At 49.6% G+C, this 72,089-nt stretch overlaps 1 protein-coding gene and 1 pseudogene across 1 annotated transcript in view; both read right to left on the bottom strand.

Annotated features, from left to right (window-relative positions):
- Positions 1 to 15,099: 15,099 nt before the first annotated feature.
- LOC119955925 lies at positions 15,100 to 30,204 on the bottom strand (annotated as a pseudogene).
- Positions 30,205 to 68,040: 37,836 nt separating this feature from the next.
- LOC119955665 (tubulin alpha chain-like) overlaps positions 68,041 to 72,089 on the bottom strand; it is a 5,190-nt gene continuing 1,141 nt past the window's right edge. The window contains exons 4-5 of the mRNA XM_038782099.1: positions 70,274 to 70,954; positions 68,041 to 68,447 (exon numbers count right to left, since the gene is read on the bottom strand). Of these exons, the coding sequence (XP_038638027.1) occupies positions 68,148 to 68,447; positions 70,274 to 70,954 (981 nt within the window). The 3' untranslated portion in view covers positions 68,041 to 68,147. The remainder of the gene's footprint in view (positions 68,448 to 70,273; positions 70,955 to 72,089) is intronic.

The following is a 72,089-nucleotide window of genomic DNA, read 5'->3' as shown; positions in this document are numbered from 1 at the left end:
TCGATTCCCGGCTGGGTCACTGTCTGTGTGGAGTCTGCACGTCCTCCCCCTGTGTGCGTGGGTTTCCTCCGGGTGCTCCGGTTTCCTCCCACAGTCCAAAGATGTGCGGGTTAGGTGGATTGGCCATGCTAAATTGCCCATAGTGTCCTAATAAAAGTAAGGTTAAGGGGGGGGGGGGGGTTGTTGGGTTACGGTGTGGGGTGGATACGTGGGTTTGAGTGGGGTGGTCATGGCTCGGCACGACATTGAGGGCCGAGGGGCCTGTTCTGTGCTGTACTGTTCTATGTTCTATGTTCTAAAACGGGTGTATTCAGCGCCTTGAATTGCGAGGTCAGCGACACAATACCCCGTGATTTGGACCGAATGGGACCCAGAGGCGAGGGCGATAGTTTGGGAGGTGGGGTGGGTGCGCAGAGAGCAGCGCCTTACCGTGTCTGGATGGATAAAACTCTCCGTGCTCCCGGAGTCAAATAGGCAGGGAGTGTCGTGGCCGTTGATTCGCACCCGCATCATCGAGTTACGCAGGTGTTTCGGCCGCAATTGATCGAGCGTGATCGCTCCTAGTTGCGGGTAGTCAGAGTCCTCTGTTAAGGCGGAATCACAAAATGGCTGCCTGGAGTCACAAAATGGCTGCCGCACGTGTCGGGGTTCAAAGATGGCCACCACCAAGATGGCCGCTCCCATGACTCGCACGAGGTCTTTGACGTGTCGGAAGTGGGCGTGTCCGGCCGCTGTGCGGCCACGTTGCGGGGCCTGTGAGACCGGGAGCTTGATTTCTGGGCCTGGTAAGGATTTTGTTTGTGGCCTTTGGGGCCAGCCAGGCAGACTTTAGCGAAGTGCCCTTTCTTCCCGCAGTCGTTGCAGATCGTGGAGAGGGCTGGGCAACGTTGCCGTGGGTGCTGACCTTGCCCACAAAAATACCATGGGGAACCCCCGGAGTGAGCGGATCGCCGCGCAGCGCCGGCCTGTAGCGCGGCCGAGTCTGGAGGGGATCGAGAGGGGTTTGCAAGGTCCGTGGAGTATGTACGGAGGTTACGGTGGGCCGTTTCGAGGGAAGAGGCGAGCGTTACCGTGCCTTGCAGATCCTTTGCCCCGTCTTCTAGGAGCTGCTGCCGGATGTACGAGGACCTGATACCAGACACAAAGGCATCGCGAATATGCAAGTTCATGTGGGTTTCTGCCGTCACTGCTTTATGGTTGCAGTTCCTCGCGAGCACAGTGAGTCTCTCGACGTACTCGTCCAGAGTTACCCCGGAATGCTGGCTGCAGGTTGAGAGCAAATGTCTGGCGTGTACCTCATTAATCGGCTTCACGAAGCGTTTCGTCAGTATCTCGACCGCAGCTTTGTAATTTGCAGCATTCTCGATCGCGGAGGAGAGTCGGTGGCCCACCCGGGCATGTAGTAAACGCAGCTTGCGAGCGCCGTCGACCTCAGTCGCTGAGGAGTCAATATAGTCCTCAAAACACCGCGGCCAATATTTAAAGATTTCCGGGGCTTCCGGAGACCGAGCGTCCAAGTTGAGTTTCTCCGGCTTTAGAGCGCTGTCCATCTTGATGTATCAGATGATTAAATTGAGATACCCTCAATCACGACACAGGAGAGAAGATAGATGATTCAAAGGCTTTAATCATCTGAGAACTGTACAGCAGCCGAGAAGTGTGCTCATCACATGTTGCCTGAGTGAGCCTTATCTTGTATACCGTTTCCTGGGGGCGGAGCCAGAGGCGGAGTCCCCCAGGTTTCCAAGCCCGGTCTTAAAGGGCCAATGCATTAAAGGTAAGGTACCATTATATCAGCTACTGATAACATTCATCACAACCTGGATCAATCTAATGGGGGATCCAGCACTGTATTGAAGTCCCCCCGCCCCCCATTATCAGGCCCCCGTCTCCAAATCTGGAATGCGGCCCAACATACATACATACATAGAATTTACAGTGCAGAAGGAGGCCATTCGACCCATCGAGTCTGCACCAGCTCTTGGAAAGAGCACCCTACCCAAGGTCAACACCTCCACCCAAACCCCATAACCCAGTAACCCCACCCAACACTAAGGGCAATTTTGGACACTAAGGGCAATTTAGCATGGCCAATCCACCTAACCTGCACATCTTTGGACTGTGGGAGGAAACCGGAGCACCCGGAGGAAACCCAAGCACACACGGGGAGGATGTGCAGACTCCGCACAGACAGTTACCCAGCCGGGAATCGAACCTGGGACCCTGGAGCTGTGAAGCGATTGTGCTATCCACAAGGCTACCGTGCGCCGCATAAAACCCGCATCATCCCATTTCGGGGCGTATACGTTCACCAGCACCACCCACTCTCCCACTCACCATCACATACCTCCCGCCGCTGTCTGCCACCACATTTGACGCCTGAAACGACACCCTCTTTCCCACGAGGATCGCCACCCCCCCGATTTTTTGCATCCAGCCCTGAATGAAACACTTGGCCTACCCATCCCTTCCTCAGACTAACCTGGTCCGCCATCTTCAGGTGCGTCTCCTGAAGCATGGCCACGTCCGCCTTCAGCCCCTTCAGGTGCGTAAACACATGGGCCCGTTTGACCGGTCCGTTCAGTCCCCTCAAATTCCAAGTTATCAGCCGGATCAGGGGGCTCCCTGCCCCCCTCTTCCACCGACTAGCCATAACCCTTCCCCTGCCCGCCACTGGCCAGCGCACCCCGCTCGGCCCGTTCCCCACGGCGGCAAACCCCAATATCGACCCCTCCTGCATACTCCAGCTCCTCCCTGGCCATTCCAGCAGCAACCCGGTACCCCCCCCCCCCCCCCACAAGCTAGGACCCCCTCCTAGCTGCGTTACTCCCTCCAAGGTACGCCCGTAAGCCAGCTGACTCCTGTTGCCCCGGCAACTCCCGCCACTCCTCCGACCCCTCCCATCAGCAGGCTCTCCTCCTCCCCCTTCCGCTCTCACGTGGAAAAATAAAAGCCTGCTCTTCTCCGCTCCGACCCCACCCTCATCAACCCTCAGCGCAGGAAAAAGCCCGCGCTTTTCACCTGCCCGACCCCGCCTGCTCTAAGGCAGCTCCCAGTGTCGGCCCAAGCCCTTCACGGGGCCCCAGCCCCCTTCCCACCATCAGCTCCCCACACTGCAAGTCTACCTCCCGTCTCGAGCCCATCCACCGAACCCACGCAAAAAGAAAGTTCCCCAACCTCCCTGAAAACAGCACAGAACCAGCATTAAACAGAAAGACCCCCCTCAGAAAAATAGCACAGTTACATACAGACAACCCTCAGTTTGAGTCCAACTTCTCGGCCTGCACAAAGTTCCACGCCTCCTCCGGGGACTCGATGTAATAGTGTCGGTCCTTGTAGGTGACCCACAAATGGGTTATGGGCAGCAGGGTAGCATGGTGGTTAGCATAAATGCTTCACAGCTCCAGGGTCCCAGGTTCGATTCCCGGCTGGGTCACTGTCTGTGTGGAGTCTGCACGTCCTCCCCCTGTGTGCGTGGGTTTCCTCCGGGTGCTCCGGTTTCCTCCCACAGTCCAAAGATGTGCGGGTTAGGTGGATTGGCCATGCTAAATTGCCCGTAGTGTCCTAATAAATGTAAGGTTAAGGGGGGGGGGGGTTGTTGGGTTACGGGTATAGGGTGGATATGTGGGTTTGAGTAGGGTGATCATGGCTCGGCACAACATTGAGGGCCGAAGGGCCTGTTCTGTGCTGTACTGTTCTATGTTCTATGTAAATGCATCGGCTGCAACATGCCAAACCTCACTCCTTTCCTGTGTAGCACCGCCTTCGTCCGGTTGTACCCGGCCCTCCGCTTAGCCACCTCCGCATTCCAGTCCTGGTAGATCTTGGCCCACCTGAGCACACACTCCCGGTCAACGAACCGGTGGAACCGCACCAGCACCGCCCGTGGCGGCTCATTCGGCTTGGGCCTCCTTACCAGTATTCTGTGGGCCCCCTCCAGCTCCAGGGGACCCTGGAAGGACCCAGCTCCCATCAGCGAATTCAGCAGGACGACCATGTAGGCTCCCAGGTCTGACCCCTCCAACCCCTCCGGGAGGCCCAGGATCCGCAAATTATTCCGCCTCGACCGGTTCTCCATCTCCTCGAACCGCTCCTGCCACTTTTCATGGAACGCCTCATGCATCTCCACCTTTACCGTGAGGGCCGCGGCCTCATCCCCTCTTTCAGAGGCCTGTTGTCGAATCTCCCGGATTGCCACCCCCTGGGCTGTCTGCATCTCCAGCAGCTTGTTGATTGAAGCCTTCAACGGCTCTAGCAGCTCCGCTTTGAGCTCCCGAAAGCAGCGCTGGAGAGTCTCCTGCTGCTCCTGCGCCCACTGCCTCAATGTCTCTAGGTCACCGCCAGCCGCCATCTTGTGCTTCTTCCCTCGCTTTTTCTTTGGCGCTGCCACCGCTATCTTGCTCGCCCCACTCCTGGTCCAGGCCATATACTGATGGGGAACTGCTGCTGACTCCTTCCCACGTCGGGAATCGTCGAATAAGTACCGCTGGGGGCCCTAAAAAGAGCCCAAAAGTCCGTTCCTGGCGGGAGCTGCCGAACGTGCGGCTTAGCTCCGCATAGCCGCAACCGGAAGTCCCAATCGCGTCTTTTATCTCCTGCTCCAGTATTGCTCCTTCTAATGTAGCCCTGTCTCCCTCCCCTAGCCTCGAGTACTCCAACCCATCTAGAAATTCCAGAATCTCGCGGTCTCCCCCGGGTGGCTTTGACCTGTACAACCTCTCGTAGAATTCCTCAAAAACCTTGTTAATCAGCTCCGGAGCCACCACCAAATTCCCGGCCCTATCCCTTAGCTGAAGAATTTCCCTTGCTGCTGCCTCCCTCCGGAACTGACCTACTAACACACCTTGTCTCCATGTTCATAAACTGCACCCCTTGCTCGTCTCAGTTGGCGCATCGCCTTCCTGGTGGATAGTTGGTCGAAGCTCGCCTGTAGTTCCTTCCTCTTTCCCAGCATCGCTGGGTCCCCATCCTCCACATAACTCCTATCTGCCTCCAACAACCCATCTATTAGCCTCTGCCGCTCCAACCTCTCCTCTTTGTCCACCCTGGCCTTAAACAAAATTACCTCACCCCTCACCACCACCTTTAGAGCCTCCCAGACGACTGCCATTGACACCTGACCCGTACAGTTGAATCTTACATATTCCTTAATTACCTTTTCAATTTTTTCACAGAATACTTGGTACCCCAAAAGCCCCACATCCAGTTTCCACCCCGGCCTCTGTGCTATCCCCTTCTCCAGCACCATATCCACCCAATGTGGAGCGTGATCTGACACAGCAATTGCAGAGTATTCCGACCCCTTGACTCCAGCCAGCAAAGCCTTTCCCACCACAGAAAGGTCGATCCGCAAGTATATCCTATGGACTGCTGAGAAAAACGAGTACTCCCGTTCCCCTGGGTGCAGGAACCTCCAAGGGTCCAGCCCTCCCATTTCCACCATCAGCCCAGCCAACGCCTTTGCCCCCCCCCCCCCCCCCCCCCCCCAATGGGACCAGCGAGCGCGGCCGTGATCTGCCCAACCTTGGCTCCTGCACCAGGTTCCAGTCCCCCCCCCCCACAATCAGCTCCGTGTGTGTCCAAGTCAGGAATGGCTCCAAACATCTTCCTCGCAAATCCCGCATTGTCCCAGTTGGGACCGTATACACTTACCAGCGCCACTGATCTCCCGTCCAGCGCCCCGGCCTCAATCACATATCTACCCCCCTGATCTGCCACCACCTTCTCCATCTGGAAGCGTACCATTTTGCTGACCAACACCGCTATCCCTCGAGCCCTTCCATCAAATCCAGGGTGAAACACTTGGCTAACCCAACGCTTTTTAAGTCTCACCTGGTCCGTCACCCTCAACTGAGTCTCCTGCAGCATTGCCACATCGGTTTTCAGTCTTTTAATATGCGCAAGCACCCTTGACCTCTTGATCGGACCTCCTAGCCCTCTCACATTCCACGTGACTATCCTTACTGGGGGTCTCTCACCGCCCCCCACCTTTCTTATCCACCATCAACATACCGCCGGGCCCTGCCCCATAAGCCTGACCCGCCCCTGCCAATTGTTAACATCTAACCCCTTCCCCCCTCCCGAAAACCCCCCCTACCTTTCCCCCTGAAACAACATCCCCCAGCACCCAACCCTTCCCCCCCTCTCGCTCACCTCGGTAGGCCTGCTATCCAGGCTCCAATGCCCGCAGCCCTCCTCTCCTGTCACCTCTGTTCACTAGCTGACTTTAGCTCGCTAGTGCGTGTGGCTCCCCCCCCGCCAAGACATATCCTCCCCTTCCACCCAGTCCTAGAGGAAAAAAATCCAAACCCAACAATCCAACCCATACAATTCACTAACATAACATTTAACCGTCGCAACACAGAGCGCCCATCAACCGACCATTAACTTAAACTTTATAACAATGAAAGGGAATAGATTACAATACAAATCCATAAAAAAAGAAAGTTAAAACATTTGTGCATTTTCCGGCTGTTCAAACACAGTCCACAGTCTCTCTTCCAGATCTGCTCTTCATGTCTGTCCCAAGCCTTCTGCCTTCACGAACGCCTCAGCCGCATCCGCTGTCTCAAAATAAAAGTCTTTGCCGTTATACGTTACCCTCAACCTCTCTAGGTACACCATACCAAATCGTATCCCCTTCCTGTACAACGTCGCCTTCACTCGCCCAAACGCCGCTCATCTTTTTTCCAACTCCACCGTCAAGTCCTGGTAGATCCTCCACCAGTAACTTCAATGCAACCGCTGTCTCCTTTTTCCAGGCCTCCACGTGCCTCATATCATCCCATTGTATCTCCCGCTTCTGCTTCGCCCAGTTTAACGCCTTCTCCTTCATGCAAAACTTATGGAAGCAGATAATTACAGCCCTTGACGACTCGTTCACTTTGGGCTTCGGCCTTAATGACCGATGGGCTCGGTCTAGCTCGTACTGGGAGGGGTTCTCACCCTCCCCCATCAGCTCCGCCAACTTCTTAGCGAAGTATTGTGTTGGCCTTGGGCCCTCTGTCCCTTCGGGCAAGCCCACGATTCTCAAATTATGCCGCCTTCAGCGATTTTCCAAGTCTTCCAGCTTTGCTCGGAGACCTCTATTAACCTCCCCAGCCCTCCGCAACTCATCTCCCATCGAGGTGACCTGGTCGCTGTGTCGTGACATGGCTTCCTCCACTTCTTTCATCTTTGGCAGGTAGGATCAAGGAAAACCCAAAAGCTTTCTATAGGTATGTCAGGGATAAAAGAATGACTAGGATAAGAGTAGGGCCAGTCAAGGACAGTGGTGGGAGGTTCCCCACGGTCGGCTATTGCAGAAAATACGGAGGCTGGGGATTGAGGGTGATTTAGAGATGTGGATCAAAAATTGGCTAGTTGAAAGAAGACAGAGAGTGGTAGTTGATGGGAAATGTTCAGAATGGAGTTCAGTTACGAGTGGCGTACCACAAGGATCTGTTCTGGGGCCGTTGCTGTTTGTCATTTTTATAAATGACCTAGAGGAGGGCGCAGAAGGATGGGTGAGTAAATTTGCAGACGATACTAAAGTCGGTGGAGTTGTAGACAGTGCGGAAGGATGTTGCAGGTTACAGAGGGACATAGATAAGCTGCAGAGCTGGGCTGAGAGGTGGCAAATGGAGTTTAATGTGGAGAAGTGTGAGGTGATTCACTTTGGAAAGAATAACAGGAATGCGGAATATTTGGCTAAGGGTAAAATTCTTGGTAGTGTGGATGAGCAGAGGGATCTCGGTGTCCATGTACATAGATCCCTGAAAGTTGCCACCCAGGTTGATAGGGTTGTGAAGAAGGCCTATGGTGTGTTGGCCTTTATTGGTAGAGGGATTGAGTTCCGGAGCCATGAGGTCATGTTGCAGTTGTACAAAACTCTAGTACGGCCGCATTTGGAGTATTGCGTACAGTTCTGGTCGCCTCATTATAGGAAGGACGTGGAAGCTTTGGAACGGGTGCAGAGGAGATTTACCAGGATGTTGCCTGGTATGGAGGGAAAATCGTATGAGGAAAGGCTGATGGACTTGAGGTTATTTTCGTTAGAGAGAAGAAGGTTAAGAGGTGACTTAATAGAGGCATACAAAATGATCAGAGGGTTAGATAGGGTGGACAGCGAGAGCCTTCTCCCGCGGATGGGGGTGGCTAGCACGAGGGGACATAGCCTTAAATTGAGGGGTAATAGATATAGGACAGAGGTCAGAGGTGGGTTTTTTACGCAAAGAGTGGTGAGGCCGTGGAATGCCCTACCTGCAACAGTAGTGAACTCGCCAACGTTGAGGGCATTTAAAAATTTATTGGATAAGCATATGGATGATAAGGGCATAGTGTAGGTTAGATGGCCTTTAGTTTTTTTCCATGTCGGTGCAACATCGAGGGCCGAAGGGCCTGTACTGCGCTGTATCATTCTATGTTCTATGTTCTCGCCCTGCTCTCTCACCTCGGCCAACCCCTTTGCCACCGCCACCTGCATCGGGGCGATTATCGGGGCGATTGCTTCCTCCACCAGTGACTTCAGTACGACCGCCATCTCCTTTTTCCAGGCCTCCATATGCCTCGCAAACTGCTTTTCCAGCTCCACCGCCAACACCTTGGTGATCTTCTCCACCATAACGGCCTCGCTTTGCAGTTCGGCTTCCGCCATCCTGTCACCACTTTTTTCGTCTTCTCCTTCAGCGGCGACCTCCGCGTTTCCTCCTTTCTTCGATGCTGCTTTTCGCATCCTTTAGAGGCTTATTGTCTTTTACTTTCTTTCTCTTCTCCTCTCTCTCCCTCCACCACAGGAGCAGAACGGTAGCATTGTGGATAGCACAATTGCTTCACAGCTCCAGGGTCCCAGGTTCGATTCCGGCTTGGGTCACTGTCTGTGCGGAGTCTGCGCATCCTCCCCGTGTGTGAGTGGGTTTCCTCTGGGTGCTCCGGTTTCCTCCCACAGTCCAAAGATGTGCAGGTTAGGTGGATTGGCCATGATAAATTGCCCTTAGTGTTCAAAATTGCCCTTAGTATTGGGTGGGGTTACTGGGTTATGGGGATAGGGTGGAGGTGTTAACCTTGGGTAGGGTGCTCTTTCCAAGAGCCTGTGCAGACTCAATGGGCCGAATGGCCTCCTTCTGCACTGCAAATTCTATGATAAACTCTATGATAAACCCTTCTGTCCTTCATCAATTTGAATTATTCTTTTTTTTTAAAAAGGGGAGGAAAAAAAAACTTCACCAAACTTCTTTAAATTTCTTTAAATCTTCCAGCTCTCTTCCTTTCCCCTCTGTACTCATCCAGAACTCCCCTGGGACCAGGCTTCAGCCTTCTTTCTTCCCTCCTAGGTGGGAGCCATCCGATGTGGGGCACCCCACTTACATGGTGCCCTGGACTCGGGCCTGCCTCCTCGGCCTCCTTGTAGCTCCACCCCCGCTGCTCTGGCCCCGAGGCCGTGCTGAGTCCAGCGCCTAAGCCCCCGCTGCCCGACACCCACGTGGAGTTCTTCACCGGTTTCAAGACCGGCCCCGCTGGCTGATCCCGACAGCCCCAAAGGCCGACGATAGTCGGGGGGTGCGTTAAAGTTCGTGGAAATCCCCGAAAACGGCGCGACTTGTGGGCACCGGCGGGAGCTCTTCGCGCTGCAGCCGCCCTGCGCCCCCGCGCCACCAGAAGTACTCGGCATTTTATTCTTGAGTGGATCTGAAGACGAGGGACGTGGATAAGGACAATAAGCCCTTGATACCTAAACGGGTAGCTTTTGAGTTGGGGAGCATAGCGGTGGAAGCCGGTATTATGGTGAGTGGGAAATTGGACGGCATGCCAGTGGTAAAGTTTATGACCCGAACTGGGACGATGTGGAGTTATCGAGGCGGGTGCTGGGGAAAATCCCAGACCTGGACTCGCATCGGTTGATAATGGGGAGATCAGAATACTTTAGTCTTTGTCGGGAGACACGGATGCCCAGGGATTCAAGTGGCCAAGGACTGGGGGCAGCTTCACAAGTTAAATTTGGGCAAAGCAGTGGATCAAATGAGAATGGATTTTTGTAGATGGGACATGCTCCCACTGACGCTGGCGGGGAGGGTTCAGACGGTGAAGATGACTGTCCTTCTGAGACTGCTTTTCTTTTTTCAGTGTCTCCCGATTTGTGTCCCAAAAAGCTTTTTTCAGAAGTATGAATGTGGCGATATCAAGGTTTATATGGGCGGGTAAAACCCCCAGAGTAAAGAGGTCACTCCTGGAACAGGCCCGCGGGGAAGGGGGATTGGCTTTCTCGAGCATTATTAACTATTACTGGGCTGCCAATATATCGATGGTCAGGAAGTGGGTAGTGAGGGAGGGGTCAGTCTGGGAGTGGATGGAGGCAGCATCCTGCAACGGTACGAGTCTGGAGGGTTTACTGACGGCGTCCCTGCCATTCTCGGCAGCTCGGTACTCCACAAGCCCTGTGGTGGTGGCAGCCCTAAGGGTGTGGGGGCAATGGAGGCAGCATATGAGACTGGAGGGGGCATCAGTGTGGTCACCAATCTGTGACAATCACTGGTTTATCCAGGGGGGCTGGATGGGGGCTTTAAAGGTACGGCAGAGGGCAGGGATTGAGACGTTTGGGGCTTCCCGACCTTGGAGACATTAGAGGAGGAGTTTGATTTGCCGGGTGGGAACGGGTTTCAGTACCTTCAAGTGCGGGACTTTTACGGAGACAGGTCCCAAGTTTTCCTCGCCTCTCCCTGAGGGGACTACAGGATAAAGTGCCGTCAAAAACAGGAGTTGGAGGTGGGAAAGTTTCGGATATATACAGGGAATTGTTAGAGTGGGAAAGGGCCCCTGTCAGAGAGATGAAGAGGAAGAGGGAAGAGGAGCTAGGCGGGGAGTTGGAAACTGAAGGAAAGGTCATGTCTTACCAACTTAATAGAATTCTTTGAGGGGAGTGACAAAGTTGATTGATGAGGGAAGGGCTGTAGATGTCATATACATGGACTTCAGGAAGGCATTTGATAAGGTTCCCCATGGTAGGCTAATGGAGAAAGTGAAGTCTCATGGGGTCCAGGGTGTACTAGCTAGCTGGATAAAGAACTGGCTGGGCAACAGGAGACAGAGACCAGTAGTGAAAAGGAGTTTCTCAAAATGGAGAACTGTGACCAGTGTTGTTCCACAGGGATCTGTGCTGGGACCACTGTTGTTTGTGATACACATAAATGATCTGGAGGAAGGTATAGGTGGTCTGATTAGCAAGTTTTCAGATGACACTAAGATTGGTGGAGAGCTGATAGTGAAGGGGACTGTCAGAGAATACAGCAGAATATAGATAGATTGGAGAGTTGGGCGGAGAAATGGCAGATGATGTTCAATCCGGGCATATGCGAGGTGATGCATTTTGGAAGATCCAATTCAAGAGCGAACTATACGGTAAATGAAAAAGCCCTGGGGAACATAGAACATAGAACATAGAACGATACAGCGCAGTACAGGCCCTTCGGCCCTCGATGTTGCACCGACATGGAAAAAAAACTAAAGGCCATCTAACCTACACTATGCCCTTATCATCCATATGCTTATCCAATAAATTTTTAAATGCCCTCAATGTTGGCGAGTTCACTACTGTTGCAGGTAGGGCATTCCATGGCCTCACCACTCTTTGCGTAAAAAACCCACCTCTGACCTCTGTCCTATATCTATTACCCCTCAATTTAAGGCTATGTCCCCTCGTGCTAGCCACCTCCATCCGCGGGAGAAGGCTCTCGCTGTCCACCCTCTGATCATTTTGTATGCCTCTATTAAGTCACCTCTTAACCTTCTTCTCTCTAACGAAAACAACCTCAAGTCCATCAGCCTTTCCTCATAAGATTTTCCCTCCATACCAGGCAACATCCTGGTAAATCTCCTCTGCACCCGTTCCAAAGCTTCCACGTCCTTCCTATAATGAGGCGACCAGAACTGTACGCAATACTCCAAATGCGGCCGTACTAGAGTTTTGTACAACTGCAACATGACCTCATGGCTCCGGAACTCAATCCCTCTACCAATAAAGGCCAACACACCATCGGCCTTCTTCACAACCCTATCAACCTGGGTGGCAACTTTCAGGGATCTATGTACATGGACACCGAGATCCCTCTGCTCATCCACACTACCAAGAATTTACCATTAGCCAAATATTCCGCATTCCTGTTATTCTTTCCAAAGTGAATCACCTCACACTTCTCCACATTAAACTCCATTTGCCACCTCTCAGCCCAGCTCTGCAGCTTATCTATGTCCCTCTGTAACCTGCAACATCCTTCCGCACTGTCTACAACTCCACCGACTTTAGTGTCGTCTGCAAATTTACTCACCCATCCTTCTGCGCCCTCCTCTAGGTCATTTATAAAAATGACAAACAGCAACGTCCCCAGAACAGATCCTTGTGGTACGCCACTCGTAACTGAACTCCATTCTGAACATTTCCCATCAACTACCACTCTCTGTCTTCTTTCAACTAGCCAATTTCTGATGTGCAGAGAGATCTGGGTGTTCAGGTCCATTGTACCCTGAAGGTGGCTACGCAGGTCGAGAAGGCATACGGCATGCTTTCCTTCATTGGAAGGGGTATTAGTACCAGAGTTGGCAGGTCATGTTACAGTAGTATAAGACTTTGATTCGGCCACAATTGGAATACTGCGCACAGTTCTGGTCGCTACATTACCAAATGGATGTTGATGCTTTGGAGAAGGTGCAGAGGAGGTTCACTAGGATGTTGCCTGATATGAAAGGTTGAGTAGATTAAGATTGTTTTCGTTGGAAAGACGGAGGTTGAGGGGGGACCTCATTGAGGTCTACAAAATTATGAGAGGTATGGACAGGGTGGATAGCAACAATCTTTTTCCAAGAGTGGGGGTGTCAATTACAAGGGGTCACGATTTCAAAGTGAGAGGGGGAAAGTTTAAAGGAGATGTGCGTGGAAAGTTTTTTACGCAGATGGTGGTGCGTGCCTGGAATGCTTTGCCAGCGGAGATGGTAGAGGCGGGCACGATAGCATCATTTAAGATGTATCTAGATAGATATATGAACGGGTGGGGAACAGAGGGAGGTAGATCCTTGGAAAATAGGCATCAGGTTTAGATAAAAGATCTGGATCGGCGCAGGCTGGGAGGGCCGTAGGGCCTGTTCCTGTGCTGTAATTTTCTTTGTTCTCTTTGTTCTTTGTACCTCAGACTACACCGCGGGACAATACAGGGCTGCCCTCTCTCCCCACTGCTGTTTGCGCTGGCCATAGAGTCGCTGGCAATTGCTCTGAGAGCTTCAAAGGACTGGAAAGGGCTGCTCCGGGGGGGAGGGGTGTGGAACATAAAGTCTCGTTATACGCGGATAACCTGTTATACGTAGTGGACCCAATGGCGGGGATGGTCGGCATCATGGAAATCCTGAGGGAATTTGGCCGGTTTTCAGGATATAAATTGAACATGGCAAAGAGTGAGTTGTTCGTAATTCAGGCGAGTGGGCAGGAGAGTAGGCTGAAGGGGTTGCCATTCAGGCTGGTAGGAGAAAGCTTTAGATACTTGAGGGTACAGGTGGCACGGGATTGGGGCAGGTTGCATAAGCTTAACCTGTCCTGATTGGTGGAGCGAGTGAGGGAGGAGGTTCAGAGTTGGGATGCGCTCCCGCTGTCGCTAGCGGGGAGGGTGCTGACTGTCAAGATGACGATTCTCCCGCGATTCTTGTTCATATTTCAGTGTCTCCCCATTTTCATCCTGAGGTCCTTCTTTAAGAGGCTGAATAAAATTACCCTGGGATTTGTCTGTGCGGGAAGTCCCCGCGGGTGAGGAAGATGATGCTCGAAAGGAGCAGAGGGGAGGGGGGTGGGGGGGGGCTGGCGTTGCCGGACTTTAGCAACTACTACTGGGCGTCCAACATAGCGATGATAAAGAAATGGATGGTGGGCACGGGGTCGGTCTGGGAGCGGATGGAGGCTGCATCGTGCGGGGGCACCAGTTTGGCGGCCCTGGTTATGGCTCCTCTGCCACTCCCGCTGGCGCGGTACGCCACCAGCCCTATCGTGGTTGCAGCTTTGCGGATCTGGGGCCAGTGGAGGAGGCATACAGGGGAAGTGAGAGCATCGGTGTGGACCCCAATCTGCGGCAATCACCAATTTGTCCCGGGGAACATGGACAGTGGGTATCGACTGTGGCGGAGGGCGGGGATTGTGAGGGTGGATGATCTGTTCTTGGAAGGGAGCTTTCCGAACATGAGGGCGTTGGAGGAGAAGTTCGGGCTAGTGGGAGGGAATGACTTTAGATACTTACAGGTGCCAGATTACATGCGCAGGCTGGTGCCGTGCTTCCCACACCTTCTGCCAAAGGGGAGGCAGGACAGGGTAGTTTCTAGGGGAGAGGTAGGTGAGGGTAGAGTCTCAGATATTTACAAAGAACTAATGGAGCAGAGGATACACAGACTGAGGACCTGAAGCTTAAATGGGAAGTGGAGCTCGAGGGGGGGGGGGGGGGGGGGGGGGGGGGGGAGGGGGGAGATGGAGGATGGTATTTGGCCAGAGCTCTGGGCAGAGTAAACACGACCGCAACATGTGCCAGGCTCAGCCTGATCCAGTTTAAGGTTGTGCACTGGGCCCACATGACGGTGGCCTAGATGAGTACATTTTTTGGGCTGGAGGACAAGTGTGCCAGATGTGCCGGTGGGCGGGCTTATCACGTGCACATGCCCCAGACTCAGTGGATACTGGCACGGATTTGCGGACATCATGTCCCGGGTTTTGAAAACTGAGGTGGTAATGAGTCCTGAGGTGGCAACCTTTGGGGTGTCGGAGGACCCGGGAGTCCAGGAGGAGAAGGAGGCCGATGTCTTGGCCTTTGCTTCCCTGGTAGCCCGGCGACGAATACTGTTGGCCTGGAGGGACTCAAAGCGCCCGAAGACCGACACATGGCTATTGGACATGACGAGCTTTCTTCGTCTAGAAAAGGTTAAGTTTGCCTGGAGAGGTTCACTATCGGGGTTCGCCCGGAGGTGGCAGCCATTCATTGACTTCTTCGCAGAGAATTAATTGTCAGCGGGGCGGGGGGAGGGAGGTGGTTCGGGTAGTGTAGAGTTGGGGGTGGTTTAGGCAGGTCCTTGCGCGAATGGAGTCGTGGTTTGCTCTATGTGTTATTTGCTTGGGATGAATGTGGATGGGAAGAATTGACCAGATTGATCTGACCAGATGCTAAAAGGCTGCAGGCAGTTGTGGAAAACAACCTGTGGATCATGTAGCTGCAAGAGAAAGGGGGAGATAAAGTGGGAGGCAGCGGTAAAGGGAGACAGATAAACGGAGTACATGGGAGGAAGAGAGTAGGCAGAACAAATGGGCTTTTGCAAATAGCCGTTCGAGTGCACCTCAAATTATGACACCAGTACCTGGCAGCATAGTAGCACAAGTGGATAGCACTGTGGCTTCACAGCACCAGGATCCCAGGTTCGATTCCCCGCTGGGTCACTGTGCGGAGTCTGCACGTTTTCCCTGTGTCTGCGTGGGTTTCCTCTGGGTGCTCCATGCAAAATTGCCCTTAGTGTCCAAAACAGTTAGGAGGGGTTATTGGGTTATGGGGAGGGGCTGTTTAGCACACTGGGCTAAATCGCTGGCTTTGAAAGCAGACCAAGCAGGCCAGCAGCACGGTTCAATTCCTGTAACATCCTCCCCGAACAGGCGCCGGAATGTGGCGACTAGGGACTTTTCACAGTAACTTCATTGAAGTCTACTCGTGACAAGCAATTTTTATTTCATTTCATAGAGTGGAAGCGAGGCCTTAAGTGGGTTGGTGCAGACTCGATGGGCCGAATGGCCTCCTTCTGCACTGTATGTTCTATGACCTGATGTGAAAATCCTCTTCTGACTTCAGCAATTGTTTCACCGTCTTTTCCATTTTCTTTTTTTTTTAACAAACAATTTTATTGAGGTAGTTTTTGGCATTGTAAACAGTTACAGACATCAACAGAAAGAAAGCAAAAAAGGCAAAAATGTGCAAACATCCACGTACATTCAATACTTCAGTCGTAACCTACTGCACAAGCCCTCTCCTCTCCCACCGGTACTACCCGCCAATTTATCCCTCCTACTCTACTCTACTCTACCCCCCCCTCCCCCCTATCCCCTCCCCCCCTGCTGACGCTCACTCTCCCGCAAAGAAGTCAATGAATGGTTGCCACCTTCGGGCGAACCCCTGTACAGATCCCCTCAAGGCGAACTTAATTTTTTCCATGCCCAGGAAACTCGACATGTCCATCAGTCACAACTCAGTCTTCGGGGGCTTTGAGTCCCTCCATGCCAATAGTATTCGTCGCCGGGCTATCAGGGAAGCAAAGGCCAAAACATAGAACATAAAACGATACAGCGCAGTACAGGCCCTTCGGCCCTCGATGTTGCACCGACATGGAAAAAAAAAACTAAAGGCCATCTAACCTACACTATGCCCTTATCATCCATATGCTTATCCAATAAACTTTTAAATGCCCTCAATGTTGGCGAGTTCACTACTGTTGCAGGTAGGGCATTCCACGGCCTCACCACTCTTTGCGTAAAAAACCTACCTCTGACATCTGTCCTATATCTATTACCCCTCAATTTAAGGCTATGTCCCCTCGTGCTAGCCACCCCCATCCGCGGGAGAAGGCTCTCGCTGTCCACCCTATCTAACCCTCTGATCATTTTGTATGCCTCTATTAAGTCACCTCTTATCCTTCTTCTCTCTAACGAAAACAACCTCAAGTCCATCAGCCTTTCCTCATAAGATTTTCCCTCCATACCAGGCAACATCCTGGTAAATCTCCTCTGCACCCGTTCCAAAGCTTCCACGTCCTTCCTATAATGAGGCGACCAGAACTGTACGCAATACTCCAAATGCGGCCGTACTAGAGTTTTGTACAACTGCAACATGACCTCATGGCTCCGGAACTCAATCCCTCTACCAATAAAGGCCAACACACCATAGGCCTTCTTCACAACCCTATCAACCTGGGTGGCAACTTTCAGAGGGATCTATGTACATGGACACCGAGATCCCTCTGCTCATCCACACTACCAAGAATTTACCATTAGCCAAATATTCCGCATTCCTGTTATTCTTTCCAAAGTGAATCACCTCACACTTCTCCACATTAAACTCCATTTGCCACCTCTCAGCCCAGATCTGCAGCTTATCTATGTCCCTCTGTAACCTGCAACATCCTTCCGCACTGTCTACAACTCCACCGACTTTAGTGTCATCTGCAAATTTACTCACCCATCCTTCTGCGCCCTCCTCTAGGTCATTTATAAAAATGACAAACAGCAACGGCCCCAGAACAGATCCTTGTGGTACGCCACTCGTAACTGAACTCCATTCTGAACATTTCCCATCAACTACCACTCTCTGTCTTCTTTCAACTAGCCAATTTCTGATCCACATCTCTAAATCACCCTCAATCCCCAGCCTCCGTATTTTCTGCCATAGCCGACCGTGGGGAACCTTATCAAACGCTTTACTGAAATCCATATACACCACATCAACTGCTCTACCCTCGTCTACCTGTTCAGTCACCTTCTCAAAGAACTCGATAAGGTTTGTGAGGCATGACCTACCCTTCACAAAACCATGCTGACTATCCCTAATCATATTATTCCTATCTAGATGATTATAAATCGTATCTTTTATAATCCTTTCCAAGACCTTACCCACCACAGACGTTAGGCTCACCGGCCTATAGTTACCGGGGTTATCTCTACTCCCCTTCTTGAACAAAGGGACCACATTTGCTATCCTCCAGTCCTCTTGCACTATTCCTGTAGCCAATGATGACCTAAAAATCAAAGCCAAAGGCTCAGCTATCTCTTCCCTGGCTTCCCAGAGAATCCTAGGATAAATCCCATCCGGCCCCGGGGACTTATCTATTTTCACCTTGTCCAGAATTGCCAACACTTCTTCCCTCCGCACCTCAATGCCATCTATTCTAATAGCCTGGGTCTCAGCATTCTCCTCCACAATATTATATTTTTCTTGAGTGAAAACTGACGAAAAGTATTCATTTAGTATCTCGCTTATCTCCTCAGCCTCCACACACAACTTCCCACCACTGTCCTTGACTGGCCCTACTTTTACCCTAGTCATTCTTTTATTCCTGACATACCTATAGAAAGCTTTTGGGTTTTCCTTGATCCTACCTGCCAAAGACTTCTCATGTCCCCTCCTTGCTCGTCTCAGCTCTCTCTTTAGATCCTTCCTCGCTTCCTTGTAACTATCAAGTGCCCCAACTGAAACTTCATGCCTCATCTTCACATAGGCCTCCTTCTTCCTCTTAACAAGAGATTCCACTTCCTTGGCAAACCACGGTTCCCTCGCTCGACCCCTTCCTCCCTGCCTGACTGGTACGTACTTATCAAGAACATGCAATAGCTGTTCCTTGAACAAGCTCCACATATCCAGTGTGCCCAACCCTTGCAGCCTACTTCTCCAACCAACACATCCTAAGTCATGTCTAATGGCATCATAAATGCCCTTCCCCCAGCTATAACTCTTGCCCTGCGGGGTATACTTATCCCTTTCCATCACTAACGTAAAGGTCACCGAATTGTGGTCACTGTTTCCAAAGTGCTCACCTACCTCCAGATCTAACACCTGGCCTGGTTCATTACCCAAAACCAAATCCAATGTGGCCTTGCCTCTTGTTGGCCTGTCAACATATTGTGTCAGGAAACCCTCCTGCACACATTGTACAAAGAACGACCCATCTAATGTATTCGAACTATATCTTTTCCAGTCAATATTTGGAAAGTTAAAGTCTCCCATAACAACTACCCTGTTACTTTCGCTCTTTTCCAGAATCATCTTCGCCATCCTTTCCTCTACATCTCTAGAACTATTAGGTGGCCTATAGAAAACTCCCAACAGGGTGACCTCTCCTTTCCTGTTTCTAACCTCAGCCCATACTACCTCGGAAGAAGAGTCCCCATCTTGTATCCTTTCTACCACCGTAATACTGTCCTTGACTAGCAGCGCCACACCTCCCCCTCTTTTGCCCCCTTCTCTGACCTTACTAAAGCACCTAAACCCCGGAACCTGCAACAACCATTCCTGTCCCTGCTCTATCCATGTCTCTGAAATGGCCACAACATCGAAGTCCCAGGTACCAACCCATTCTGCCAGTTCCCCTACCTTATTTCGTATACTCCTGGCATTGAAATAGACACACTTCAAACCACAGACCTGAACACTGCCGCCCTCCTGCGAAGTCAAAACTGTGCTCCTGACCTCTCTACTCTCAATCTCTCGCACCCCAAAACTACAATCCAGGTTCCCATGCCCCTGCTGAATTAGTTTAAACCCCCCCAAAGAGTACTAACAAATCTCCCCCCCAGGATATTGGTGCCCCTCAGGTTCAGATGTAGACCATCCTGTCTATAGAGGTCCCACCTTCCCCAGAAAGAGCCCCAGTTATCCAGAAATCTGAATCCCTCCCGCCTGCACCATCCCTGTAGCCACGTGTTTAATTGCTCTCTCTCCCTATTCCTCATCTCACTATCACGTGGCACGGGCAACAACCCAGAGATAACAACTCTGTTTGTTCTCGCTCTGAGCTTCCATCCTAGCTCCCTAAAGGCCTGCCTGACATCCTTGTCCCCTTTCCTACCTATGTCGTTAGTGCCATCGGCCTCTTTCTCACCCTGGACTCCCGAGTCTTCCGAAACCCCAAAAGTTGCCACCCCTGGACCCATCGCCATCCTTGTTTTTAGAACCCGGGATATGATCCTCACAAATCCCTCCCAGTATCCCCTAAGCATCGGGCATGCCCAAAACATGTGTACGTGGTTTGCTGGTCCTCCCGCGCACCTAGCGCATTTGTCCTCTACCCCAAAGAATTTGCTCATCCGAGCCACCGTCATGTGGGCCCGGTGAACGACCTTAAATTGAATCAGGCCGAGCCTGGCACATGTTGCGGTCGAATTTACCCTACTCAGGGTTTCTGCCCACAGCCCGTCCTCCATTTCCCCGCCTAGCTCCTCCTCCCATTTGAGTTTCAGCTCCTCTGTCTGGGACCCTTCCTCCCTCATGAGCACATTATAAATATCAGAGACTCTACCCTCCCCTTCCTCCCCCCTAGAGACTATTCTGTCTTGGATCCCCATTGGCGGGAGGCGTGGGAAGGATGGGACCTGCCTATGGACAAAGTCCCGCAACTGTAGGTACCTAAAATCATTTCCCCTTACCAGACCAAATTTCTCCTCCAAGTGCCTCAAACTCGCAAAGCTCCCTTCCAGGAACATATCGCCCACCCTCCCCACCTCCGCCCGCCGCCATGCTCGAAACCCCCCATCCATACTCCCGGGGGAAAACCGATGGTTGTCGTAAATTGGCGCCCAGACCGATGCCCCCATCTCCCCTACATGCCTCCTCCACTGGCCCCATATCTGCAGGGTCGCCACCACTACCGGGCTGGTGGAGTACCTGGCCGGCGGCAGCGGTAGAGGAGCCGTGACCAGGGCTGCCAGGCTGGAGCCCCTGCACGAAGCCACCTCCACCCGCTCCCAGATAGACCCCGTACCCACCATCCACTTCCTTATCATAGCGATGTTGGCCGCCCAGTAATAATTAATCAGACTCGGCAAAGCCAGCCCTCCCTCGCTGCGGTTCCTCTCCAGCATCGCCTTCTTCACCCGCGGGGATTTTCCCGCCCAGACAAAGTTCATGATCATCTTGTTAACCCTTTTGAAGAAGGACTGAGGGATAAAGATCGGGAGGCACTGAAAAATAAACAGGAATCTAGGGAGGATTGTCATCTTTACAGTCTGCGCCATCCCTGCCAGCGACAGCGGGAGTGCATCCCATCTCCAAAACTCTCCCTTCATTTGCTCCACCACCCTGGCCAAATTTAACTTGTGCAGCCTGCCCCAGTCTGCCCCCTGGATTCCCAAGTACCGGAAATTTTCCTCAACCAACTTAAATGGTAGCCCTCTCAATCTGTTCTCCTGGCCCCTTGTCTGTACCACAAACATTTCACTCTTGGCCATATTCAATTTGTATCATGAGAACTGGCCGAACTTCCTCAACATTCCCAGTATACTTCCCATCCTGGCCACTGGGTCCGACACGTACAGGAGCAAGTCGTCCGCATAAAGAGAGACCCTATGTTCTACCCCGCCCTTCACTATCCCCTTCCATCCCTCTGCGGCTCTCAGCGCAATCGCCAGCGGCTCTATGGCCAGGGCAAACAGCAGCGGCGAGAGCAGGCAGCCTTGTCTGTTCCCACGGTACAGCCTAAAGTACCCTCTGTTTGTCTTGACGTTGGCCTTTGGGGCCTGATATAATAATTTGATCCAATTCACGAGTCCCTCCCCGAACCCAAACCGTCCGAGCACCTCCCATAGATAGTTCCACTCCACCCGGTCAAAGGCCTTCTCGGCGTCCATCGCCACCACATCCCTGCCCGCCGGCGGCATCATTATCACATTAAGTAATCTTCTCAAGTTGGCCGACAGCTGCCTACCTTTCACGAACCCAGTTTGGTCCTCCCCAATCACCTCGGGTACGCAGTCCTCCATTCTAACCGCCAGTACCTTTGCCAGGAGCTTCGCATCAACATTAATCAGGGAGATTGGCCTGTAGGACCCGCACGCCTCCGGGTCTTTACTCCGCTTTAAAATCAGTGATATAGTGGCTTGCGACATTGTCGGCGGCAGGGTCCCTCTGTCCCTTGCCTCATTGACGTCCCTCGCCACGACCGGGCCCACCAACTCAGAGAACTTCCTATAAAACTCTATTGGGTATCCATCTGGCCCCGGGGCTTTCCCCACCTGCATGGCTTTTAGGCCCCCCAATACCTCCTCCACTCTAATCAGGGCCCCCAGCTCATCCACTCGCCCCCCACCTACTGTTGGGAATGTTAACCCGTCCAGAAACCTTTTCATCTCCTCTGGTTCTTCCGGCGGCTCCGAAGTATACAGCTTGCGATAGAAGTCCCGGAATACCTTATTCAATCCTGCCGGGTCCTCCACTGGGTGCCCCTCCCCATCCATCACTCTACATATTTCCCTGGCCGCCTCCCTCCTCCTGAGTTGCTGCGCTAACAGTCTGCTAGCCTTTTCCCCATGCTCGTACACCACGCCTCTCGCCTTCCTAAGCTGTTCCACGGCCCTACTCGTGGATAGCGCCCCCAGTTCCGCCTGTAGTCTCTGCCTCTCCCTGAGTAAAACCTCCCCCGGGGACTCCGCGTGTTCCTCATCTATCCGATCCATTTTCCTGACCAATCTATCCATCTCTGCCCTGTCTGCCTTGGCTCTGTGGGCCCCAATTGAGATCAACTCCCCCCGCACTACTGCCTTCAGCGCCTCCCACAGGGTCGCCGCTGAGACCTCCCCCGTATCATTCACCTGCAAGTAATTTTGCATACACCTCCGAAGCCTCTCACAGATCCCCTCCTCCGACAGCAGTTCCACGTCTAGCCTCCATTGCAGGCGTTGGTAGTTTGCCCCCCCGATCTGCAGGTCTACCCAGTGCGGGGCATGGTCCGAGATAGTGATTGTCGAATATTCCGTGTTCTTTACCTCCCCTATACAATCTCTGCTTAGTACAAAGAAGTCTATCCTAGAATATACTTTATGGACGTGCGAGTAAAACGAGTAGCCCCTTCCTGTCGGCTGTCTGGCTCTCCAGGGGTCCACTGCCGCCATTTGCTCCATAAACCTTTTCAGCTCCCTTACCATTGCTGGGACACGACCGATACAGAGCCGGATCAAGGACCATGTTAAAGTCCCCCCATTAGCCTACGAGAGTCCAGGTCCGGGATCTTCCCCAGCATTCTTTTAATTAAGTCCACGTCATCCCAGTTCGGGGCATATATATTCACCAGCATTACTCTTCTCCCCTCCAGTCTGCCGCATACCATCAGGTATCTGCCCCCCTGTCTGCGGCTATGCCCTCCGCCTCAAATTGAACCCGCTTGTTGATCATGATTGCCACCCCCCTGGACTTCGAGTCCAAGTCCGAGTGGAAGACCTGGCTAATCCAGCCCTTCCTTAGCCTAGTCTGGTCAGACACTTTCAGATATGTCTCCTGCAACATAATTACGTCCGCCCTCAGAGCCCGCAAGTGCGTGAACACCCGCACCCTCTTAACCGGCCCATTCAGTCCCCTGACATTCCAGGTGATCAGCCTGGTTGGGGGGCACAACCCACCCTCCCCCCCACCCCAAGCCGGTAAGCCATAGCCTTTCTCGGGCCGGCCCCCGGCCCGTGCGTCGTGCCATTCTTGGCCCGCCTCTTGGCTACAGCCTCTTGGGTTCAGCAGGGTAGCATGGTGGTTAGCATGAATGCTTCACAGCTCCAGGGTCCCAGGTTCGATTCCCGGCTGGGTCACTGTCTGTGTGGAGTCTGCACGTCCTCCCCCTGTGTGCGTGGGTTTCCTCCGGGTGCTCCGGTTTCCTCCCACAGTCCAAAGATGTGCGGGTTAGGTGGATTGGCCATGATAAATTGCCCGTAGTGTCCTAATAAAAGTAAGGTTAAGGGGGGGGTTGTTGGGTTACGGGTATAGGGTGGATACGTGGGTTTGAGTAGGGTGATCATTGCTCGGCACAACATTGAGGGCCGAAGGGCCTGGTCTGTGCTGTACTGTTCTATGTTCTACCTCCACCCTCGACCTCCTTTCCAGTGCCTATTTCAAATCCCTCCCACGTCAGCAGAACACCCCCCCCTCTCCCCCCTAGCAACATCCCCCGGTAACCCCACCTCTGCCATCCACTGGTTGTATTCTCCTCCCTCACCTGTCTCCCTTGACTAGCCAATCTGCTAGCCCGGTGACTCATCACTCCGGCACCCTCCTGTCTCATTCCCATTGTTTCCCCGTCCTCATCCCCACTCCCCGGCGCCCCATCCCCCTCTCCAACCCACTGGAGCAAACTCACCGGTACAGGAAGGCATGAACATCAGTACAAACAAAAACCCCCCAACCTACGTCCTTAGCCCCCTAGCTGACCGGCCCCCCTTAGTTACCGTGCCGGCTCCAGTGTCCTCCTCGAGCCGCACAAAAAGTAAAAATCCGCCCGAAAAGGAAAAAACAGAAAAAAAGAGGAAGAAAACAAAACATGAGAAAAAAAAACCAAAGGAAAGAGTTCCGCTTGGCACCTTTGACCCAGCAAACCATTGAACAGCAGTCCAGGCCCGTTCGGCGTACCTTCATACGGTAGTTCTCAGTTCCTAATTCGCACCCGTGGGGCCTCTTTTCGGGACCAGCCCCTGATCCCTCGCAAAGTCCATCGCTTCTTCAGGCTTGGAGAAGAAGTGGTGTTGACCCTGGTGCGTGACCCATAGATGAGCCGGGAACAGCAGGCCAAACTTCACGTACTTCTTGAACAGCCTCACGGGGCCTCACGGTAGCATGGTGGTTAGCATCAATGCTTCACAGCTCCAGGGTCCCAGGTTCGATTCCCGGCTGGGTCACTGTCTGTGCGGAGTCTGCACGTCCTCCCCGTGTGTGCGTGGGTTTCCTCCGGGTGCTCCGGTTTCCTCCCACAGTCCAAAGATGTGCGGGTTAGGTGGATTGGCCATGCTAAATTGCTCGTAGTGTAATGTTAATGGGGGGATTGTTGGGTTATGGGTATACGGGTTACGTGGGTTTAAGTAGGGTGATCATTGTTCGGCACAACATCGAGGGCCGAAGGGCCTGTTCTGTGCTGTACTGTTCTATGTTGTATGTTCTATGTTCTAGCACCTCCTTGACTTGTTTAAAGGCTGCTCGCCGCCGAGCCACCTCCTGGCTTAGGTCCTGGTCCACATTGAGGGCACCATCGAATATTGTGAGGCCGTGATGGACGACACTACCTGTCCAATGAGACGGTTGAGGTTTGTGTAAGTTGGTCTCTCGATGTCAAGGTTACGCCGACAGATGTCGTAAATGGCCTCATTGTCCACCATGAAGGCACAGTCAGAGTGCTCGAGGGTGCAGTGGGTGACCAGCACAGAGTTATACGGCTCAACCACCGCGGTGGAAATCTGGGGAGCGGGGTAAACGGAAAATTCCAGCTTGGCTTTCTTGCCGTAGTCGACAGACAGTCTCTCCATCAGGAGGGAAGTAAAACCTGAGCCCGTGCCACCCCCAAAACTGTGGAAGATGAGGAAACCCCGGAGTCCTGTGCACAGGTCAGCCTGTAGGTAAAACACAGAAAACACATCAATCTTTCTACATCCGTTTGGATATAATTCCTGGACAGGAGCAAAAGTGATGATTTGTCAGTATTGGGATGTGGCAATGGGGCACTCGGATTGGACAATTTGCAGCTGAGATTTGGAGCGACATTTGGGGAGGAAATAGATGGAGCCCAGTGTTTTCAGGAACAGCATATTTCAAGTCCTGTTTCCAGGCCTACTTTAGTGAATCAAAATCAATCCTCGATAATGGGGAGATGATCAGACAGATGCGTTCACATTCCATAATGGGGCAATGATGGCCCAGTGGTAATGTAACAGGAATTCATTGAGCCAGAATCGTGAACTGTTGAAAAGGTTCTGAATCCCATGACGAAAGCTGGTGGAATCCAAATTCAATTCAATACCTGGAATTCAAAAGCAAGGATCCTCATGGTGACCACAACAATAGAATTTACAATGCAGAAGGAGGCCATTCGGCCCATCGAGTCTGCATCAGCTCTTGGAAAGAGCACCCTACCCAAGCCCACACCACCCTATCCCCATAACCCAATCACCCCACTCAACCAACACGAAGGACAATTTTGGACACTAGGGGCAATTTATCATGGCCAATCCACCTAACCAGCACATCTTTGGACTGTGGGAGGAAACCAGAGCACCCGGAGGAAACTCATGCAGACACAGGGAGAACATGCAGACTCCGCACAGACAGTGACCCAAGCCGGGAATCGAACCTGGGACCCTGGAGCTGTGAAGCAATTGTGCTAACCACTATGCTACCATGCTGCCCAACTGTCATCAATTGATATTAAAAGTCCATCTAGTTCACTCATGTCCTTTATTGAAGGAAATCTGCCATCCTCCCCTTCTCTCGGCCCCCAGGTGACTCCAGAACCACAGCAATGAGCTCACTCTTTGTGTTCCTCAATGAAATGCCCACATCTCACTGACGGAATGAAAAACAGGAGTGGAGAGTGAGAGAATATGAAAGTGGACGGGGGATCCGCTGTGTGGAGCTTTTCTGAATGGAAGGCTGTGACTAGCGACGTTCCACAGGGGTCAGTTTCTGGGACCTTTGCCGTTCGAGATGTATCTAAATAATTTGGATGAAAATGTAGCTGCTCTGATTAGTAAGTTTGCAGACGACGCAAAAACTGGTGGAATTGCAGATAGTGAAGAGGATTGTCAGAGGACACAGCAGGATATAAACTGGTTGGATCTTAGGTGGCAAAATGGCAGAGGGAGTTTAATTGGAAAGTGTGAGGTAATGCACTTTGGAAAGTCCAATTATGTTGGAATTACACAATAAATGGTAGAACTCTTGCGAGTACTGACAGGCTGAGAGATCTGAGAGATCACTGAAAGTGGCAACGCATGTGGATAAGGTGGTCAAGAGGCATATGGCATGATGGCCTTCATCAATCAGGATGTGGAGGTGCTGGCGTTGGACTGGGGTGAGCACAGTAAGAAGTCTTACAACACCAGGTTAAAGTCCAACATGTTTGTTTCAAACACGAGCTTTCGGAGCACTGCTCCATTCACCTGAGGAAGGAGCAGTGCTCCAAAAGCTGGTGTTTGAAACAAACATGTTGGGCTTTGACCTGGTGTTATGAGACTTCTTACTGCTCATCAATCAGGGCATTGAATATGAATATTAGCAAGTCATGTTGCACCTGAACAGGACCTTAGTTAGGCCTCATTTGGAATATTGTGCACAATTCTGGTTGCCACACTACCAGAAGGATGTGGATGCTTTGGAGAGGGTACAGAAGCGGTTCACAAGGATGTTGCCTGGTATGGAGGGCATTAGCTGTGAGGAGACCTGGTATAAACTCGGTCTGTTCTCACTGGAACGCAGGAGGTTGAGAGGCGACCTGATTATCAGTGGCATGGACAGAATGGATAGGGGAGTAGAGTCGGGTACTGGGAAACATAGGTTTAAAGTGGGTGGAAGGCGCTGCCGGGGGAGTTGGTGGGAGCAGGTACGATAGCGTCATTTAAGGGATATCTAGACAAATATATGAATAGGGTGAGCATGGAAGGACATGGACTCTGCAAGTGCATACAGTCCTAGTTTAGGCAGGTACCATAGTTGGCACAGGCTCGGAGGGCCGAAGGGCCTGATCCTATGCTGTATTGTTCTTTGGTCTTTGTGCTTTATTGGGGCTTTACTGGGGCTGGTTTAGCTCAGTGGGCTAAACAGCTGGATTGTAATGCAGAACAATGCCAGCAGTGCGAGTTCAATTCCCGTACTAGCCTCCATGAACAGGCACCGGAATGTGGTGATTCGGGGCTTTTCACAGTAACTTCATTGAAGCCTACTTGTGACAAAATGCGATTATTATTATTTATTGAGAGGCAGCAGCGGGGAAACATCAGCGAATCTTCAATCGGCGATTTCTATGGCAGTGAGTAGCTCAGGGTGATGGAGTGACTGCCACCTCCTTTCTCAGGGAATGGGAGCAGGAATACGAGAAAGGAATACTCCACGCTGCACTTTTTCCACAAATGGCATCGCTGATTTTCACCCCATGCACCAGCTAAAAGATTATCTTTTCCCTTTCAAAAAATACCTGGTTATCTCTAATTGCCGATGGTTCTCTGGGCTTTTTAGTCCTTCCTTTCACTCGGATGAACATTTTGACCCTTCCCCCTCCAAGATATCACCTCTCCTTAGCACAGTAACTCCTTAACTAAGAATGCAATGCCTCCATATTTTCGCCCCTCACCAGTCACGCCATTCTGAACCCCTTTAAACCTAAAAGAGCTGTACTCCCTACTGGCCCATCAATCAGACCCGCCCACTGTCAATCCTACTGGCCCATCAATCAGACCCGCCCACTGTCAATCCTACTCGTCCATCAATCAGACCCACCCACTGTCAATCCTACTCGCCCATCAATCAGACCCGCCCACTGTCAATCCTACTCGTCCATCAATCAGACCCGCCCACTGTCAATCCTACTGGCCCATTGATCAGACCCGCCCACTGTCAATCCTACTGGCCCATCAATCAGACCCGCCCACTCTCAATCCTATTGGCCCATGAACCAGACCCGCCCTTGTCAATCCTATTCGCCAATCAATCAGGCCCACCCACTGTCAATCCTACTGGCCCATCAATCAGACACGTCCACTGTCAATCCTACTGGCCGATCAATCAGACCCTACCACTGTCAATCCTACTGGCCCATCAACAAGACCCGCCCACTCTCAATCCCCCTGGTGCATCAATCAGACTCGCCCACTGTCATAGAACATAGAACATAGAACACTACAGCGCAGTACGGGCCCTTCGGCCCTCGATGTTGCGCCGACCTGTGAAACCATCTGAAGCCTATCTGACCTACACTATTCCATTTTCATCCATATGTCTATCCAGTGACCACTTAAATGCCCTTAAAGTTGGCGAGTCTACTACTGTTGCAGGCAGGGCGTTCCACACCCCTACTACTCTCTGAGTAAAGAAACTGCCTCTGACATCTGTCCTATATCTCTCACCCCTCAATTTAAAACTATGTCCCCTCGTGTTGGTCATCACCATCCGAGGAAAAAGACTCTCACTGTCCACCCTATCTAACCCTCTGACTATCTTATATGTCTCTATTAAGTCACCTCTCAGCCTTCTCCTCTCTAACGAAAACAACCTCAATTCCCTGAGCCTTTCCTCGTAAGACCTTCCCTCCATACCAGGCAACATCCTAGTAAATCTCCTCTGAACCCTTTCCAAAGCTTCCACATCCTTCCTATAATGTGGTGACCAGAACTGCACGCAGTACTCCAGGTGTGGCCGCACCAGAGTTATGTACAGCTGCAGCATGACCCTGTGGTTCCGAAACTCAATCCCCCTGCTTATAAAGGCTAGCACACCATATGCCTTCTTAACAGCCCTATTAACCTGGGTGGCAACTTTCAGGGATTTATGTCCCTGGATGCCGAGATCTCTCTGTTCATCTACACTACCAAGAATCTTGCCATTAGCCCAGTACTCTGCATTCCTGTTACTCCTTCCAAAGTGAACCACCTCACACTTTTCCGCATTAAACTCCATCTGCCACCTCTCAGCCCAGCTCTGCAGCTTATCTATGTCCCTCTGTATCCTATAACATCCTTCAGCACTATCCACAACTCCACCGACCTTCGTGTCATCTGCAAATTTACTAACCCATCCTTCTACACCCTCTTCCAGGTCATTTATAAAAATGACAAACAGCAGTGGCCCCAAAACAGATCCTTGCGGTACACCACTAGTAACTGAACTCCAGGATGAACATTTGCCATCAACCACCACGCTCTGTCTTCTTTCAGCTAGCCAATTACTGATCCAAACCGCTAAATCACCTTCAATTCCATACTTCCTTATTTTCTGCAATAGCCTACCGTGGGGAACCTTATCAAACGCCTTACTGAAATCCATATACACCACATCAACAGCTTTACCCTGGTCCACCTGTTTGGTCACCTTCTCAAAAAACTCAATAAGGTTTGTGAGACATGACCTACCCTTCACAAAACCGTGTTGAGTATCGCTAATCAACTTGTTCTTTTCAAGATGATTATAAACCCTATCTCTTATAACCTTTTCCAACATTTTACCCACAACCGAAGTAAGGCTCACAGGTCTATAATTACCAGGGTTGTCTCTACTCCCCTTCTTGAACAAGGGGACAACATTTGCTATCCTCCAGTCTTCCGGCACTATTCCTGTCGACAAAGACGACATAAATATCAAGGACAAAGGCTCTGCAATCTCCTCCCTGGCTTCCCAGAGAATCCTAGGATAAATCCCATCTGGCCCAGGGGACTTATCTATTTTGACATTTTCTAAAATTGCTAACACCTCCTCCTTTTGAACCTCAATTCCATCTAGCCTGGTCGACTGAACCTGAGTGTTCTCCTCGACAACATTGTCTTTCTCCAGTGTAAACACTGACGAAAAATATCCATTTAATGCTTCCCCTATCTCCTCTGATTCCACACACAACTTTCCACTACTATCCTTGATTGGCCCTAATCTTACTCGAGTCATTCTTTTGTTCCTGATATACCTATAGAAAGCCTTAGGGTTTTCCTTGATCCTATCCGCCAACGACTTTTCGTGTCCTCTCCTCGCTCTTCTTAACTCTCCCTTTAGGTCCTTCCTGGCTAACTTGTAACTCTCAAGTGCCCTAACTGAGCCTTCATGTCTCATCCTAACATAAGCCTTCTTCTTCCTCTTGACAAGTGCTTCAACTTCCTTAGTAAACCACGGCTCCCTTGCTCGACAACTTCCTCCCTGCCTGACAGGTACATACTTATCAAGGACACGCAGTAGCTGTTCCTTGAAAAAGCTCCACATTTCGATTGTACCCATCCCCTGCAGTTTCCTTCCCCATCCTATACCTCCTAAATCTTGCCAAATAGCATCATAATTGCCTTTCCCCCAGCTATAATTCTTGCCTTGCGGTATATACCTATCCCTGCCCATTGCTAAAGTAAACATAACCGAGTTGTGATCACTATCACCAAAGTGCTCACCTACATCTAAATCTAACACCTGACCGGGTTCATTACCCAGTACCAAATCCAATGTGGCCTCGCCCCTTGTTGGTCTGTCTACATACTGTGTCAGAAAACCCTCCTGCACACACTGCACAAAAACTGACCCATCTATAGTACTCGAACTATAGTATTTCCAGTCAATATTTGGAAAGTTAAAGTCCCCCATAACAACTACCCTGTTACTCTCGCTCCTGTCAAGAATCATCTTTGCAATCCTTTCCTCGACATCTCTGGGACTATTCGGAGGTCTATGGACAACTCCCAACAGGGTGACCTCTCCTCTACTGTTCCTAACCTCGGCCCATACTGCCTCAGTAGACGAGCCCTCAAGCGTCCTTTCTACCGCCGTAATACTTTCCTTGATTAACAATGCCACACCCCCCCCTCTTTTACCATCTTCTCTGTTCTTACAGAAACATCTAAATCCTGGAACCTGCAACAACCATTCCTGTCCCTGCTCTACCCATGTCTCCGAAATCGCCACAACATCGAGATCCCAGGTACCAACCCATGCTGCAAGCTCACCCACCTTATTCCGGATGCTCCTGGCGTTGAAGTAGACACACTTCAAATCAATGTCAATCCTATTCGCCCATCAATCAGACACGGCAACTCTCAATCCATTTCGCCCATCAATCAGACCCGCCCACTGTCAATCCTACTTGCCCATCCATCAGGCCCGCCCATTGTCAGTTCTACTCGCCCATCAATCAGATCCGTCCACTATCAATCCTGCTGCCCCATCAATCAGACCCTCCCACTGTCAGTCCTACTGGCCCATCAATCAGACCCGCCCACTGTCAGTCCTACTCGCCCATCAATCAGACCCGCCCACTGTCAGTCCTACTGGCCCATCAATCAGACCCGCCCACTGTCAGTCCTACTCGCCCATCAATCAGACCCACCCACTGTCAATCCTACTGGCCCATCAATCAGACCCGCCCACTGTCAATCCTACTGGCCCATCGATCAGACCAGCCCCCTGTCAATCCTACAGGCCCATCAATCAGACCTGCCCAATGTCAATCCTACTGGCTCATCGATCAGACCCGCCCACTGTCAATCCTACTGGCCCATCCATCAGGCACACCCACTGTCACTCCTACTCTCCCATGAATCAGACCCGCCCACTGTCAATCCTACTTGCCCATCAATCAGACCCGCCCACTGCAAATCCTACTGGCCCATCGATCAGACCCGCCCACAGTCAATCCTATTCGTCCAATCAGACCCGCCCACTGTCAATCCCACTCGCACATCAATCAGACTCGCCCACTGTCAATCCTACTGGCCCACCAATCAGACCCGCCCACTGTCAATCCTACTGGCCCATCAATCAGACCCGCCCACTCTCAATCCTACTGGCCCATCAATCAGACCCGCCCACTCTCAATCCTACTGGCCCATCAATCAGACCCGCGCACTATCAATCCTACTCGCCCATCAATCAGACCTGCCCACTGTCAATTCTACTGGCCCATCAATCAGACCCGCCCACTCTCAATCCTACTGGCCCATCAATCAGACCCGGCCACTGTCAATCCTACTCGCCCATCAATCAGACCCGCTCACTGTCAATCCTACTCGCCCATCAATTAGACCTGCCGACTGTCAATCCTACTGGCCCATCAATCAGACCCGCCCATTGTCAATCCTACTGGCCCATCAATCAGACCCGCCCACTGTCAATCCTATTGGCCCATCAATCAGACCTGCCCACTGTCAATCCTTTTGGCCCATCAGTCAGACCCGCCCACTGTCAGTCCTACTAGCCCATCAATCAGACCTGCCCACTGTCAATCCTACTCACCCATCAATCAGACCCACCCACTGTCAATCCTATTGGTCCAGCAATCAGACCCGCCCACTGTCAATCCTACTCGTCCAGTCAGACCCGCCCACTGTCAATCCTACTGGCCCATCAATCAGACCCGCCCACTGTCAATCCTACTCGCCCATCAATCAGACCCGCCTACTCTCAATCCTGCTGGCTGTAGCCACCTGGGGTGGCCATTGCCCAACACAAAATGGAAGATTACAAAGAATGCAGGGAAAATGGACATGTTGCAAAAGCAAGCAGCTTGCAAAAGCACTTGTGTATTCTGACTGCTGTGGAAACCAGACAGTAGCGAGCACTTTTCCAGGAGACACATCCGGAGTGAGACTCATACAGAGTGAGAGATTTAACTTGGTAATTTGGTGCAGTGAGGTAATTCGGTGCAGAGTGTGAGGAGGTGCTTTTTAACCCTGGTAAGTGACTGGTAAGTAGTCTCTCTTTTTCTTTTCATTGTCTAATTTATTTATTTTTATTTTTAAATTCTAGTTGTTTAAGTTTACCAAGGGTTTAAGACATGGCAGGAGATCCCAGACCCGTGTCATGCTCCTCGTGTGCGATGTGGGAGCTCAGGGACACGTCCACTGTCCCTGGCTCCTTCACGTGCAAGAAGTGTGTTCAGTTGCAGCTCTTGTTAGACCGCTTGACGGCTCTGGAGCTGCGGACGGACTCACTTTGGAGCATCCGCGATGCTGAGGAGGTCGTGGATAGCACATTTAGCGAGTTGGTCACACCGCAGGTGAAGGTTACTGAGGGAGATAGAAAATGGGTGACCAAAAGAAAGAGCAAGAGTAGGAAGGCAGTGCAGGTGTCCCCTGCGGTCATCTCCCTGCAAAACAGATATACCGCTTTGGATACTGTTGAGGGAGATGGCTCACCAGGGGAAGGCAGCAGCAGCCAGGTTCATGGCACCATGGCTGGCTCTGCTGCACAGCAGGGCAGGAAGAAAAATGGCAGGGCTATAGTGATAGGGGACTCGATCGTAAGGGGAATAGACAGGCGGTTCTGTGGACGCAATCGAGACTCCAGGATGGTATGTTGCCCTCCCTGGTGCAAGGGTCAAAGATGTCTCGGAGCGGCTGCAGGACATTCTGGGGGGGGAGGGTGTACAGCCAGCTGTCGTGGTGCACATAGGCACCAACGATATAGGTAAAAAACGGGATGAGGTCCTACAAGCAGAATTCAGGGAGTTAGGAGTTAAACTAAAAAGTAGGACCTCAAAGGTAGTAATCTCAGGATTGCTACCAGTGCCACGATCTAGTCAGAGTAGGAATGTCAGGATAGATAGAATGAATATGTGGCTCGAGAGATGGTGCAAGAGGGAGGGATTCAAATTCCTGGGGCATTGGGACCGGTTCTGGGGGAGGTGGGACCAGTACAAACCGGACGGTCTGCACTTGGGCAGGACTGGAACTGATGTCCTAGGGGGGGTGTTTTCTAGAGCTGTTGGGGAGGGTTTAAACTAATGTGGCAGGGGGATGGGAACCAATGCTGGAAGTTGGAAGGTAGTAAAACAGGGACAGAAACAAAAGGAAGTAAGGGGAAAAGTGCAAGGCAGAGAAGACATAGTCAGAAATCCATCAGGGCGACAGTACAAGGTCCAGTGACTGAGGGGAGCACAGTGAATAGGCCCAGTAATAACAAAAGGAATAAAACTGGAGATGTTAAGATTCAAAACAGAGGTAAAAAAACCAACATAAGTGTACTTTACCTGAATGCTCGTAGTATTCGGAATAAAGTAAATGAGTTGGTGGCACAAATCATCGTAAATGACTATGATTTAGTGGCCATTACTGAAACATGGTTAAAGGATGGTCACGACTGGGAGTTAAATATCCGAGGGTATCAAACTATTTGGAAGGACAGAGTGGATGGTAAGGGAGGTGGTGTTGCTCTGTTATTTAAGGATGACATCCGGGCAATAGTAAGGGATGACATCGGTGCTATGGGGGATAAGGTTGAATCCATTTGGGTGGAAATCAGGAATAGTAAGGCGAAAAAGTCACTGATAGGAGTAGTCTATCGGCCACCAAATAGTAACGAGATGGTGGGGCAGGCAATAAACAAAGAAATAACTGATGCATGTAGAAATGGTACAGCAGTTATCATGGGGGATTTTAATCTACATGTCGATTGGTTTAACCAGGTCAGTCAAGGCAACCGTGAGGAGGAGTTTATAGAATGTATCCGCGATAGTTTCCTAGAACAGTATGTAATGGAACCTACGAGGGAACAAGCGGTCCTAGATCTTGTCCTGTGTAATGAGACAGGATTGATTCATGATCTCATAGTTAGGGATCCTCTCGGAAGGAGCGATCACAATATGGTGGAATTTAAAATACAGATGGAGGGTGAGAAAGTAAAATCAAATACTAGTGTTTTGTGTTTAAACAAAGGAGATTACAAGGGGATGAGAGAAGAACTAGCTAAGGTAGACTGGGAGCTAAGACTTTATGGTGGAACAGTTGAGGAACAGTGGAGAACCTTCCAAGCGATTTTTCACAGTGCTCAGCAAAGGTTTATACCAACAAAAAGGAAGGACGGAAGAAAGAGGGAAAATCGACCGTGGATATCTAAGGAAATAAGGGAGAGTATCAAATTGAAGGAAAAAGCATATAAAGTGGCAAAGATTGCTGGGAGATTAGAGGACTGGGAAATCTTTAGGGGGCAACAGAAAGCTACTAAAAAAGCTATAAAGAAGAGTAAGATAGAGTATGAGAGTAAACTTGCTCAGAATATAAAAACAGACAGTAAAAGTTTTTACAAATATATAAGACAAAAAAGAGTGGCTAAGGTAAATATTGGTCCTTTAGAGGATGAGAAGGGAGTTTTAATAATGGGAAATGAGGAAATGGCTGAGGAACTGAACAGGTTTTTTGGGTCGGTCTTCACAGTGGAAGACACAAATAACATGCCAGCGACTGATAGAAATGAGGCTATGACAGGTGAGGACCTTGAGAGGATTGTTATCACTAAGGAGGGAGTGATGGGCAAGCTAATGGGGCTAAAGGTAGACAAGTCTCCTGGCCCTGATGGAATGCATCCCAGAGTGCTAAAAGAGATGGCTAGGGAAATTGCAGATGCACTAGTGATAATTTACCGAAATTCACTAGACTCTGGTGTGGTCCCAGTGGATTGGAAATTAGCAAACGTGACGCCACTGTTTAAAAAAGGAGGTAGGCAGAAAGCAGGAACTTATAGGCCAGTGAGTTTAACTTCGGTAATAGGGAAGATGCTGGAATCTATCATCAAGGAAGAAATAGCGAGGCATCTGGATAGAAATTGTCCCATTGGGCAGACGCAGCATGGGTTCGTTAAAGGCAGGTCATGCCTAACTAATTTAGTGGAATTTTTTGAGGACATTACCAGTGCAGTAGATAACGGGGAGCCGATGGATGTGGTATATCTGGATTTCCAGAAAGCCTTTGACAAGGTGCCACACAAAAGGTTGCTGCATAAGATAAAGATGCATGGCATTTCGGGTAAAGTAATAGCATGGATAGAGGATTGGTTAATTAATAGAAAGCAAAGAGTTGGGATAAATGGGTGTTTCTCTGGTTGGCAATCAGTAGCTAGTGGTGTCCCTCAGGGATCCGTGTTGGGCCCACAATTGTTCACAATTTACATTGATGATTTGGAGTTGGGGACCAAGGCAATGTGTCCAAGTTTGCAGATGACACTAAGATGAGTGGTAAAGCGAAAAGTGCAGAGGATACTGGAAGTCTGCAGAGGGATTTGGATAGGTTAAGTGAATGGGCTCGGGTCTGGCAGATGAAATACAATGTTGACAAATGTGAGGTTATCCATTTTGGTAGGAATAACAGCAAACGGGATTATTATTTAAACGATAAAATATTAAAGCATGCCGCTGTTCAGAGAGACTTGGGTGTGCTAGTGCATGAGTCACAGAAGGTTGGTTTACAAGTGCAACAGGTGATTAAGAAGGCAAATGGAATTTTGTCCTTCATTGCTTGAGGGATGGAGTTTAAGACTAGGGAGGTTATGTTGCAATTGTATAAGGTGTTAGTGCGGCCACACCTGGAGTATTGTGTTCAGTTTTGGTCTCCTTACTTGAGAAAGGACGTACTGGCGCTGGAGGGTGTGCAGAGGAGATTCACTAGGTTAATCCCAGAGCTGAAGGGGTTGGATTATGAGGAGAGGTTGAGTAGACTGGGACTGTACTCGTTGGAATTTAGAAGTATGAGGGGGGATCTTATAGAAACATTTAAATTATGAAGGGAATAGATAGGATAGATGCGGGCAGGTTGTTTCCACTGGCGGGTGACAGCAGAACTAGGGGGCATAGCCTCAAAATAAGGGGAAGTAGATTTAGAACTGAGTTTAGGAGGAACTTCTTCACCCAAAGGGTTGTGAATCTATGGAATTCCTTGCCCAGTGAAGCAGTTGAGGCTCCTTCATTACATGTTTTTAAGGTAAAGATAGATAGTTTTTTGAAGAATAAAGGGATTAAGGGTTATGGTGTTCGGGCCGGAAAGTGGAGCTGAGTCCACAAAAGATCAGCCATGATCTAATTGAATGGCGGAGCAGGCTCGAGGGGCCAGATGGCCTACTCCTGCTCCTAGTTCTTATGTTCTTATGTTCTTATGTACTGTGAAAGGAAACAAGTTAGCATACTAATGAGGCAATACCCGGTGATTCCCAGGTACAATGGAAACAAGTTAACTCAAATCACTACATTGAATAGAAGGCCAGGCTTCTCGGCGCCAAGAGGGACTGTCCCGTTATTGGGCAAATTCAAATCAGTCGATTGGGAAGAGACCCAATTGATTGCGAGTGTATAGAGGGTCCGCCCAGGTGGGTGCGAGACCCTGGGGGAGGTATAAGACAGAGACCCCGACCCCAGCTCGCTCTCTTGACCAGCCTCCTCTTGACCAGCTCCTCTTAGCCAGCGCTCTCCGTGACTACCGTTGCAGCAGAAGACCTTGAGAAGGGGAGGCCTGGTCAGCAGCCTCCATCAAGTAAGTATCATACAATGCACGCTACGAGAGTAGACACTCCTGACCCCTTTAGTCCACACCAACTGGAAGCCTGTGGATCCAGGACAAAGCAAGAGGCCGTTGTTCCCTGATCCGGCAGTTCCCTTATTCCAGATAAGTATTGGCCTGTTAATGATAGGATTATCCTAGTCTTGTAGTTTTATATGCATAATTAGTAGATAACTGTATTATAATAAACGTGTCTTGTTTGAACTTACTAACCTGTGTATGGAGTTATTAGTCTGAACTTGAACTTGAAACTTGTGGCGGTATCTTAATGATACCTGGCAACTCTAGAGCTAAGTAACAAAACAGAGCCAAATTGAGTGTAAAGCACACTCACCCAGAACAAGCAACATTTAGTGGCAACTCTGGTGGGACTCGACTAGAAGTGCCCCCCCCCCCCCCCCCCCCCCCACTCCGAGAGAACCCAGAAATTTGAATCAGAAATCCAATTGGGAAAAAGGAAAAAACCACAAGTGTTCAAGTAGTTCACATCAATCCTCATAATTCGGAAGTGTGTTTTTGCATGCGTAACTAACAGGGTTATAAGGTAAAACCGAGAGATTTTTGTTGTGACAAACTGTCGGGAGTTTATAATTCGGAAAATAGCGAAAGCCTTACCCGTATTTTTTGCACTGCCTTATTATCCCTCGTTCCAAATTTAAGAGAGCAGAGGAGAAAAAGAGATGGCCATGCAGGCAATGGAACGCCTCATGAACCCAGAGCAGTTCGTGGTCGCAGCGACCAACAGCAGCAGAGTAGGTCAGTGTCCCGTTTGGGAGCTGGAACTCAGGAAGTACCTCAAAGGGAAAGGATGGCACTTTTGGAGTGAGTTTTGTTTGAATGAGGAGACAGGTCCCGGGAGTATAGGGCATAGTTGGTAGGAGAACCTGTCTGAAATTCATAAGAAAGGTTTAAGTAAAGCACGTAAGCCGATGGCAATTGTGTCCTGCTTGGCACAATTGCGAGGCACAGAGGAGGTCGTCAGGACACTCCGAGCAGAGTTAGAGGAGAGGAATAGAATGAGCAAAGAGGATGTCAGGGACATAGAGAGAGAGAATTCAGAATTAAGGGAAATGTTGGCAGATAGGATAGAACATAGAACATAGAACGATACAGCGCAGTACAGGCCCTTCGGCCCTCGATGTTGCACCGACATGGAAAAAAAAAACTAAAGGCCATCTAACCTACACTATGCCCTTATCATCCATATGCTTATCCAATAAATTTTTAAATGCCCTCAATGTTGGCGAGTTCACTACTGTTGCAGGTAGGGCATTCCACGGCCTCACCACTCTTTGCGTAAAAAACCCACCTCTGACCTCTGTCCTATATCTATTACCCTCAATTTAAGGCTATGTCCCCTCGTGCTAGCCACCTCCATCCGCGGGAGAAGGCTCTCGCTGTCCACCCTATCTAACCCTCTGATCATTTTGTATGCCTCTATTAAGTCACCTCTTAACCTTCTTCTCTCTAACGAAAACAACCTCAAGTCCATCAGCCTTTCCTCATAAGATTTTCCCTCCATACCAGGCAACATCCTGGTAAATCTCCTCTGCACCCGTTTCAAAGCTTCCACGTCCTTCCTATAATGAGGCGACCAGAACTGTACGCAATACTCCAAATGCGGCCGTACCAGAGTTTGGTACAGCTGCATCATGACCTCATGGCTCCGGAACTCAATTCCTCTACCAATAAAGGCCAACACACCATAGGCCTTCTTCACAACCCTATCAACCTGGGTGGCAACTTTCAGGGATCTATGTACATGGACACCGAGATCCCTCTGCTCATCCACACTACCAAGAATTTTACCATTAGCCAAATATTCCGCATTCCTGTTATTCTTTCCAAAGTGAATCACCTCACACTTCTCCACATTAAACTCCATTTGCCACCTCTCAGCCCAGCTCTGCAGCTTATCTATGTCCCTCTGTAACCTGCAACATCCTTCCGCACTGTCTACAACTCCACCGACTTTAGTGTCGTCTGCAAATTTACTCACCCATCCTTCTGCGCCCTCCTCTAGGTCATTTATAAAAATGACAAACAGCAACGGCCCCAGAACAGATCCTTGTGGTACGCCACTCGTAACTGAACTCCATTCTGAACATTTCCCATCAACTACCACTCTCTGTCTTCTTTCAACTAGCCAATTTCTGATCCACATCTCTAAATCACCCTCAATCCCCAGCCTCCGTATTTTCTGCAATAGCCGACCGTGGGGAACCTTATTAAACGCTTTACTGAAATCCATATACACCACATCAACTGCTCTACCCTCGTCTACCTGTTCAGTCACCTTCTCAAAGAACTCGATAAGGTTTGTGAGGCATGACCTACCCTTCACAAAACCATGCTGACTATCCCTAATCATATTATTCCTATCTAGATGATTATAAATCGTATCTTTTATAATCCTCTCCAAGACTTTACCCACCACAGACGTTAGGCTCACCGGCCTATAGTTACCGGGGTTATCTCTACTCCCCTTCTTGAACAAAGGGACCACATTTGCTATCCTCCAGTCCTCTGGCACTATTCCTGTAGCCAATGATGACCTAAAAATCAAAGCCAAAGGCTCAGCAATCTCTTCCCTGGCTTCCCAGAGAATCCTAGGATAAATAAGAGAGAGGTGGATGATGCCAAGAGGGCACACCAGTCTTGTCTAGCCCATCTGAGCAGCTGCCAGGTACAGTACGAAAAAGCCTATCAGGATGTGCAGCATGCAGTCTTAATAAGAGAAGAATCAGAAAAACAGGTAGAGACACTCCATGCTGCCACCACTGAGCAAAGGCAAAGCACAGTGGACCACGCAAAATGTAGGAAGCAGATTGTGGAGCTGCAATCTCTGCTTTCCGTGCAGAATGGCTTCCAAGAAACCTTTTGAATGCATTTAGAGGAAGAGAATGCCCCAGATTGGCAGGAGTTAAGTGAGACAGCGCAGCGATATGTTCAGGGAACATGTGCGCTAGCAGCGCAACAGAAAAGGAAAGCGCCCCAACCCCCCACAGATCAGATAGCACCCGCACCAATGAACCCAGTCACCACCCAACGAAAGGCAACTGCAGACAGCGCACCCGAGATCACTTACACCACCCCCTTAACTGTGACTCAACTAAGGGACGCGTGTGAGAAAATCACCCCGTTTCTCCCCACTTCAAACCCCCACCAATTCTTTGCAAGAGTTAAGCAACAGGCGACCATGTACGGCCTTGATGCATGAGAGCAGGTTAAACTCACAGTTTTGAGTTTAGACTCATCAGTAGTAGCAGCCCTCCCCGACCCACAGAACATTGGAGGAGGCACCCTCCTCCAACACGGTAGCATTGTGGATAGCACAATGGCTTCACAGCTCGATTCAGGTTCGATTCCGGCTTGGGTCACTGTCTGTGCGGAGTCTGCACATCCTCCCCGTGTGTGCGTGGGTTTCCTCCGGGTGCTCCGGTTTCCTCCCACAGTCCAAAGATGTGCAGGTTAGGTGGATTGGCCATGCTAAATTGCCCTTGGTGTCCAAAATTGCCCTTAGTGTTGGGTGGGGTTACTGGGTTATTGGGATCGGGGGAGGTGTTGACCTTGGGTAGTGTGCTCTTTCCAAGAGCCAGTGCAGACTCGATGGGCTGAATGGCCTACTTCTGCACTGTAAATTCTATGATAAGATGCATACAGCTATTTTAGACGCGATAGGGTACAACAGAGGAGACCCAGTCGAAGGCCTAGACAAGTGTAGGCAGAAAAGGACCGAGCACCCCACAGCACTCGCAGGAAGGCTGTGGATTCACTTCACTGCAGTGTTCGGTGAATTAGACTGCGCACATTTGACCCAGGCTAACATGGTTAAATCCACCCGCACGATCATCTCCCATGCCACAGATGCAGGACAGAAAGCCTGCTCCAATTAGGACCCACCAGAAGAGGCCCATAATGAAAAATGGGTATTTAAAAGATTGTCCCGCGCTTGGGAGCAATCTGTCCACAGCAAGGGAACATTTAAGAACCCCAAAGAAGCTCAGGCTGCAGCAGATATCCAAGCAGTAAGAACGCATCAAAACCCCGCATGGGTAAATGAGGGACAGAACAGCCCCCCACAGAAGTCACAGGAATGTTTTAACTGCGGACAGTTAGGGCATTTTGCTAGGGAATGCAACGCCCCGCAGAAATTTCAGAGAGGCCAGCAGACCGGCACTCTGAACAGGAACAGAGCAAAGGCTATTCATAGTATAAGGATGCAGTCAGGACAGACCAATGTGGACGGAACGGACTGACGGTGTTCAGGCTCCCCCACTTGGGTCTGTGACACCCTCGGGGACCGATCCGGACGACATGTAGTCACGGCGAAAATTCGGGGAAAGCCCATAGAATTACTCTGGGACACAGGAGGGTTCCGCACGACCATTAATTCCACCACTACACCACAGGCAAACACATGGCCCACTACAGCCACAATATCACTCAGCGGATTTACAAGACACTCGCAGCAAGGAACCATTACAGCCCCTGTACCAACTCAGCTAGGGAATATCTCCACCAGACACACCGTTGTTTTAGTTAATCTGCCCCACACAGCAGAACACATACTTTGCATTGATTTTGTGAATGCCCACAGCCTGTCGTTCGACCCAGTCAATCAGTGTGTCTGGCGAATGGCAAAATCAGACAGAGCACCCGCACAGTAGATGAATACGAACATAGGATTAGCGCAGTTGGCGACTATTGTTTTGACCCGACCACGCTCAGCATGGACAAACAGGTTAGGACAGTTTTGAACAACCACAGGACAGTATTTGCCAGTCACCGGCATGACTGCGGCAGAATGACTGGTCAAGTTCAGATTACAGGACCTGACCCGAGACCACAAAGACAGTATAGATTTCCCCTAGAAGCGGAGGGAGAAATTGGAAAGGTTATTGGAGAGCTTATTAGAGCAGGGCGTACTACGGACAGTAGCCTCGACTAATAATGCCCCTATTTGGCCAGTGAGGAAGCCCGACGGATCATGGTGTCTGACCATTGATTATCGGGAATGCAACAAAGTTACCCCAGCAGTAGCCCCCATGGTAGCAACAAGTCCCGAGACCATGCTCAAGCAGGGACTCAACTCCAAGTATTTCACGGTATTGGACATTAGCAACGGCTTTTGGTCAATCCCATTGGCAAAGGCGTGCCAGTACAAATTTGCCTTCACTTTTAAAGGTCAGCAGTACACGTGGACATGCCTCCCACAAGGATTCCACAATTCCCCTCCTTTTTCCACCGACAGCTGGCAAATGGCCTAGCAAAATTTTCCCGACCCGAATGTCTGGTACAGTATGTGGACGACCTACTACTGCAGACAGACATCAAGGCAGAGCACATCACGCTTCTGTCTGAACTCCTACAACTCTTACAGTCAATCGGATGTAAAGTTAACCCCAGAAAGGCCCAACTATTGGAGAATAAAGTGATGTATTTGGGTACAATCATCACGCACGGCAAACGCGAGATCGAGTTCAAAAGAATTGGCTCGATCGTCAAATTGCCCCTTCCCCAAAATGTTTCAGCCCTCCGGTCGTTTTTAGCACTGGTTGGGTATTGTCAGAACCATATCGATGGTTTTTCAACCAAGGCAGCCCCACTTTCAGACCTCCTTAAGAAAGGAGCCCCTTGGGAATGGCTTCCGCAGCATACAGAGGCTGAGGAAGATTTAAAGAAAGCCCTTAGCGCAGCGCCTGCACTACAAGTTCCAGACCCGCTCTCCCCCAATGCAATTGAGGTAGCAAGCACAGATCTGACCCTCTCGGCCGTGCTCCTTCAGGAACAGCATGAGCAGCTACGACCAGTGGCTTATGCCTCCAGACTGTTAGACCTAGTAGAGCAAGGATTTTCAGCCTGCGAAAGGCACCTACTCACTGTATTCAGGGCAGTACAATACTTTTCTTACATTACCGGACTCAACCCCATCACCATTCTGACTGAACACCCCCCCCACAAAGTTACTTTTAGACGGACGACTGAAGGACGGTTCAGTGAGCCAGATAAGGCCAGCTAGTTGGACACTTCTGTTACAGGGACGGGACATAACAGTTAAACGGACCAGGACACACACATTTTTAGCAGACAACCTCCAATACCCAGGACAACCCCATGATTGCGAAATAGTAGCCCCCCCTCCACAACACAGGACCCTTCATTGCAAAGACGCCCCCCCAGGAAGATAGGAAGTTCAATTCAAAGCCCCCAGCACACAGACACGTGTCTGTGGATGGTTCATCCACTGTTTTAGATGGCGAACGCATCACTGGATGCGGAATTTATGTGGAAGATGCGTAGGGACGCGCACTAGAGGAGATAGCATTAAAGTTACCCGGTCACTTAGGCACGCAGGCAGCAGAGCTCGCGGCCATAGCATACATAGTGGACCACCCAGATTCGTTCCCCAGCCCAGCAGATATATATTCGGATAGTTTATATGTCTGTAACAGCCTAACAGCTTTTCTACCCCTGTGGAGGACAAGAGGTTTTGTCTCCGCGGACGGAAAGCCCCTTCCCTCAGCCCCATTGCTCCGCCATATCCTAGAACAGGCAAAGGATAGGACTCATGGCATTATTAAAGTTAGAAGTCACCATCGGTCATCCCCCCTGGAAATGTGAAAGCCGACGCACTGGCAAAAGCATATTCCAGGCACGGACATTTTTGGACACCCCCAGCTAGCGCACCAGCTAGCGCCCCTGTGAGTTCAGTTCAGGTCTCACAGACAGACATTGAGGACCTAGTACAGGCACAAAAACAGGACAGCAATCTCAAGGAGATTAGTAGAGGAAAGTTTTTCCCCCCTTACGACAAGTTTAAACACGCTCTGCCCACACACGAGGGTGTGGTTATCAAAGACAAGTTGTATGTGGTTCCTGAGAAGGACAGGAATCAAATGATTGCCTTATTCCATGATGGTCATGGACATCAAGGGATCGACCCTACCACAGCCCACCTCAGGCAGCTCTGTTGGTGGCCCAATTTAAGAGATGATGTAACGCACTACATAGAGAACTGTTTGATTTGTGCACAGAATAACCCGGAGAGGTATTCAAAGAAGGCACAACTCAGCCACACTCGCCCCGTTAATGGCCCCTGGTCTAACCTCCAGATCGATTTTATAGGTCAATTGCCCCCTTGCATGAATGGCTATAAATACGTACTGGTGGTCATAGACACGTTCACGAAATGGTTAGAGGCATTCCCATCTCGAAAAAACACTGCAAAAACGACCGCAAAGATCCTGACCCACCACATCTTTACTAGATGGGGACTCCCCAGAAGTATTGAGTCGGACCAGGGATCTCATTTTACAGGACGGGTCATGAAGAACGTCTTGACCATATTCGGCATTAAACAACATTTCCACATTGCATATCACCCCCTGTCAAGCGGAATAGTGAAACGCATGAATCGGACTCTAAAATCGACCCTTAGAAAGATGGTCCAGGAAAACAATACCACTTGAGATTAGGTGCTCCCATTCGCACTTATGTTTTTAAGAAATACTGTTTCAGCATCAACAGGTTTCACCCCACACACACTCATGACCGGATGCCCCATGAAAGGATCTGAATCCCTTTTAGGACTCGACATGACCAGCTCAGAAGTGACGGCCCTCACGCATGAGACAGCAGTAAAGCAATTAGTTGAAACTGTAAGGTCGGCTCAGTTAGCAGCCGCAGTTAAATTGGGAAAGAAAAGGAAACAGAGCAAGGCTTGTTTCGACAGGACAGTACATTCAACAGAGTTTCAGGTTGGACAACAGGTAATGTTATCTGTTTATAACCCCAGCACGTTTTTGGCCCCGAAATTCTCTGGCCCATACTCAACTGCGGACAAAATCAGCCCTTCAGTTTCTAAGATAAAGTACCCCAACGGGAAGACTGCCTGGTCCCATATCAACCAGTTAAAGGGATATGGAACATAGTCCAACCACGCACACCATGTCCTGCTAGACGCAGCAGAACACCACGCCCCGCCCACAAGAGACACATTTCCAACCTCCCTCTCACAGACCAGCACCTCATCGGACTCGACCTCGACTCCGCCCCTCGACTTCAGACCACGCCCCGAAACGCCCACAAGCTGCTACAGCAGAGACAGCGACTGTGACTTTGACGACAGCCACAGCACGCCTCTATACTGCCCTGATACAACAGACCCCACACACACCAACTACGACCCCGACTACAGTGATTTGGAGATCACTTACATAAAAACACCAGACCCATACCCAGCGCCACCGCCCAACTATGATGACCCCGACAACCTTCATACAAATTTAGACCCCACGCTTTGGCACAGGGACAATTCTTGTAGACTTGTCCGAAATGACGAGAGTGACCCCGGTCACATAACGCTATGATTGCATGCCTGATCCATACAAGGGTATGGGATCCGGGAGAAGAGGATGACTCTGAGTTTTACTCCCGACACGGCAACTCCTTTGCGACCCTGTTTGCAGAGAATGAAGAGAATTGAGGTGTCCAGATTATGTAAAAAGAGGAACCGCTTGAGAGATAAACGGTGTCCTTTCTGATGGAACCTGCAAGAATGTTTGGTGATGTTTGTTTGTTTGTTAATGTCTGTTTTTGGAGATTGGCCACACGACTTTCAGCTGAAGAGCTTGTGACCACCTCACATGCACGTTAGTTTGTCCGCAGATATCTCTGAGAACATGACTCAGCTGCAATGTCTGGAGCCCAGCTTAAGGCTTCACCCTTCACCCCACTAGGAGCATCTTGGCTCCCCCTTTTTTTAGGTGTCCCTCTCTTCTGGGAATAGAGGCTGCAAATCCACGATGATCACATTCATGCCCGTTCGTTCTAGGTCGCTCAGGCAGTGGATAAACGGCATTGAGGACCCGCCCTGTCTGAGGACCCCCCCTCTGGTCAGCTAAGCTCGGGTACAGCATAGCACGCCCTACCCGGGGATTCCATCCAAATCTTACCCGTCGCGGCCCATACACAACTCATTCGGATATCTTATTTCTAAAGTTTGGTTTCATTTGTTTTGTTTGAGGTAGCCCTTCGGTTGCCACTCCTTATGCTATTTACATCCAGGAACATTGGGATGGTAAATCTCAAAACCTGCGAGACGGCTTGCAGTAGCACAGTTGTTAAGTGTATGTCTGGTCCTAAATTCGCTTTTGAAAAAACAATGAGGGGAGTCACAGGGAGTGACTTGGCCATTCAATTGGAATAAGAGGACAGATACACTAGCATTAAAGGTATTAAACGGATCATTGACAGATACTATGCTTGATCCTCTAGCTTCGGACAAGCCAAGGAGATCACCGCAAGAACAAAAGCCAGAAGAGAACAAGAAAGAAGAGAGAAGGAAAATGACCGCCACGACTGTATTTTTCTTCGCCACCGTTGTATTTTTGCACGTGAACGCGAACCCTTTTTCCCCTATGACCCCGGCCGTTGATGTTTCCCAGACACCGACCACTCAAAGCCCAGTAACAAACAGCGATGACCCGACCTGGTGCACAAAATTTATGAATTGGTACTCCCTATCATGTGTTGTAGAATCACTTTTGGCGATGGCAGTTCTCTGCATCGTAGTACAGACACTTAGGTTAAGGAAATGGAGAAGGAGAGCCTCCCGCTCTCGCGCTTCGACCATATACAGAGTACAATCCCCTATTTTCAGCTTCCACCAGTCCCCCCCAACCCCTTGACGTGTAATGAATGATTTAATTTTGAGTTGCTGTTGTAAATAAAGACATTTTCTGACGTATTGTGATGTTCTGAGCTCGACTGCCGAGCCAGAAATGGAATGTAATGATGATAGTGTTTTAAGGATAGGAAGTTAGAATGTTTAAATAAGAACATAAGGACATAAGAACTAGGAGCAGGAGTAGGCCATCTGGCCCCTCGAGCCTGCTCCGCCATTCAATTAGATCATGAATGTGTAAGGGAGTGTAGTTTACAAAGGATAGTTAGAGGTTTCCTAGTAATGCATGTCCCCTTTAACATAGCGCCAACCAGAGGCTGTTAGATAAAAATTTTGTGCCATATTTGAGGAAAGTGTAGAGGCCATGGGACTCGCTGAGATCAGGGAACACAAAGACACCGAACTTGGGTGATCCTTCATGATTTCTCATGAGGATCACAAGGAGGGAGTGTAGCCACCTGGGGTGGGCACTGCCCAACACAAAATGGAAGATAACAAAGAATGCAGAGAAAATGGACATGTTGCAAAAGCAAGCAGCTTGCAAAAGCACTTGTGTATTCTGACTGCTGCAGAAACCAGACAGCACTGTGAAAGAAAACAAGGTAGCATACTAATGAGGCGATACCCGGTGATTCCCAGGTACAATGGAAACAAGTTAACTCAAATCGCTACGTTGAATAGAAGGGGCAGACTTCTCGGCGCCAAGAGAAGTCCAAAACAATAAGCCCCAAGAACCGCCCAGTGATCAAGGGACTGCCCTGTTATTGGGGAAATTCAAATCAATCGATTGGGAAGAGACCCAATCGATTGCGAGTGTATAGAGGGTCCACCCAGGTGGGCGCAAGACCCTGGGAGAGGTATAAGACAGAAACCACGACCCCAGCTCGCTCTCTTGACCAGCTTCCTCTTGACCAGCTCCTCTTAGCCAGCGCTCTCCGTGACTACCGTTGCAGCAGAAGACCTTGAGAAGGGGAGGCCTGGTCAGCAGTCGCCATCATGTAAGTGTCAGACAACGCACGCTACAAGAGTAGACACTCCTGACCCCTTTAGTCCACACCGATTGGAAGCCTGCGGATCCAGGACAAAGCAAGAGGCCGTTGTTCCCTGATCCGGCAGTTCCCTTTTTCCAGATAAGTATTGGCCTGTTAGTGGTAGGATTAGCCTAGTCTTGTAGTTTTATATGCATAATTAGTAGATAACTGTATTATAATAAACGTGTCTTGTTTGAACTTACTAACTGGTAAATGGAGTTATTGGTCTGAACTTGAGCTTGAAACTTGTGGAGGTATCTTAACGATACTCTAGACTCTAGAGTCTACAGCTAAGTAATGAAACAGAGCCAAATTGAGTGTAAAGCACACTCACCCAGAACGAGCAACATGGCCCATCAATCAGACCCGCCCACTGTCAATCCTATTGGCCCATCAATCGGACCCGCCCACTGTCAATCCTATTCGTCCATCAATCAGACCCACCCACTGTCAATCTTACTGGCCCATCAATCAGACCCGCCCACTGTCAATCCTACTCGTCCAATCAGACCCGCCCACTGTCAATCCTACAGGCCCATCAATCAGACCCGCCCACTGTCAATCCTACTGGCCCATCAATCAGACCCGCCCACTGTCAATCCTACTCGTCCAATCAGACCTGCCCACTGTCAATCCTACTCGCCCATCAATCAGACCCGCCCACTGTCAATCCTACTCGCCCATCAATCAGATCCGCCCACTGTCAATCCTACTGGACCATCAATCAGACCCGCCCACTGTCAATCCTACTCGCCCATCAATCAGACCCGCCCACTGTTAATACTACTGGCCCATCAGTCGGACCCGCCCATTGTCAATCCTACTGGCTCATCAATCAGACCCGCCCACTGTCAATCCTACTGGACCATCAATCAGACCCGCCCACTGTCAATCCTACTGGCCCATCAATCAGACCTGCCCACTGTCAATCCTATTGGCCCATCAATCAGACCCGCCCACTCTCAATCCTACTCGTCCAATCAGACCCGCCCACTGTCAATCCTACTGGACCATCAATCAGACCCACCCACTGTTAATACTACTCGCCCATCAATCAGACCCGCCCACTGTCAATCCTACTCGCCCATCAATCAGACCCGCCCACTGTTAATACTACTGGCCCATCAGTCGGACCCGCCCATTGTCAATCCTACTGGCTCATCAATCAGACCCGCCCACTGTCAATCCTACTGGACCATCAATCAGACCCGCCCACTGTCAATCCTACTGGCCCATCAATCAGACCCGCCCACTGTCAATCCTACTGGCCCATCAATCAGACCCGCCCACTGTCAATCCTACTGGACCATCAATCAGACCCGCCCACTGTCAATCCTACTGGCCCATCAGTCGGACCCGCCCATTGTCAATCCTACTGGCCCATCAATCAGACCCGCCCACAGTCAATCCTAGTGGACCATCAATCAGACCCGCCCACTGTCAATCCTACTGGCCCATCAATCGGACCCGCCCACTCTCAATCCTACTCGTCCAATCAGACCCGCCCACTGTCAATCCTTCTGGCCCATCAATCAGACCAGCCCACTGTCAATCCTACTGGCCCATCAATCAGGCGCGACCAATCAAACCCCTGTTGATGGCTCTGTTGGAACACAGCGTCTCTCCACATTCTATCACGTGTTCTTACCATAATGTCCTTCTATACTCGCAGTTCTTGCCAATGTGCTGCGCATGTGGCTGTCCTCTATTTATACCGGCCCATGTTTTTCCAGTTGGAGGATCTAATTGGTCTGTTCGATGAATGGCACCTGGTTGCTTGGTCAAACGTCAAAAAGGAAGAGAGTGAACAACGCTGATTGGGTGTTTGTGTGGTGCGGGGCTGAATCTTCGCCACAATGGATGATGGGGGTTGGGGGAGCACAAGGCAATGAAGGAGGGAATTTGACTAATGGTCTTTTAGATCCAGCGGACGTGAAGCATTTAGAAAGAATCACAGGAATGTTTCCAGGGATAAGGCGCTTCAGTCACGGAGATAGCTTGGAGATGCTGTCTCTATTCTCCTTGGAGCGGAGCAACTGAGGGAAGATTTGAAAGATCTATTCAGAATCATGAGGTTTCTGGACACAATAGGTCGAGGGAAAATATTCCCAATAGTGAAAATATAGAAGGACGGGAATAAACAACATTCCAATTGATAAGTCACCCCTACAACAAACCCCCCTGACAGCACTGGAAACGTAAAGCTAGACCTCTGAAAGAGACCCCATCATTTATAGACAAATCATTGAATCCCCCAGTAATAGGCTGCACCTATCCCTTGGCAATCAGTGGCATTGCTATCGATAATGCTGAAATGATCAGACAGCCAGAAGCACATCGCTATTAATCAGACTATGACACCAGGTCACAGCTGACGTGCGTCTCTCATCGCCATCAATCAGACTCTAATATGACCGACAAGAGAGAATGGTTATAGCACAGAAGGAAGTCAATCGTCTCCTTGTGAGCTGTCTCAGCAAATTCAAATCACATTTTCTCTATCCCGCAAGTCCTATAATTATTCCCTATCGTCCAACTCTGCTTTGAGAGCCAGGATTGAATGTTCATCCACCAGCCTCCCCAGCGGTGCATCCCATGCTAGACAACACTCGGTGTGGAAAATAATGATTCCAGCTGTTGGCATTGGTTTATTAGCATTGACATTCAACGGGTGTGCTCCAATCCTCAATACTTGAGTGAACGGAAACAGTTTCAACATATCTCGTGGCAGAGAATACAGTGGAGAAGGGTTTGTTTGCTTCTGACACATGTCAGATGGGCCGTAGAATCGAGAATGATCCTGATTATAGTAAGTTTCGAAGGGAAGTGAAAAGGTAAATGAGGAAAGAGATTAGTGAGTTTGAGAAGAGGCGGTTAGCTAACATTGTGGAGTCTTCTACTGGAATTTACATAGTAAACTGGTGGTAAAAGGGAACACTGGGAGTATTGGGAACAAGCAGGAGACAGTATGGTGAAACTAGTCATCTTTAACACTGTTTAATATATATCTCAGACGAGCACAAGATGGCTCCGGTTCATCCTTGGAATGAGCTTGGCACTCGATCTCTGTTCTCGCCCATATCCTTTATATCCCTGTGGACAACAGAGTGTCTGTGCAACTTGCCCAGTGAAACTTCTTGCTTATTAACTGTGTCCAATCCACTACCCAGAACGTTATCAATTATGTTAGTGCATTCAGGTCCGCCTCAATAACTCAATAATAATAACAATCTTTATTGCCACAAGTTGGCTTACATTAACACTGCAGTGAAGTTACTGTGAAAGCCCCTAGCAGCCACATTCCGGCGCCTGTTCGGGTACACAGAGGGAAAATTCAGAATATCCAATTCACCTAACCGCAAGTCTTTCGGGACTTGTTTGTATTGAGTGCTGAATTCGGGTGCATTTGAGTGCTATAGTGAGGGTTTGGTGAAATGAAAATGAAATTTGCTTTATTGTCACGAGTAGGCTTCAATGAAGTTACTGTGAAAAGCCCCTAGTCGCCACATTCCGGCGCCTGTCCATGGAGGCTGGTACGGGACTTAGGGATATTAAGGGTTCATTTTTATCTAAAGTCTAATCTTTCTTTTAGTTAGTAAATTAATTTAAAAGTTGTTGTTTAGGTTAGAAGAATGTGAGTTTTAAATCAGCTTTAAATAGAGTTTACTCAGGCTCGACTTGCAGCTGCATCTTGTCAATTATTTAGTTGGATTATGACAGTTTTCAGAGGCTAAAGTCAGACGGTATAAAGGTGAATCGTCTTCCAGTGCTGACGCTGTTTGTACTGGAGTGCCTAATTTGGGTGCATTATAGTGACTGAGGGAGTTAGGTGAGGAGGGAGCAAGGTGCTCTTTTATTTCATTTGCTACATTTTCTCAAAGAGCGTGAAGGGAGCCGAGGGTTTACAGAGAGTGCAACTGACTGGGAGCAGAGTCGGAGGGCGGAGTTAATGCCAATAATTATAATAATAACCTTTATTGTCACAAGTAGGCTTACATTAAGGGGAATGGGCAAGTTGCACATTTGCTGCAATGAAGTTACTGTGAAAAGTCCCATTCTGGCGCCTGTTCGGGTACACAGATGGAGAATTCAGAATGTCCAAATTACATCATAGCACGTCATTCGGGATTTGTGGGAGGAAATCAGATCACCCAAAGGAAACCCATGCAGACACGGGGAGAATGTGCAGACTCCATACACACAGTGACCCAAGCCGGGAATCTATCCTGGGACTTCAGAGCTGTGAAGCAACAGTGCTACCCACTGTGCGACCATGCTATCCACGTGCACGGTTCCAGTTGGTTCACAGTGCAGCTACATTCTGTAATGTAAGAGTTGTTTGTTTTTTTGTTTTTTGAGAGGGCAGCACGCTATCTTTGCATCATTTCGCAGAATCACCATTTTTAGAGGGTTCACTTGAGAGAGTAGCGGCAGTATATATAACATATCTTTTTAAGGGCCTAATGGGTGTTTAAACTTTTTCTTTTCATTTAAATCTCTTTGAGAATTGAGATCAGAGGGGATGGAGGCTACGGCAGTTGCATTCTCTCCTGTAGGATGAGGGTTGTGAGGGACATCACTTGTGTCCCCGCTGACTACACCTGTGGGAAGTGCAACCAACTCCAGCTCCTCAGAGACTGCATTAGGGAACTGGAGCTGGATGAACATCGGATCATCCGGGAGGCAGAGAGGATGATACAGAGGAGTCTATGAGGTAGGCACACCCTAGTTTCGCCCCCACAACAGGCTAGGTGGATTGGTCACGCTAAATTGCCCATTATTTTGAAAAATAAATGAATTGGGTACGCTAAATTTTTTTTAAATGGTACCTCGGATCGAGACTACAGGATTCTTAAGGTGGAGGGGGAGCAACCAGAAGTCGTGGTGCACATAGGCACCAACGACATAGCTAAGAAAAGGGATGAGGGTCCAAAATATTGATTTCAGTGAGTTAGTTTGGAAGCTAAATAGCAGGACAAGCAGAGTAATAATCTCAGAATTGCTACCGGTGCCTCGAGCAAGTGAGACAAGGAACAGAGCGAGTGCAGCTGAACACATGGCTACAGGGTTGGTTCAGGAGGGAAGGGTTCAGATAAGTGGATCATTGGGATACCTTCTGGGGAAGGTGGGACCTGAACATGAAGGACGGGTTGCACCTAAACTGGAGGGGCGCCAATATCCTGGGGTGGAGATTGGGAGTTTTTTTATAGACCCCGCAATAGCAGCAGAGAGATGGAGGAACAGATTGGATGGCAGATCTTGGAAAGATGCAGATGTAACGGAGTTGTTGTCATGGGTCACTTCAACTCCCCTAATATTGACTGAAACCTCCTTACTGCAAATGGTTTGGATGGAGCAGATTTTGTCAGGTGTGTACAGGAAGGATTCCTGACTCAATATGTAGATAGGCCGATTGGGGGAGGCCACATTGGATTTGGAGCTTGGCAACGAACCAGGCCAGGTGTCAGATGTCTCAGTGGGAGAGCTTTTCGGTGACAGTGACCACAACTCCTTGACCTTTACCATAGTCATGGAGAGGGATAGGAACAGACAGTATGGGAAGGTATTTCCCACGGGTTACGTGGGTTTAAGTAGGGTGATCATTGCTCGGCACAACATCGAGGGCCGAAGGGCCTGTTCTGTGCTGTACTGTTCTAAGTTCTAAGTCTAAGTATTTAATTGGGTGAGTGGAAATTACACTGCTATTAGACAGGAGCTGAGGAGCATGAAGTGGGAACAGTTATCCTTGGGGAAATGCACAACAGTAATGTTTAAGGAACACTTTCTGCGAGTGCTGGATAGTTTTGTCCCAATGAGATGAAGAAAGAATGGTAAGGTGAAGGACCCTTGGATGACGAGAGAAGTGGAGCTTCTAGTCAAGAGGAAGAAGGAAAGATTGAGGAAGCAACGATCTGGCATGGCTCTAGAGGGTTACAACGTAGCCAGGAAGGAACTCAAAAATTGACTGAGGAGAGCTAGAACGGGGAATGAAAAATCCCTGGCGGGAAGGATTAGGGAAAACCCCAAGGCGTTCTAAACTTATGTGAGAAATAAGAAGATGATCAGAGTGAGAGTCGGGCCAATCAGGGATAGTGGAGGGAACTTGTGCCTGGAGTCTGAAGAGATAGGGGAGTTGCTAAATGAATATTTTGCTTCAGTATTCACTAGAGAGAGGGACCTTGTTGCCCATGAGAACAGTGTGAACCAGGTTAATAGAGTGGAACAGGTTGCTATTAAGAAGGAGGATGTGCTGGAAATTTTGAAAATCATCAGGAAAGATAAGCCCCTGGGCCTGACGCGATATATGCACGGTTACTATGGGAAGCGAGGGAAGAGATTGCTGTGCCATTGCCGATGATCTTTGCGCCCTCACTCTCCACAGGAGTAGTACCAGTTGATTGGAGGGAGGCGAATGTTGTTCCCCTGTTCAAGAAGGAAATCCCTGGGAATTACAGACCAGTCAGTCTTACGTCTCTAGTGAGCAAAATATTGGAAAGGATTCTGACAGATAGGATTTATGATTATTTCGAAAAACACTATTTGATTAAAGATAGTCAGCTGTGAGGGGCAGGTCATGCCTCACATGCCTCATTGAATTCTTTGAGGATATGACGAGACACATTGATGAAGGTCGGGCAGTGGATGTGGTGTATATGGATTTCAGTAAGGCATTTGATAATGTTTCCCATGGTAGGCATATTCAGAAAGTTAGGGGGCATGGGATACAGTGAAATTTGGCTTTGTGAATACAGAATTGACTTGCCAAAAGAAGACAGCGAGTGGTAGTGGATGGGATGTATTCTGCCTGGAGGTCGGTGACCAGTGGTGTCCCGTATCTGTTCTAGGACCTCTGCTCTTTGTGGATTTTATAAATGACTTGGATGAGGAAGTGGCAGGGTGGGTTAGTAAGTTTGGCGATAATACAAAGGTTGGTGGAGTTGTAGATAGTGTTGAGGGCTGTTGCAGGTTACAACAGGCCATTGACAGGATGTAGAGCTAGGCTGAGAAATGGAGTTCATCCTTGATAAATGTGAAGTGATTCATTTTGGAAGGTCGTATTTGAATGCTGAATACAGGGTTGAAGGCAGGATTCTTGGATGTGTGGAAGAACGAGGGATCTTGTGGTCCATGTACATAGCTCCCTCAAAGTTTCCACCCAGGTTGATAGGGTTGTTAAGGAGGCGTATGGCGTGTTTGCTCTCATTAGCAAATGGATTGAGATGAAGAGCTGCAGCTTTATAAAACCCTGTTTAGACCACACTTGGATTATTGTCCAGTTCTGATTGCCTCATTGTCGGAAGGATGAGAATGCTTTGGAGAGTCTGCAGGGGAGATTTACCAGGATGCTGCCTGGCCTGGAGGGCACGTCTTATGAAGAAACATTGAGGGAGCTAGGGCTTTTCTCACTGGAGTGCAGAAGGAAGAGAGATGACTTGATAGAGGTGTACAAGGTGATGAGAGGCATGGATAGAGTGGATAACCACAGACTTTTCCCCAGGTCGGAAATGGCTGTCATGAGGGGACATAATTTTGAGGTGATTGGAGGAAGGTATAGTGGAGATGTCAGAGATAGGTTCTTTACACAGAGAGTGGTGGGTACGTGGAATGCACTGCCAGCTGGGCTGGTGGAGTCAGAGTCATTAGGGATATTCAAGCAACTCTTGGACATGCACATGGACAGCAGTAAATTGAAGGAGTGTAGGTCAAATTGATCTTAGATTAGGATAAGATTAGCACAACATCGTGGGCCGAAGGGCCTGTAGTGTGCTGTACTGTTCTATGTTCTAAACCGGTTCACCCGGAGGAAACCCACACAGACACAGGGAGAACGCACAGACAGCGACCCAAGCTGGGAATCGAATGTGGGACCCTGGAGCTGTTAAGGAACAGTGTTACCCACTACGATACCGTGCCGCACCAAGGAGTGTGTCCTTAAGCTGAGATCGATTTCCAGAGGGTTATTGTGATCTATCGATTTCATTCCTCAGTGTCCCCAGAGAGGCCCTCTGAAACGAATAAAAAAATTAACAACTTTTTCCATGTACTTTATATATGGAAGATAAATGTTTCTGATGACTGGGAACATATCTTCATCGGTGCGGATGTCTCGTTCATCTGGAGACATCAGTAGGTATTGCAGAAAGTCTTTGAAAAAGACTGGTATCAATGTGACTATCCTGACAAAACTATTTTGCCATACTATATTTTTGTTGTGTCTGACAATGTTTGGTATAAGTCTATGAAATATGCATGTATGCTGGAAGTGTGTCCAGCAGCAGTTCCTGCAAGCTCGGGTTTCAGAGCTGGAACTGCGAATCGGGACACAGGAGCATCCTGTGTCTGAGAGAATCATGGATAGCACGTTGAGAGAGGTGGTCACGCCACAGTGGAAGGGAATTATGGAAAGCTGGCATTCGGTGACCATAAGCAGTCCAAGTGAACAGGGAGGTCGTTCGTGAGTCCTTGGGAGTCCCATTAGAAAATCGGTATTCCATTTTGGATGCTGATGAGGGCCCTTCTTTGTCCAGGAAATGCAGACAAAGCCAAGCTTCTGGCACCACAAGAAGCCAGTCTTTACAGGGTGCAGGTACCAATGACGTAGGCAAAAAGTGGGATAAGGCCTTGCATCAATAATTCAGGAAGCTCAGCGGTAGACTAAAAAGCAGGACCTCTCGGTTTGGAAGCTGTGGATTCCAACCAGTGCCACGTGCTATCGAGCTGAGAAATAGGTGAATAGCGCAGTTAATGTGTGGCTTCAGAGTTGGTGCAGGAGGGAGGGTTTTAGATGCGTGCATCACTCCCACTGTTTCTGTGGAAGGTCAGACCTATACAAGCGGGACCGTGTACTTCTGAACCAGAGTTGGAGAGAAATTATTTCAACGGGTTTGCTGGTGTTGTTGGGAGGAGTTCATAATTCGACAGCAGGAGGAACACATGATACAGTAAAGCAATCACGTCAGAGGGAGTACAGCTCTTTTAGGTTTAAAGGGGTTCAGAATGGCGTGACTGGTGAGGGGCGAAAATATGGAGGCATTACATTCTTAGTTAAGGAGTCAGTTACTGTGCTAAGGAGAGGTGATATCTTGGAGGGGGAAGGGTCAAAATGTTCATCCGAGTGAAAGGAAGGACTAAAAAGCCCAGAGAACCATAGGCAATTAGAGATAACCAGGTATTTTTTGAAAGGGAAAAGATAATCTTTTAGCTGGTGCATGGGGTGAAAATCAGCGATGCCATTTGTGGAAAAAGTGCAGCGTGGAGCTTGGGGACAGCGAACAGGAAATATGAGAAAGGTCTGGCTGGTAAAAGTAGAGAAAATCCCAATATATGCTCCAGGTATATTAATGGGAAGAGGGTAATCAGCAAACAGACGGACCCATTATGGACCAACCAGGCAATCTGTGTGTGGAGCCAGAGGGCATTGGTCGGGTGAACGAATACGTCATCACCCAACTTCACCCAAGAGAAGTAGGATAGAAGTTTGCAACCCAGGGAGAGAGACTGTGAGGTTCTTGAGCAATTTTATAGCGAGTGATAAGACAATGGAGACGTTGTCTGGCTTAAAAATGGACATGTCCCCAGGACTGGATGAGTTGGCCCAGACTGCTGTGGGAGGCGAGGGAGGAAATTGCGGAGGCTCTGACACAATTTTTTAATTCCTCTCTATCCACTCAGTGGTGCCAGAGGATTAGAGAACAGTGAATGCGGTTCCATTGTTTGAGACGGGCTGTGGAGATAAGCCATTGAGTCTTACATCAGTGGTAGGGAAACTATTGGAAAACATTCTGAAGAACATAATTTATCTGTTCTTGAAGAGGCAAGGTTTGCTCAGAGTTTTTCAACATGGCTTTGTCAGAGGAAGGTTGTGCCTAACACCAAATCTCTCAGATACAACTGCATCAAACTTACGTTTCTTGGACACGACCTATCAGATCCTCAGTTATCAGGCACCCTGTTGCTCATAGAACATAGAACATTACAGCGCAGTACAGGTCCTTTGGCCCTCGATGTTGCGCCGACCTGTGAAACCACTCTAAAGCCCAGATACACTATTCCTTATCATCCATATGTTTATCCAATGACCATTTAAATGCCCTTAATGTTGGCGAAGAAGGTTAAGAGGTGACTTAATTGAGACGTACAAGAATTTCAGAGGATTAGATAGGGTGGACAGTGAAAGCCTTCTTTCTCGTATGGTGATGGCTAGCACCAGGGGACATAGCTTTAAATTGAGGGGAGATGGATATAGGACATGTCAGAGGTAGGTTCTTTCACTCCCATTTATCATAAATCCATCAGTAGTCGCCCGTTATACCGCGCTCCGCAATACCGCGGTTCGCGATATACCGCGGGGGGGGGGGGGGGGGGGGGGGGATTATGGACCCCAACTGTCAGTTGTGTCAATTTCAGCGGCCGGCTGATTATTTCAGTGAGAGCAGCTTCCCTCTCTGGATCAAAGTGAGCCGGCCGCTGAAATTGACACTGCCCGCTGCTCTCTCCCTCCAATCAGAAACATTAAAACTTAAAAGTTGGATTGGAGGGAGAGAGCAGCCGGCAGTGTCAATTTCAGCGGCCGGCTCACTTTGATCCGGAGAGGGAAGCTGCTCTCACTGAAATAATCAGCCGGCCGCTGAAATTGACACTGCCGAGGGGGGGCGGGGCGGGTGTTGGGGGGGAGAAGAGGGGGGGCGGGTGTTGGGGGGGGGGAGAAGAGGGGGGGGGCGGGCGTTGGGGGGGGGGGAGAAGAGGGGGGGCGGGTGTTGGGGGGGAGAAGAGGGGGGCGGGTGTTGGGGGGGGAGAAGAGGGGGGGCGGGTGTTGGGGGGGAGAGGAGGGGGCGGGTGTGGGGAGACCCCCCTGGGGGTGTGGGGGAGAGAGGGTGGACCTGCGGGTGTTGGGGGAGAGAGGAGGGCCCTGCGGGTGTTGGGGGGGGGGGGGGAGAGGAGGGGGGGAGAGGAGGGGGGCGGGTGTTGGGGGGGAGAGGAGGGGGGCGGGTGTTGGGGGGGAGAGGAGGGAGCGGGTGTTGGGGGGGAGAGGAGGGGGGCGGGTGTTGGGGGGGAGAGGAGGGGGCGGGTGTTGGGGGGGAGAGGAGGGGGGCGGGTGTTGGGGGGAGAGGAGGGGGGCGGGTGTTGGGGGGGAGAGGAGGGGGGCGGGTGTTGGGGGGGAGAGGAGGGGGGCGGGTGTTGGGGGGGAGCGGGTGTGGGCGGGTGTGGGGGAGACCCCCCTGTGGGTGTGGGGGAGACCCCCTGGGGGTGTGGGGGAGAGAGTGTGGACCTGCGGGTGTTGGGGGAGAGAGGAGGGCCCTGCGGGTGTTGGGGGAGAGAGGGGGGCCCTGCGGGTCTTGGGGGACGGGGGAGGAGAGGAGGGAGGGGGGAGGAGAGGGGGGGGGAGGAGAGGGGGGGGGGAGGGGGGGAGGAGAGGGGGGGAGGGGGGGAGGAGAGGGGGGGAGGGGGGAGGAGAGGGGGGGAGGGGGCGAGTCGGAGGGTGTGGGGGGGGGGCGAGCCGGAGGGTGTGGGGGGACAGGGGGCAAGCTGGACGCTGTGGGGGAGAGCAGGAGGGTGTGGGGGAGAGGGGGAGAGGGAGCGAGCCGGAAGGTGTGGGGGGGAGAGGGGGCGAGCTGGACGCTGTGGGGGAGAGCAGGAGGGTGTCGGGGAGAGGGGGAGAGGGAGCGAGCCGGAGGGTGTGGGGGAGAGGGGGAGAGGGAGCGAGCCGGAAGGTGTGGGGGGAGAGGGGGCGAGCTGGACGCTGTGGGGGGAGAGGGGGCGAGCCGGAGGGTGTGGGGAGGGGGCGAGCCGGAGGATGTGGGGGGAGAGGGGGCGAGCCGGAGGGTGTGGGGGGAGGGGGCGAGCCGGAGGGTGTGGGGGGAGAGGGGGCGAGCCGGAGGGTGTGGGGGGAGAGGGGGCGAGCCGGAGGGTGTTGGGGGGGGAGAGGGGGCGAGGCGGAGGGTGAGGGGGGAGAGGGGTCTAGTTGGAGGATGTGGGGGGAGAGGGGGCGAGCCGGAGGGTTGTGGGGAGGGGGCGAGCCGGAGGATGTGGGGGGAGAGGGGGCGAGCCGGAGGGTGTGGGGGGAGAGGGGGCAAGCCGGAGGAAAAAAAAAGAAATTGACACTGCCGGCTGCTCTCTCCCTCCAATCAGAAACATTAAAACTTAAAGTTGGATTGGAGGGAGAGAGCAGTGGGCAGTGTCAATTTCAGCGGCCGGCTGATTGCTTCAGTGAGAGAGCAGCTTCCCTCTCCGCATCAAAGTGAGCCGGCCGCTGAAATTGACACTGTTTTAATTAGATCCACGATGGGGGTTTTAAATTTATTTAAAAATCTATGCTAGCGCTTCCCATTGTGAGTCTACGGGGGTCTGACCTCTCCCCCCGCCCCCCGTAGACTCTCAATGGGAGGCGCTAGCATAGATTTTTAAATAAATTTAAAACCCCCATCGTGGATATCGGCGGCTCGGTTGCAACGCGGGTGGCTGTCTTGGGCCCCAACACCCGCGTTATAAAGGGGGACTACTATCAGGAACCAATTTCTTATCAATAAAACAGGCACTTTCCACGAGAAACTCTATCAGATCACATGTCTCATGACTCTATCTGAAAGACCAACATGCCGCACACGGCTCCTCTCAGACCCAGCATATTCGGGTTCGTCAGAATCTCATGTTATCATTCGGGGAAAGCTCCTGCTCATTACGAAGTATATGCCTCTCCAATCCCACCCACGGACCCTTCAGCTGATGCATCAGTTGTCCGCCATGTTGAAGACCGCTTGGAGGAAGCACTGAGGCCAATTAACCTGTTATAATAAATTGTGCAGGAACCACACCAGGCAAAGATAAAAATGTGTGTTCATCTGCTGAAGCTATAATGGAGGACTATTAAGGTGCCAGAAGGCATAAACAAGAAATATATAGAGCCAAGTGATTCCACAACTGATGTTTAAGATCTGAGCTCTGCAGTCCAATCACATTCTGTTGTGGGCGGCAGTGGACAATTCAACAAGTCACAAGAGGAGGATATTAAGTACATCTGCTCAAAAGTTAAGGCTGAAACATTTGCAAACCATCTTTACCTAGTAGTGCCGACTGAATGATCCATCTTGGCATCGCCCCGAGGTCTACAGCTTCACTATTTCCCGACTTCAACAATTCGATACAATCCATGTGATATCAATAAAGGCAGTGTCATCTGAGAGTACCTTTAAGAAATGGATGTTTAAGCAATGTACCTTTAAGAAATGAAGCAGCTCATATTACTGAAGTGATGTCAGAGGGGAGAGCTGAGCGGAGATGACTTCTGCTTTTTCTGTTTTTAGTTTCAGTCTGAGAGAGAGCAGCTGAAATGTGCCTGGCTGGTTTGCTGTGAGCTGTTTTGAAAGGAGAAAGCCAGTTTTGAGGAAAAGAGCTTGGCTGTATCTGTGTTTGCAGTAAGCTGGGTCTGCGGTAATCTCTGCCAGGACAGAATATCTCTGGATCATTTGGGCGATTTAAACTCATAATAGTAATGTCTTTAACCTGATGTGTTTCTGTTTAAAGGTGTTAAGTCTTGTGGAGGTTTGAAGGAACATTTTGGGGAATTATTTAGTGTTGTATTATTTTAAGTAAGGGGTGTTAAGGAATCCAATGTTTATTTAATAAGGTTAAGTTGAATTCATGGAATAAACATTGTTTTGTGTTCAAAAACCCACGTGTCCATAACCACACCTGGAGAACTAGCTGTGTGCTTCAAAAGCAACAATACATTAAAGTGGGGGGTTGGTTGAACTCCATGATACATCTTGGGGTTCTGATAATGCCGCTCCCATAACAACAGCACAGTAGCACAGTGGTTAGCACATTTGCTTCACAGCGCCAGGATCCCAGGTTTGGTACCCGACTTGGGTAACTGTGCAGAGTCTGCACATTCTCCCCCTGTCTGCGTGGGTTTCCTCTGGTGCTCTGGTTTCCTCCCACAGTCCAACAATGTGCAGGTTAGGTGGATTGGTCATGCTAAAATTGCCTGTAATGTCCAAAAAATCTAGGTGGGGTTACAGTGATAGGGCAGAGGTGTGGGGCTTAAGTGGGGTGCTCTTTCCAAGGGCAGGTGCAGACTCAATGGGCCAAATGACCTCCTTCTGCACTGTAAATTACAAGTTCAAAACGGCTGACCTACTGGATACTGTAAAGGCGATGGACCCTTACAAAACTTTAGAAATGCTGCTGAAGACTTGTATTCAATAACTTTCCATACTAGTAGTCAAGCCTCCCAGTAGAGCTAGGGCACTGGAATCTACTGTCAAATATACGAGTAAATCCTGAACATAAACTAATGATGCCAACGTAACTTGGTTAGTAATCACCCATCAGCATAGACTGGATCTTCAGTAAAGATCACCAAAGGCTGAACAGGTGAAGCATGTCATTAGGAAACCGAATAGAATGTTATCATTTATATCGAAGGGAATTTAATACAAATGTTATGTTTCATTTTTACCCAAATCTAAAGAGACCCCACTTGTGGAACTGTGCCCAGTACCGGCCACGTTAGTTAATGAAGGATGTCAATGCGTTGGATGAAGTTCAGGAACGGTAATCATGACTAATGCCTGGAAGCTGACTTCCAGAGGTGACCATGGGGTGAGCAGTCGCGCGTTGTGGCTCCCATTCCTGGTGGACGTTTTGGACCTTTTTCCTGGCTAACTGCGGAGCTGAGTGATTGTGCGGTAGAGGTGGAAGAAGAGAGTATCCCATTGGTTTATGGATTCGTGGAGCAGAAGTGGTTGAAAAAGCAGAGAACAACTGTTAAAAGTTGGTGTGGAGCCTGCAACACAGGGGAAGATGGAGGAGGGTTAGGGTCCGAGCATACCGGCCCAGTGGTCGGCAGATCAGCTAGTGAACTTCCTCCATGAGAAGTTTGCCCAGCAGAGGAGGGAGAACTTGGAGGGGCTGGCAAGGGTGGTGGATCCCATAAAGGCCTGGAACGACCGCATGGAAATGAGGTTGGAGGCCCAGAGCCAGGTGATCCAGAAGGTGGAGGAGACATTGAGGGAGCACGAGGAGCTGCTCGCTTCGATGGTTGTGGAGTTGGGGTTGATTAGAGATCAACAGAAGAGGCTGCAGGATCAAGTGGAGGACTTGGAGAATAGATTGCGCAGGCAGAACTTGATTGTAGGCCTGCCAGAGGGCAATGAGGGAGCGGACACTGGTGCATATGTGGCACAGATGTTCGAGAAGCTGCTGGGTGAAGGAGCGTTTACTTGGCCCTTGGAGGTGTGCCGGGCACATAGGGCACTTACAAGGAAGCCATAGAGAAACGAGCTGCCCAGGGCAGTGATTGTACAATTGCACCGGTTCGTCGTTAACGAACAGATTTTGAGGTGGGCCAGGCAGACGAGGTGCTGCACTTGGGAAGGCAGTGAGCTGCGTGCTCGTCAGGACCTAGGTATGGAGCTGGCCAGTAAAAAGGCGAGCTTCAACAGGTGAAGTCGGCCCTCTTTAAGAAGGGGGTGAATTTCGGCATGTTATACTCAGCACGTCTATGGGTATCGTATGAAGGCCGGAAACTTTGTGATCTACTTTGCGTCACCAGAGTAGATAGAATTTATTAGAGCCAACGGACTGCCAGGAGAATGAGGAAATTGAACACTGGAGGGGTTGTTCCTGTGAACCACCTTTGCACTGTACAAGGGAAAGTAGCTCTGTTTTGGGCTTTGGGTCTGTTTGCTTTTGATGGTAAGTTGCTTTTTTCTTTGTGTTTGGTGGGGATTGTAATGTTTGCATTTGGAGAATGGTTTAACGGGGAGGCGAGTTAGTGTGGGGCGGGGGGGTAGGATGCTAAGCGCTAGCTGGCCGGGCTAGCTCATGGAAGCACAGTGGGGGTTGAGCAGGTGGCAAGTGTGTTGATGGGGGTTGGGATCGTTATCTTGTTAAGGGGTGGGGAGGGAGGGAGGGCGGTAGAAGTCTGCTGACAGGTGAGGGACTGGTGAAGGATGACAGGGTCGATGACGATGGGCACCCGAGGGCGGACCTGTGGAGGTGTGAGACGTGGGCTGGAGGTTGGCCTAGGAAGGGCAATGGTTGATCAGAAGGGGTGCGGAGCAGTGCGCCCCCTGACCAAGCTGATCACATGGAATGTCAGAGGGCTGAATGGGCCAGTCAAGGGCCATGTTCGCATATCTGGAAAGCTTAAAGGCAGACGTGGCAATGATACAGGAGACACACCTGAGGGCGGTGAATCAGAATAGGCTGTGGAAGGGGTGGGTAGGGCAGATATTCCATTTGAGGCTAGACTCCAAAACAAGGGGAGTGGTGATTCTGATTAATATGCGGTTGGCATTTGAAGTGGGAAGTACAGTGGTGGACTCGGGGGGGGGGGGGCAGATAGGTTAAGGTGAGTGGGAAGTTGGATGGGATGCCGGTGGTGCTGGTGAATATTTATGCACCAAACTGGGACAATGTAGAGTTTCTGAGGCGGGTGTTGGGGAAGATCCCTGATCTGGATTTGCATCGGCTGATTGGAAATGAGATGGGGGAAATTTAATATTGTTATGTTCCATGATTGGATTGGTCGCGTTCAAAAATTGGGAGGGTGTCAGCGGCTGCAAATGAACTAAAGGGGTTTATGGAACAGATGGGGGGGGGGGGGTAGATCCGTAGAGTTTTGGGCGGCCAAGAGCAAAAGAGTTCTTATTTTTTCACATTACACAACGTGTACTCCCGTATTGACATTTATTGCATGGATAGGATGTCGTTGGCTGGGTTGGTGGATATTCAGTTCTCGGCGATAGCAGACCCAGATAGCAGTGTGGGGACCACGACCCACACTGGGTGGATTTACAGCTAAGCAAGGAGGGGGGCGAGCACCTGCACTGGAGATTAGATGCAGGACTATTAGTGGAAGAGGAGGTGTGTGTGCGCATGAGGGAGGCCATTCGGAGATGTGTGGACATAAACGTTATGGGGAGGACTCGGCATCTACGTCATGGGAGACATTGACGGCACTGGTGAGAGCAGAGTTAATCTTGAAAAGGGCACACAGGGAGAAGGTGGAGCCGCTGGAGGTGAATAGATTTATGAGGGAGATCCTCCAGGCAGACAGGAGGTATTGGGCAGGGTTGTTGAAAGAGCGGCAGAAACTGCAGATAGAGTTTGGGTTGTTATCTATGAGGAAGGCAGTGGGGCAGTTGACAAAGATGAGAGGGGCAGAGTATGGATATGGGGAGAAGGCTAATAGGATGCTAGCACACCAGCGAAGGAAACAGGAGGCAGCAAGGGAGATTGGGAAAGTGAAGGATAATGGGGGGAATACAATCTTGGATCCGGTGGGGGTAAATGGGGTGCTCAGGGACTCATATAGCAGGCTGTACGAGTCAGAACCCACAGCCAGGGTGGAGGGAATGAGGCTGGTTTTGGAGGGACTGGAGTTTCCAAGGATGGAGGAAGATCTGATGGAAGGCCTAGGAGCCCCAAATGGGCAGTTTGAAGTGGTGGAGACCTGGAGGCTATGCAGTCGGGCAAGGCCCCAGGTTGGAGTTTTATAAACATTTTCTTTTGGGACACTTGCTGGTAAGGGCATTTAATGAGGTTGGGAGCGAAGGGTACTCCCCCAATGATGTCACAACTTTAATCGAATTTACAATGCAGAAGGAGGCCATTCGGCCCATCGAGTCTGCACCGGCTCTTGGAAAGAGCACCCTACCCAAGGTCAACACCTGCACCCTATCCCCATAACTCAGTAACCCCACCCAACACTAAGGACAATTTTGGACACTAAGGGCAATTTATCATGGCCAATCCACCTAACCCGCACATCTTTGGATTGTGGGAGGAAACCGGAGCACCCAGAGGAAACCCACGCACACACAGGGAGGATGCGCAGACTCCGCACAGACAGTGACCCAAGCCGGAATCGAACCTGGGACACTGGAGCTGTGAAGCTGTGCTATCCACAGTGCTACCGTGCTGCCCTTATCCCTCTTATCCTGAAGTGGGATAAGGACCCGGAACAATGTGGGTCGTATAGGGAAATCTACCTTCTAAATGTGGTTGCCAAGCTGCTGGCCATAATCCTGGACTTAAGGATAGAGGATTGTGTGCCAGAGGTGACAGGGTTGGGCCAGGCGGGGTATGTGAAAAGGAGGCAGTTAATGGCTAACATTAAAAGGCGAAATGTGATTATGATGCCCTCCGAGGGAAGGGAGGTTGCGGAGAGGGCCTTTGATTGGGTGGAATGGGAGTATCTGTGGGAGGTACTGGGCCGTTTATTGACTTTTTCGAGGGAAATTAAGCTGTCAGCAGATACAAAGGGGTGGGGGGCAGTGGGGGGGGGGGGGGGGGGGGGCAAGGGAGAGAGGAAAGTTGGTTGAGGCGGGAAACAGTTAGTAGGAAATGGAGACTGGGGAACTGTGTATGTAAGCCATGATGGCTGGGTATGGTTGGTGGTTGTTAGTTGCGTGTGTTATTTACTTTGTTGTTTTTCCTCTTGAAAATTGTTGTTAAAAATTATAAATGCTTTAATGAAATATTTTCACAAAAAAGATTCATGCCTGGAATGTCTTAATCTGTTTGGACAGATTCGACTTCTATAGGCTAGAGTTTATTCGTAAGACGTGATTTGTTTGAAACACCGGGGTCCAGAGATAGCTTATCTGGAGAGGATGCTTCCTCTTGTGGGAGAATATAGAACTAGGCGTCACTACCTAAACTCAGGGGACGTTCCTTTGGAACCCTCTTCCTAAATTGGTAAGAAAGCATTATCTTTGACAACTTATAAGGAAAAGGTGGATAGATTCTGGGTAAGCAGAGGATGATAGATTACTGGTCGGCGGATACAGTTTGAGGTTACTATTAGATCAATCATGGTCTTATTGAACAGCGGCGTAGGCTCGAGGGGCTAAATGGCCTCTTGTGCCTTGTTCGTATCTCTGTTTGTATGTTCGTTGATATGTAAGGGGAGAAAATTCCAGACCGGTTTGTCTTTTATCAGTTGTAAGGGAAAATGCTGGAATTAATGATACGTTGTGTCACAAATGGACACTGGGAGAACAATGATATGATTGGCACTGCCATTGTGGTTTTGTTTGCAGAAGATCCTGCTTCAAGACCTTGTTGGAGTTTGTTGAGAATGTTAGGTATACAATTTTCAAGGGGCACTAAGTTGATGGAGGATTCTTATTTTCCGAAGGTTTTGATAAACTACCCAACAGGACTGTGGTTCGTAAACTTTGGTTAGGAGGGAATTAAGTGGCATGGATTGGGATTGGGCTATATGCAGAATACAGAGAGAAGGAATAAATGCATCAGTCTCACTCTGCCACACTGTGACTAATTGGGTACTGCAGATTTGAGGAATCTTTGATCACTGAGCAGATTCAGGACATTACTTGAAGTGACTGGTAATTGAGTGCAGAACATCTTTATCCGGTAACATTAACCATCCCAATGTCGTGCCATCATTAGGATGGGTCGGGCAAGCTAAGGGAGTGTTTGTGAGGAAGATGGATGGGACGAATTGCCAAGGTCCATGTGATCAGAGGCTACTGTGCCCAGAAGCTGGAAATCTGCAGAAAGTTGTGGAAAAGAACCCGGGGTCAAGTTATCTCCAAAAGATAGGGTAGATACAGCGGGGAGAGATAAAGGAAGACAGACCAATGGAGAGAAAGGGAGGAAGAGAGGACAAAGAGTGAAGAACAGGAAGTTGGATTCTGCAATTTGTCTCTCGTGTGGTCATTTAATTATGGCACCCATTCCTGGCGTATTTATCATCTTCTCACTTCAGCTATTGTTACACATGGTTTCCATCCACTTTCAATGTCTAACTTTAATATGGATAAAATCGTTGCATGGTTGTCAAATAATATATTTTATTAGTTATGATTAGTAACATAAATGGAACATTAAGTTAAAGTTTTTAAATTAATAAGTTGATTTTGAAACATGGAACATTTTGTGAAAGCATTTGAATATTCCAAATAAATAGGTATCATTCTCCCTCCTCCTCCCCCTTTCGGTCCAGATAGGAAGAATCAACTCCCACTTCTTCATAATCCTTCTCGAGTGAGGCCATGTCCTCTCGTGCATCCTGGAACTCCCCTTCCTCCAGCCCCTCCCCCACATACCAGTGGACAAAGGCCCGCTTGGCGTACATCTTATCAAATTTGATGTTGAGGCGGGTCCAAGCGAAAGCAATGGCAGTGGTGTTGCTCAGCATACAGAGGGCCCGTTGTACCTTTGCCAGATCACCCCCTGGCACCACCGTTGGGGGCTGGTAGTTGATGCCAACCTGCAGGAAGAAGGAATTAGATTATTTAAGCAACAATTTCAGCATCAGGGAGCACATTATTTCATGGAAAGATATATTTATGAAAAGGGGAAATGTCTTTCACTGAACAAAACGTCAGCACTACAGCTCTTGACCCAGTTACAAAGCCACAGTGTCTGACCGAATTTAGAATTTGTAAAGACCCTGAATTACGGAGGTAATTTTCATGCAGACTGTGAGCATGTGGAACGTTTGACCTCATGTTGTGCACAGTGGTTAGTGCTGCTTTGCGGGTGGTTGTGACCCACAGGAATGTCCACAGTAAGAATAATCTTTTTCTTCTGTGGAGCAGGATTCATGATTTACATGATATTCCTGGCAATCAATTGCATTAAACAACTATTCACCAAACGCAAGGGCCCAACAGTCAGAATGATTCACACTAACCCTACTGCACCACGATTAGATTAAATAGAACTGCAATATTATTGTTCAAATGTTACTGATCGATCAATTATTTGACTGTATTAACATATTGCTAATAGATTAATACTGAACCAGTAGAATCAAATTTGATTAATTGATTAGTTATTGTTTTATAATAATGAATCTTAAAGAATTATAAAATTTTTTGCTGTAATGCTTGTTATGCAAAGCTTGCCCATTCTATTGTTGAAAACTGCAATGACAATATGAATGAGTTCTTCTTCGCACTTTTACCTATCCTATTGCATTTACTATTTTGTTTTATCTTATTGTGATATATCTCACTTGATCTTTCGATTTATCAAAGGCAGACTGATGGTAATCAACTATTTTCTGATCGATCTGATAGGTAAAAAGGCTATTTTAATGTAAATATTGAGACCCAGTTGTAATACCCTTTTTAAAATGAAGATTTCAGCACTCATATCAGGCCATGACAAAAGACATAACTTCAACAGAAGCACAAAAGCCTGATATATGCATAAACTAATTGGAGATTAAAACAACATTTTCAATAAGCGAGATGAAAAAACTATTGTTCTGATGAACATATTTTCAATGTCAGTTTGACATTAAGAAATAAGCTGCACCAGTAATCAGATCAAGGTCATGTGAGCACCATAGCAATATGAAGGCACCATTGTCCAGAATGTGGATAAAGCAAAGTCAGCAGAGAACCAGTAGAAACCAGTCTTGATAAAAGCACAGAACCGCATTCCATAGCATGCACGAATATTCAAACATGAATCATTCAGAACTTATGTTGCACACTGGGGATAGACAGTTAACCATCAAATCAAATGTGTTTGATTCTCACCCAAACCAATTAGGACGACATAGAGGTGTAGACATATAGCTTCAGACTGATAAAATTCTCTTTAAACATGATGGTCCGCATGGCCATCTTTATTCTGGGATCATCCTATACTTTGACCTAACCATTCGCTATCTCTATTGTCATATTTTCACTTTTCCACTCTAACTCTTTAAGTAAATGCAAGCTGTTTTGTCATAAGCAAGAAACCATTATTATTATTTTGAAAGTTAAATTGTTTAAAAGTTATACAGCTCTTTAAGTCCTTTGCTAGCTGTATTTTATTGAGAATAGATTTCAGTTTCTCTCAATTGTAATCAAATAGAGGCAATAGAAGATTCTTATTTGCATCCGAGAAGTGTAACTCAATCTTCTCCTGAGTTTTAGTGTTGCAAGACTTCACTAGATCCGCATAGTAGATCGCTTCAATCATGAAGTGTGTGTGGGGGTGGGAGGTGGTGTGTGTATGTTCCATTCCTGTTCTGAATGGAGAGGATTTCCCAGGTTTTCCATATCTCCATGAGTTGAACACTAAACCCACACTTACCTTGAACCCAGTCGGACACCAATCAACAAACTGGATCGATCGCTTGCTCTTGATGGTGGCGATGGCGGCGTTGACATCCTTCGGCACCACGTCTCCTCGGTACAGCATGCAGCAGGCCATGTACTTGCCCTGGCGGGGGTCACACTTCACCATCTGGTTGGCTGGTTCAAAGCAGGAGTTGGTGATCTCTGACACCGTGAGTTGCTCGTGGTAAGCTTTCTCAGCCGATATAAGAGGGGCAAAGGTCGCTAGAGGGAAGTGAATGCGGGGATAGGGGACCAGGTTGGTTTGAAACTCAGTCAGGTCCACGTTGAGGGCACCATCGAACCGGAGTGAGGCCGTGATGGACGACACTACCTGTCCAATAAGTCGGTTGAGGTTTGTGTAAGTCGGTCTCTCGATGTCAAGGTTACGCCGACAGACATCGTAAATAGCCTCATTGTCCACCATGAAGGCACAGTCAGAGTGCTCGAGGGTGCAGTGGGTGACTAGCACAGAGTTATACGGCTCAACCACTGCGGTGGAAATCTGGGGAGCGGGGTAAACGGAAAATTCCAGCTTGGATTTCTTGCCGTAGTCGACGGAGAGTCTCTCCATCAGTAGGGAAGTAAAACCTGAGCCAGTGCCACCCCCAAAACTGTGGAAGATGAGGAATCCCTGGAGTCCGGTGCATAGGTCAGCCTGTAAGTAAAACCACACAAAGCACATCAATTATGAAACACGAGGTGGAATCTCTCTACATCTGTTTCGATATGAAGCGTGGACAGGAGGGAAAGTGCTGATCTGTCAGTATTGGGATGTGACAGTGGGACACTGGGATTGGGCATTGGGCAGTTTGCAGCTGAGATCTGGAGCGACATTTGGGGCGGTGATATATAGAACCCAATGTTTTACAGCACGGTGGTACAATGGTTAGCACTGCTGCCTCACAGCTCCAGAGTCCCAGGTTCAATTCCGGACTCGGGTAAATTTTTTGAGTTTTCACTTTCTCCCCGGGTGCTCCGGTTTTCTCCCACTGTCTGAAGATGTGCAGGTTAGGTGGATACGCCATGCTAAATTGCTCCTTAGTGTTCAAGAAGGCTAGGATGTGTTATGGGGATCGGGTGGGGTTATGAGGTTAAGTAGGGTGCTCTTTACAAAGGTCGGTGCAGACTCGATGGGCCTAATGTAAATTCTATGAATTCTATGATTAAGGAACAGCAGCATCTCAGTGTCTGTTTTCAGACCGCTCTTAAACATGGCCCCTTTGGAGAATGGAAGTTAAGACTAGATCGTGCGGTGAACCACAGGGGAGATGATCAGACATGAGAGTTCTCATTACATAATGGAGCGATGGTAGTGTCGTGCTCATGGAACAGGAATAGTTCATCATTCAGTCAGACTCGTGAACTGGGGACCTGTTCCGTATCCCAACATTAAAGCTGGTCGAATCCAAATTCAACTCAGTATCTGGAATTGGGAAGCACGGATGCTCAATGGTGACCATGAGAACTTTCATCTATTGATACTAAAATTCTATCTGGTTCACTCATGTACGTTATTTAAGTAAATCTACACCTCTCCTGCTCGCGGTCCACATGTGACTCCAGACATGGAGCAATGTGCTTCGCTCCTTCCGGTCCAAAGGAATTACCCACAGCTGATTGACAGAATGGAAATATAGCAGTGGGAGGTGAATATGAAAACGGGAAGGGAGCCGCTGCGGAGGTATTGAGAGGCAGCAGCGGGGAAACATCAGCGAGTCTTCAATCGGCGATTTCTGTGTCAGTGAGTAGCTGAGGGTGATGGAGTCACTGCCACCTCCTTTCTCAGCGAA

Source organism: Scyliorhinus canicula, chromosome 21 (genome assembly GCF_902713615.1).
Source record: "Scyliorhinus canicula chromosome 21, sScyCan1.1, whole genome shotgun sequence".
Taxonomy (NCBI): Eukaryota; Metazoa; Chordata; class Chondrichthyes; order Carcharhiniformes; family Scyliorhinidae; genus Scyliorhinus; species Scyliorhinus canicula.
Note: the sequence above shows the minus strand (reverse complement) of the source record. Positions and strands in the feature narration are given on the sequence as shown.